Source organism: Oncorhynchus tshawytscha, linkage group LG28 (assembly GCF_018296145.1).
Source record: "Oncorhynchus tshawytscha isolate Ot180627B linkage group LG28, Otsh_v2.0, whole genome shotgun sequence".
NCBI classification, from domain to species: Eukaryota; Metazoa; Chordata; class Actinopteri; order Salmoniformes; family Salmonidae; genus Oncorhynchus; species Oncorhynchus tshawytscha.
The window spans coordinates 29,598,719-29,657,104 of NC_056456.1; the positions used below are offsets into that span (position 1 = coordinate 29,598,719).

Below are 58,386 nucleotides of genomic sequence, written 5' to 3' on the forward strand. Positions count from 1 at the left end.
AAACCGGAGCTGCCATGGTAACAAATCGTGCAAAGCTGCAAAGTAAATGTCTCGTTGAATATTAATTTGAAATATTGAACACACCTTCTATTTACTATGCCACTGACTTTCTTTCCAGTAGTCCTAGATGATCTGGAGTAGTCGGCCTATATTTTACATACAAGATATAAAGTTGTTTTAACGGAATCCATATTAGGAAGTCATCAGATAGTTTTGCTTGATATATGAAGTCCTAATATGGATGCCGTATAACTAGTATGGGATGCCAAACCACAATTATGAGCCACATCTACAGTAGTTTCAATTTAGGTAACTGTACATGTTCTTTGTCAAGGGCATTTGTTCCTCTGCTGTATAGCCCACATATAGGATTTTAACCAGTAACCATTTGGTTGTGAATTAGATGGGCCTAACCTTTTGGGTGGTGCAGTAGTTGGCCCTACACCTTTTCTGTCCAATATATGTTTTGCTCTGTCATCATCACCAGTCTGATACATATTCAACACAACAAACATGCCTGAGTAGAACATATTTATTTAGATTATATTCAAATACATTTCACCCCGCAACTTTCTCACGGTTTGGTTCTTTTACATGTTTCTACAGTGTAAGATGTGCTGCTGCTGGGCTACTGTTACTCATGGTGACAAGATCAATAAACAAAGATCAGGTAGAATGGGACAATATCAAAACAGAACTTAATAGTAACAAAACAGAAGAGTCATAGAGGTTAGAATAGTAACACAATCTGTACAAAGGAAAAAAACAACACTCAGAAACTAAAATCAAAACAATACACAAATCCAACTATAATATGATACATTTGATTTGATATATAATAATTAATATATCTTTACATCTTTTTGAAAGTACCATAATGGTTGACAGTGAACATCTCCAGAATCATTCAAATGTCCCATACATTTCTAGAAAAACTAGGACAAAGAATTATTGTATTAAATGTTAAATGCATAAAAACCATATAATCAAACTGTACATGGATAGAAACCTCTAACGGCCCATGAATACCAAAACTCTCAATGTTCAGATGATATCTATGAGACATTGAGGGGACATACAGTAAGACATGTAGGTAAACAGTACAGTATAAGGGTATAAAAATGTCATCATGGAGAAGAACATACAACAGGAGATTTCATCAAACTGTGGTGGTATAAAAACAAACTTCAACCACAATGCATTCGGGAAACTGACGTCTAGTCGTGCATCAACTATGAATCTCATTGCTGGCCTGTGAGTTTAAAACAATACTCCATATTGTACTAAACAAGTATCTGCCATATCAACATACAGTATGAATCAATACACAAAACATATAGCATATCAATTTAATGAAATGTTGAAAATGTACAAAAAGATCAATGCTTTCGCAACACATTAAAATAGAACTGAGGAATAAAAACACACCCTCTAAAAAAAACATCTTCATATTTCCATCTTATTTCCATAATAGCTATGTTGCCTGACTGTGGCAATATTATGGTTGTTGATTGTCTGGCAAGCCCTAAGCAACATCCTTCAATCCACAAGAGAAAATGATGTTGAAACGTTTACCAAGCACACATACAGTACACATGCACACACATGTACGGATCCATTCGCACACGTACACACAATCGCACACCCACGTATTTCTAGCTAATCGCAAGAGGGATTCCTCTGAAAACTACCAATAAAGACTATACTAAAATGTCAGTGATCTTTGGATCTTCGTTCTCTCAGGTTGGGAAAATCTAAACAGAAATAAACCCACAGAGTGGCTCTGACAACATACAGTTTGGATTGCACTGGTTACAATACATACATCATACTGTCAAGCCAACACATATGACATAATAAGAAATAAACATAATACAGGTTTACACAGTTGGGCTATAGGATTCCTAATCTTTGAGGAAATAAAAGTGCATATACAGCAGTATTATGTTTGTTTGATACAGTATATAAAATAAGGAATACTTTTGGGGAATTCAATGAACGCCAGTAATCAGCAGGACAGAAGAGCAGCTTGGCATTTTATTGGGATGACTCGTGTTCTGGAGGCAGGTCTGTAGAGTGCTCACTTGCTGGCACAGTCACAAAGTCAAACAATCTGATTTGAAACCTAAACTTAACAATGATGTTAACCACACTGCTAATCCTAATGCCTAACCTTAACCTTAAATTAAGACCAAAGAGCAAATGTTTGTTTCAATTAATTTTTACGAAATAGCCCATTTTTACATTGAGGCTGGCCCATCTAGCGGAAATCACTCACTTCTGCCGCCAGGGAAAGATTCATGACAATAAACGTCAAACTGCTACAGGAGAGAGAGAGGAATGAAGAAGAAGAAAGAAGAAGAGAAAATGTTGACTGGTTGGAAAAAATCAAATAAACTGGTAAAGCTACAGAAATATCTCCAATTCCTTTGGAATGATCAGGGTGAACATAATGTTTGATTGGAAATAGTGTCATACTGTATAGGTCAGGGTTGGGGTCAATTATAATTAAAGTCACTCAGGTAATTCTGGAAGTTATTTAAATATACAATTCAAAAACTGAAAAGGTTTTCAGTTTATTGAGAAGTAAATTATTGAATCGGAATTTCAGTTTTATGCCTGAATTGAAATGTAATTGATCCCCAACCCTAGTATAGATACACATCAACATCAGGATCAGTGTGGCCCTCCCTCCCTCTGGCGACCATGATGACTGATAAGCGAGCAGCAACCACGTCCAAACAATGTGTGTCATGTGACACATTCATTGTCATGTAACCTCGGCAAAAGTAATAGGATTCTAAAGAGAAAAGAAGAAAAAATGTAAAGAACAGCGAGATATATTCAATGATTAAACACATTCCAGGATTAGACCAGAAATGCCATACTGAAGCATTTATTAAGTATACTGATTCAGAAAGATCAAACAGTAGGCTACTTGGTATCATGATGATAATTGCGGTCTCGATTTAACGGAAGAAGAAGATTGCTTATATTATTGGTCAATTTACTACAAAGTAAAAAAAAACATCTGACAAGATACAGCATAGTATCGGTCCAATTATATCTTCATCCCCAACATCTCCACCTTTCCTTTCTTCAATGATGTAACAACCCTTACATAACCATCAGCTAATGAGTCGGTTGCTTTTATTTGACCAGCTGAGGTGCTTGTAGGGCTGGCTGTCCACACACGTAGACACGCACACACGTAGACACACACGAAGACACACACCAGGGTTTCCGTTAAGCAATTGCCGGCTTTTGGTTGATGAAAAAATATTTAAAGCCGATAAATAAAACTGTTGCTGGCCAAAATGACTAGGAGAAAAAATGCCAAAATAATGCTTTTTATCATTGATGGAAATACCAGTCGATGGAAATACATTTGACCGTCATGCTCATTTGTCTGTAGGTTCATTACCATCATTTAGTGGAATTAACTTGGCCTGTGTATATTTGCGTTAGTCATCATGCATCTTATTTATCCAACACAACTACCACACAGCATACAGAGCCTATCTTGAGCGGGATTTCTCCTGCTGCTACTCAGCCGGTTGCTGCTGGAGTAAAATATGGTTTTATAAGCCCATTCATTTCGCAACAATTCTAAATACAATCCTGTGTTAAAAACTGTTTCGGTGCATTAAAAAGAGCTACTGTTTTATTTCTCAACTGGTAATTGAAGCACGCCTCCCATTCACCATTCAAGTGCAGGCAACAGGATATTAACGTGTCACCCACCACTTTACAATGTGAGCTGGAGGCAGTATGCATTTTGAAAACATACTTAATTGTTTGAAACCTGAAAGTTTTGTTTCATATTATGAGGAATTATGAGTTTTACCTTTCTTCAAAGTAGCCTATAGGCTAACTGGGACCATGGAAAATTGAAGGCAATTATTTTATAAAGACTTTATAGGCAGTGCGAGTTTCAAGTCTGGGGTAGTTTACAATTTATCATACAATTTCTTCTGTACTGAGTGCCAGTTATGATTTTCATTATGCACATTTTTTTAGAACAGCTTAATTTCAATAATAATGTTTTAGTTTCTCAAAATCATTTGTAATGTGGTTAATCATAAGAATTAAAATAATACTAATCAAAAAATGCGAGATCACCAGCCTCTGCCATATGGAGACATTGATACACCGTGATTCCATTGGTGGCTAAAGAAATGAGCGCTTATAACCTATAGGCCAATGCAGCAGCAGGCCAATAACTTCCATTGCTATTTCACATCGAGGATTGGTGATTATCGAGGGGGAGATGGTTGGAAAGATTTTCAAATAGCCTACTGTGAGGATGTATTAGTTTTAATATACTATCATTCAAAATGGATGTAAAAAAAACAAACAGATTTCCTGCATTTCTGCGCAGCAGGCCAAGTACTTCTATGCATGCTCAGGAATGAGCGCTCCTTCAACATTATCAGTACAGAGAAACCAGACACATGCACATTGCTCACATGTAGCACTCCAAACTAACAATGAAAAAATTAACAAAACACGTAAATGATGGTTATGAAATAAACCCAAACATGTTTCTCACAAGTCTAGCAGGTTGTGAACTCTGCAAACAATATTTCCACTCCAAGAATGAGAACGGTAAATGACTGTAATTAATACATGCATTAACAGAAATGAATGTAACCAAATAACGGGGATTAATGGTACATTTACTACCGGTGACATATGTAATGGGGATTTTTTTTAATGGATAAAAAGGGCAAATAATTCACACAATAAAACAATGAATCTACCGAGTGGCACATCGGTCTAAGGCACTGCATTACAGTGTTGCCGTGTCACTACATGGCGGCGCACAACTGTCCCAGCGTCATCCGGGTTAGGGGAGGGTTTGGCCAGGGGGGCTTTACTTGGCTCATTGCGCTCTAGCGACTCCTTGTGGTGGGCTGGGCACCTGCAGGCTGACTTCAGTCGTCAGTTGAACGGTATTTCCTCAGACACATTGGTGCAGTTGGCTTCCAGGTTAAGCAAGCAGACGTTAAAAATTCTTTGGGATAGGGGGCAGCATTTTCACTTTTGGATGAAAAGCTTGCCCGGAGTAAACTGCCTCCTACTCAGTCCCAGATACTAATATATGCATATTATTAGTAGTATTGGATAGAAAACACTCTGAAGTTTCTAAAACTGTTTGAATGACGTCTGTGAGAATAACAGAACTCATATGGCAGGCAAAAACCTGAGTAAAAAGTCCAAAAAGGAAGTGGGAAATCTGAGGTTTGTAGTTTTTGAACTCACCCCTATCAAATACACAGTGGGATATGGGTTATTTTGCACTTCCTAAGGCTTCCACTAGATGTCAACCGTCTTTAGAACATTGTTTCAGGCTGCTCCTGTGAAGGGGGGTCCGGATGAGAGCTGTTTGACTAAGGGGTCTGCCAGCAGCCTCGTTCTCAGTCACGTGCATTTCTCATGAGTGGTATCTCTCGTTCCATTGCTTTTCTATAGACAATGGAATTCTCCGGTTGGAACATTATTGAACATTTATGATAAAAACATCCTAAAGATTGATTCTATGCTTAGTTTGACAAGTTTCTTCGACCTGTAATATAACTTTTTGAACTTTTCGTCCGACTGTACCAGAACGCGCTTTTGGATTTGTTTACCAAATGCCCTAACAAAAAAGGGCCATTTGGACATAAATGGACATAAATTATGGACATTATCGAACAAGACAAGCATTTATTGTGGAACTGTGATTCCTGGGAGTGCATTCTGATGAAGATCATCAAAGGTAAGTGAATATTTATAATGCTATTTATGACTAATGTTGACTACCCAACATGGCGGATATTTCTCTGGCTGGTTTGGGCTCTGAGTGCCGTTCTCAGATTATGCTTTTTCTGTAAAGTTTTTTTGAAATCTGACACAGCGGTTGCATTAAGGAGAAGTGTATCTAAAGTTCATCAACATTTTCACAGTATTTCTGTGAATTCATGTGGCTCTCTGCACAATCACCGCATGTTTTAGAACTACTGAACGTAACACGCCAATGTACAATTAGATGTTTTGATATAAATATGAACTTTATCAAACAAAACATAAATGTATAGTGTAACATGAAGTCCTATGAGTGTCATCTGATGAAGATCATCAAAGGTTAGTGATTAATTTTATCTCTATTTGTGCCTTTTTTGACTCCTCTCCTCTGGCTGGGTTTTTCTGTGAGTTGGTGGTGACCTAACATAATCATTTGTGGAGCTTTCGCTGTAAAGCATTTTTGAAATCAGACACTGTGGCTGGATTAAGGAGAATTGTATCTTTAAAATGGTGCCTAATACTTGTATGTTTGAGAAATTTAATTTATGAGATTTCTATTGATTTGTATTTGGCGCCCTGCAATTTCATTGGCTATTGGCGAGGGTTCCGCTAGACAGGTTAAGAAGCGCGGCTTGGCGGGTCATGTTTCCGAGGACGCAGGACTCGACCTTCACCTTTCCTGAGCCCATTGGGGAGTTGCAGCGATGAGACAAGATCGTAATCACGAAATTGTGGAGAAAAAAGGGGTTACATTTTCTTTTTTTCTTTTTTAACTATGAATGCGCAAGAATTGGCAGGAGACAGACTTGACTATACCTTCGTCACTTACCCCTCCCCTTCTTCTTGTCTCAACATTTTAAATTATACTCAAGACACATTTTCACACATATTTTAGATGCTTTTTTCACACATATTTTAGATAGGCCTAGCTAATTGTTGCAAAAACTATTGCCAGGTGCACTGCCCAAATTGAGGGCTCAACAAATAGGCATCAACCTAGGAACTTGTGATTTGAAACAATCCACAGCAATTTAAAATACGTTAATGATCCTCGATTCCTCTGTGGCTGTCATGCTTTCTGGTGAGCTATTTTTTCTGATTTTATTTCCGTATAGAGAGGGGTAATTTAATAATTTTGGCAAATTTACAGTGCCTTTAAAAAGTATTCTGACCCCTTGACATATTCCACATTTTGTTGTTGCAGCCTGAATTAAAATTTTATTTAAATGATTTAGTTTCTCATCCATCTACACAAAACACCCCATAATGAAAAAGTGAAAACGTGCTTTTAGAAATGTTTGAAAATGTATTGAAAATGAAATACAGAAATATCTCATTTACATAATTATTCACACCCCTGGGTCTATACTTGTTAGAATCACCTTTAACAGGGATTAAAGCTGTGAGGCTTTCTGGGTAAATCTCAAAGAGGTTTACATGCCTGGATTGTACAATATTTGCCCATTATTCGTTTCAGAATTCCTCAAGCTCTGTCAAATTGGATGTTGATCATTGCTAGACAACCACCAAACTTGACCATAGATTTTCTAGCATATTTAAGTCAAAACTGTAACTCAGCCACTCAGGAACATTCACTGTCTTCTTGGTAAGCAACTCCAGTGTAGATCTGGCCTTGTGTTTAGGTTATTGTCCTGCTGAAAGATCAATTCATCTCCCAGTGTCTGGTGGAAAGCAGACAACCAGGTATTCCTCTAGGACTTTGCCTGTGCTTAGTACCATTCCATTTACTTTTTATCCTGAAAAGCTCCCAAGTCCTTAACTATTACAAGCATACCCAAAACATGATGCAGCCACCACTTGAAAATATGGAGAGTGGTACTCAGTAACACGTTGTATTGGATTTGCCCTAAACATAAAATGTTGTATTCAGGACAAAAAGTGAATTTCTTTGCCACATTTTTTGCAGTATTACTTTAGTGCCTTGTTGCAAACAGGATGCATGTTTTGGAATATTTATTCTATACTTTTTTTCACTCAGCCATTAAACTCTGTAACTGTTTTGAAGTCACCATTGGCCTCAAGGTGAAATCCCTGAGCGGTTTCCTTCCTCTCCGGCAACTGAGTTAAGAAGAAAGCCTGTATCTTTGTAGTGACTGGGTTACACCATCCAAGGTGTAATTAATAACTTCACCATGCTGAAAGGGATATCAATGTCTGCTTAAGTTTTTTTACCCATCTACCAATAGGTGCCCTTCTTTGCAAGGCATTGGAAAACCTCCCTGGTCTTTATGATTGAATCTGTGTTTGAAATTCACTGCTCGACTGAGGGACCTTACAGATGTGTGGGGTACAGAGATGATTTAGTCAATAAAAAAGAATGTTAAACACTATTATTACACACAGAGTGAGTCCAAGTAACTTATTATGTGACTTGTTAAGCACATTTTTACTCCTGAACTTATTTAGGCATAACAAAGGGGTTGACTACTTACTGACTTTTGACATTTCTGCTTTTCATTTTTAATTAGTTTCAAAAAAATTCAAAAAAGCATTATTTCACTTTGACACTATGGGGTAGTGTGTGTAGGCCAGTGACACAAACATCTAAATTTAATTAATATTAAATTCAGACTGTAACACAATAACATGTGAAAAAAGTCAAGGGGTGTGAATACTTTCTGAAGGCACTGTATTTCCATTTACTTCCCTATTGGACCCACTGCTATGCCATTTCTTTCCTGTTCTATTGGTTTTCAAATCAACTTTCTTTTGTTGTCTGGAACCCAAGGCGCAATCCTAGTCATATTAGCAACCCATCGTAGTTGTTGCATCTTTAGATTTCCCCTCTAAGTTTCAAACAGACATTTTTATCTCTGTCACATATGGAACCGCTATAAGGTGCACTGTTAAGAATGGTGTTTTCCTGTGAATTGCATTTTGGCAATTAGTTGCATGTTCTGTTAAGATGCATTATCATGCACCCAATGCATATGGTTCCGTTAAATTACTCAAATGGCCAGTAAATTAAAATCTTCCCGGTCCCTCTGACACACACACACATGGCCTGCATGAAGTTGAAGCTAACACACTGTACAGCTTCTGGTTTGCCTCTAAGCATATAGCAAAGCTCCTGGAGATGAATGATTTAGTCTTTGGAGGCTCTATAGTGGTAGGGAATGCTAGGCCATGCATTGCAGGGAAATAAAGTCGCTGACCTCCTTGGTAATCTTGATGAAGTGCCTTGTGGAGACCAGGTGCTCCACCTATATGAATCCACAATGAGTCCAGGGGAAGTTACATTGGGCCATTCGTCAAAGCAAAAGAGGATGCCCTCATCTCGCTAACATGAGGTGTGTGAGGTGAATAAGGAGGCGGATATGTGGAGAGGTGTGTGTGTGTGTGTGTGTGTGTGTGTGTGTGTGTGCATGCGTACGATGAACAAAGCCTTAATGGCAAGAATGATCAAATTTGTAGTAGGTTATGTTTGAGGGACAAGATGTACTTTAGGTGTACTATAGAAATCAAACAACCAATGGAAAGCAGTTTCACTCGGTGTACAATGTAGCGTTGCGGCAAGGAGGATATATCTAAATGCATTTCCACACTGAATGCATTGCCACACTCAACATCACCATGGCCATAGGCCATCTGGAAACAGAGTACAGAAGGTGACCCAAATACATCTGACACATTAGGATGTTTTAGAAAACCCTTTAGAGACAGGCTCACTGCTCCCCAGACTGCCTGACTGCCTGGCTGCCTGACTTCCTGGTTGCCTGCTACAGCATTCAGAGATTTGAACAGAGTTCATTAATAAACATCCCATAATCAAGCCAGTTGTTAGTAATGAAGGATATCATGTCTTACTACTAATACAAAAAGTAATAATAGTATTGACAAGGCAACATGTGTATTTTAAAGGGCATTATCGTTTTTCCTGGATGAAACTATTGTTGCATATGGGATATATGAATTCAACTGAAAACAATAAACAAAACAGAACTTTGTCATTAGACAAAAACTTGAATTTTGCGAAACATGTATCCCCATCCATCTACAAACACAGTGTATTCCAGTAGTGTTCTTCTCTCCTGTCAGTTATAGGGTTACTCTAGCTTCCAATGGTCGGAACAGTGATCTCCTGTCAGTTATAGGGTTACTCTAGCTTACAGTGGTCTGAACAGTGATCTCCTGTCAGTTATAGGGTTACTCTAGCTTCCAATGTTCTGAACAGTGATCTCCTGTCAGTTATAGGGTTACTCTAGCTTCCAATGGTCGGAACAGTGATCTCCTGTCAGTTATAGGGTTACTCTAGCTTCCAATGGTCGGAACAGTGATCTCCTGTCAGTTATAGGGTTACTCTAGCTTACAGTGGTCTGAACAGTGATCTCCTGTCAGTTATAGGGTTACTCTAGCTTCCAATGGTCGGAACAGTGATCTCCTGTCAATTATAGGGTTACTCTAGCTTACAGTGGTCTGAACAGTGATCTCCTGTCAGTTATAGGGTTACTCTAGCTTCCAGTGGTCTGAACAGTGATCTCCTGTCAGTTATAGGGTTACTCTAGCTTCCAATGGTCGGAACAGTGATCTCCTGTCAGTTATAGGGTTACTCTAGCTTACAGTGGTCTGAACAGTGATCTCCTGTCAGTTATAGGGTTACTCTAGCTTCCAATGGTCGGAACAGTGATCTCCTGTCAGTTATAGGGTTACTCTAGCTTCCAATGGTCTGAACAGTGATCTCCTGCCAGTTATAGGGTTACTCTAGCTTCCAATGGTCGGAACAGTGATCTCCTGTCAGTTATAGGGTTACTCTAGCTTACAGTGGTCTGAACAGTGATCTCCTGTCAGTTATAGGGTTACTCTAGCTTCAAATCAATAAACCGCAAATGGGCAACTTATGCCAATTACACACACACACACACACACACACACACACACACACACGGCTTTGTAGTTATCAAAACACTTTGTACAGACAGGTAACAGAGCCAGGTTTTTACTCTTACCGTATCTGTTTACACTCAGTGTGGTTGATCCCAATGTAACACTGTGTGTGGTTGATCCCAATGTAACACTGTGTGTGGTTGATCCCAATGTAACACTGTGTGTGGATTATCCCAATGTAACACTGTGTGTGGTTGATCCCAATGTAACACTGTGTGTGGTTTATCCCAATGTAACACTGTGTGTGGTTGATCCCAATGTAACACTGTGTGTGGTTGATCCCAATGTAACACTGTGTGTGGTTGATCCCAATGTAACACTGTGTGTGGTTGATCCCAATGTAACACTGTGTGTGGTTGATCCCAATGTAACACTGTGTGTGGATTATCCCAATGTAACACTGTGTGTGGTTGATCCCAATGTAACACTGTGTGTGGTTGATCCCAATGTAACACTGTGTGTGGTTGATCCCAATGTAACACTGTGTGTGGTTGATCCCAATGTAACACTGTGTGTGGTTTATCCCAATGTAACACTGTGTGTGGTTTATCCCAATGTAACACTGTGTGTGGTTGATCCCAATGTAACACTGTGTGTGGATTATCCCAATGTAACACTGTGTGTGGATTATCCCAATGTAACACTGTGTGTGGATTATCCCAATGTAACGCTGTGTATGGTTGATCCCAATGTAACACTGTGTGTGGTTGATCCCAATGTAACAATGTGTGTGGTTGATCACAATGTACCAATGTGTGTGGTTTATCCCAAAGTAACACTGCGTGTGGTTTATCCCAACAAAACATTGTGTGTGTTTGATCCCAATGTAACAATGTGTGTGGTTGATCCCAATGTAACACTGTGTGTGGTTTATCCCAATGTAACACTGTGTGTGGTTGATCCCAATGTAACACTGTGTGTGGTTGATCCCAATGTAACACTGTGTGTGGTTGATCCCAATGTAACACTGTGTGTGGTTTATCCCAATGTAACACTGTGTGTGGTTTATCCCAATGTAACACTGTGTGTGGATTATCCCAATGTAACACTGTGTGTGGTTTATCCCAATGTAACACTGTGTGTGGTTGATCCCAATGTAACACTGTGTGTGGTTTATCCCAATGTAACACTGTGTGTGGTTTATCCCAATGTAACACTGTGTGTGGTTTATCCCAATGTAACACTGTGTGTGGTTGATCCCAATGTAACACTGTGTGTGGTTTATCCCAATGTAACACTGTGTGTGGTTTATCCCAATGTAACACTGTGTGTGGTTTATCCCAATGTAACACTGTGTGTGGATTATCCCAATGTAACACTGTGTGTGGATTATCCCAATGTAACACTGTGTATGGTTGATCCCAATGTAACACTGTGTGTGGTTGATCCCAATGTAACAATGTGTGTGGTTGATCACAATGTACCAATGTGTGTGGTTTATCCCAAAGTAACACTGCGTGTGGTTTATCCCAACAAAACATTGTGTGTGTTTGATCCCAATGTAACAATGTGTGTGGTTGATCCCAATGTAACAATGTGTGTGGTTGATCCCAATGTAACAATGTGTATGGTTGATCCCAATGTAACACTGTGTGTGGTTGATCCCAAAGTAACACTGTCTGTGGTTGATCCCAAAGTAACACTGTCTGTGGTTGATCCCAATGTAACACTGTCTGTGGTTGATCCCAATGTAACAATGTGTATGGTACAGTATATACTGTAGCTAATCACCTGTATGAATCTATTTAGGAAAATAGACATTAGCAGACAGACACTATCTCCCTCAGGGACCGGGATTGTGGACTCTTGGCTGAGACATTGAAAGAGCTTAAAAGAATTGTACCTGTACAATATATAGGACTCTCAAGTTAGACACAGTACTTTGTATTCCAAACACATATGTATATTTTTAAAATCCATTCATACACCCTCACACCTTGGAAATGGTGGAAATGTTGTTATTTCTATACAGAGAATGGAGGATAGAATGCATCTGATGTGTCTTTCTGTATGGTGGGCACAGGAGAATTGGCTGAGGCTAAAATGCAAAGTACACTAGGAAAGTGTACCTAGCAGAACCGGGAGCACAGTATGTTGTACTTAGCCTACTACATTTAAATGTGTCTGCCAGTACCTGTGAAGCTATGTACTTCTCCATTGTGTTGTCCATGATCCTGGGCTGGCCCATCATAGGAATACTGCTGACCACGCTCTCCTCCGGCGGGATCTCATTCAGCAGGCTCTTGCCTTTGAAGTTCTGCACCACCCCTAGAACCTACACTCACAGCCACGGCAGAGACAAATGAAAATAGAGAGAGCGATAGAGAGAAAGAGAGTGAGAGAGAGAGGGTGAGAGAGAGAGGGAAAGAGCAAAAGAGAGATAGAGACCGAGAGACAGAGAGAGAGAGAGGGAAAGAAAAAGAAAAGACAGGACAAAGCGATAAGGAAAATAGATACTGTACAGATATAGGATCTTAATTTGATCACCCTGTTGCGGAACATATTTTACGTGTAGTATGAGGTTTAAAAAGGCTTCTGATGTTTTAATTTCCATTTTATAATGTCAGACTTGATTTTCCCTTACAAAAAATGTATCAACCCCTACAAAAATGTCCATTAATTCACATTTCCTGTTACTGGCCTGCTGAATGATTATTTTCCTGCTGTAGCAAACTGGCTCCTACATCTGTAGTTAATAAGTAAGTTAGTTAGGCGGATATGGAGATAGAGAGACCCTGTGGCGTTTTTTGCAGAGCAGATTTCCTTTCTCTTCTCGTAACAAGGGTTATATAAGTCCTTTTTCCTAAGATGAAGGATTCGCATGACTTGCCAAAAAAATATGAATTCAATCAGAGCTGTGTGTGTGTGTTTGAATGCATGCGCGCCTGAGTGTGTGTGTGTGTGTGTGTGTGTGTGTGTGTGTGTGTGTGTGTGTGTGTGTGAGTGTGTATGTGTGTGTGCATGCATGCATGTATGTGTGTGTCCTCAAGGAGTTCCATCCATTACCAGAGCACAAACAAGCTTTTTGTATTTGACTACTATCTAAGGCAATGTTCAGACAGAGAAATACAACTCAGAGAACAATATCATCTAAAGGGACTCTTCCATTACCATTACATGCCAAAGAGCCCCGCAGTCATTTGTTGAATTACATCCCAAATAAATAAATAATACTGTATACGTGGTAGTTATTTTCAGTATGTGTTCAGCACACTTCCATCATCTCAGCAGGTTGCTGTAGCATGCAGCATAAAAACCTGCCTCAGCTTGAGATATGACACGTTATAAAACTTCAAATGTGGTAATAACTGTTTGTGCGCAAATTGCGATCTCACACCACGGCACTAAATTCTCCAGACACAGGCGTGACTGAACATTGCATGTGAGAGTGGATTAACACAAGCAGGGTACAAGCACATAGCCAGTGAACAAATATAGTGCACATCAGAGTTAAAAGACATGTGTGCGGTAATGTGAGATACATACAGTATGTTGTGTACACACGCAGAAAGAACACATTCTACATATAAACATAATCCCATTTTCACGTGAAATAGCTGTTTTCACATGTTCAGTTTACATTTCAGACGTGAAACCATAATTATAGTTCACATGTTAACGCCACCTATTCACATGGGAGAAGAATAACATTTTCACCTCAGATATGAAATCAGCGGTTTTACATGTTAAAAACATTCACGTGAAATCCGTTATGAAGTTTCACAAGTGAAAATCTCACCTTTCACATGTGGAATTGCAAGTTCACATGTGAAATTCAATCACATGTAAAAATCACATTTACAGTTTCACATGTGAATAACTTCCACTTGTGATTGTTTTTTACACGTTAACTTTGTGGTGATTAATTTCTGTATTATCAAATGAGGAGAGACAAACTTATCACACAAGTCAGAGTTACACTTAAACTGAATCTTTATTAGTGAGAGCTTTGCAATAGTGATGATTCATTGAGAGCCACAACACAAAGGCTACTGAGATCTTTAATAGCAAAGATCCCCTAGTCTACATAACAAACCACAGATGTTTAGAACGGGTCACAAGGTGAGACTTTTTAAATGAGAAAGGAGTATCCCGTAGCCAGATAGCATTCACTATAAATTATCGTTCAGTTTGGCCACTAAGACGAGGTTCCGATCTACCTCCTGGTACTTCATAGCACAAAAACACCAACTCATCCAATGGCATAAATAATTTGTCAACTTCAGATACTCCCATCTCAAGTTAAATCCCTTCTTGACCCCACTCCTGGACAAGCTCACTGAGGGGAGTGAGCCTTTAGGTCATACACTATCCCAGGACAAGTGCAACATCAGAGACAGACACTACCACACACATCCCCCAATGCCTAAGGAGGGAGTGACTGGCGCACAGACATTGTGGAGACAAGTAATTGGTTCCCCATTAATCATGCCATCCCTTCACGGTTTAAGAATAGGTAAAGATATATTCACATATGAAGACAATGTTCCCTCCTGTCCTCTTCCCTTTCTGATATTCTGCATAGCACCAGGGACATGTGAAAGACAAGCCTGACCTCTCCCCTCTCTGAGCCCCAGGTGACTGGGCCCCAGCTGAGGAAAGACGTGCAACTGCCAACACCAGAGTCCGAAGGGATACATTCTAATAACAAGTACATCATATAAGCATATTATGCAGATAGGACATCTTAATTATCTATGTTACCCAACTAATTCTGATTCTTCCTCCACAACTTGCAATTCCAGATGTAAAGGTGAAACTCTAATTTGCATTTCCATATGTAAGAAAATCTCAGTTTCACATGTGGAATTGCAAGTTCACATATGGAGTTGAAATAATGTTATTCTCCACACGTGAAAAGATGGTGTTAACATGTTGCAGTTGCAATGTTTTTACTGGTGGAATTTGGGTGACCACATCTAAAAATCCCAAATGCAGGACAAGGGAACGATTTTACGGGACATTCGCGGAACAGAGGAGAGAATATATTGTTTTAGAGCAGGTTCAATTTAAATAGTTTTGAGCTAAAAAAAAAATAATAATCTGATAACGTGATTATATAAAACACCTCCCTCTTTCCTGCAATGTTCCCTATCTGTGGTTATGTTACCCTGGGCTTGGATTTCACTGTCTTTTTTCCAGTTGCATGTTTTGGCACATTCATTCCAGCAGCATAGCACCCTGCATCCCACTGCTCTGATGCTAAGCAGGGTCGGTCCTGGTCAGTCCCTAGATGGGAGGCCAGATGTAGCTGGAACTGGTGAAAATAAACGATGGATCAAAACATTTTTACAAGGGAAAACTGTCTGACTTTCAATCACAAAAACATTTATGGGAATTGTTCACACGTGTCCCGAAAACCATTATTTATTTTTTCAAGTTTTTACACCTGTGCTTTCTTGCTAATAATGTGTGATATGCGTCTGCTAGCCTGTGATTTGATCTCAGAAATCCCATGCTGGTCCATAGCCACGTATCCCCTTTCCACATTCAGTCTAGTTAACTAGGCCATACTAGGTTAGTGTCCTGAATGGAACCCTATGCTCTACATTGTGCACTACTACGTCTGACCAGGGCCCATAGTGTAGTTTATCACTTGGGACAGAACCTAGCACAACCCTCCACCTCTCTTCTACCCAGGGAAAAACTACACTACAACTCTCCATCTATGCTGGATTTTTTTTTTAATGATTTGCTCATCTTTGAAGATAAGTATGTGCTAGTAGTAATTTGAAGTTATTGAGGATAAACATGTCAGCTACAGTATGAGCAACAATCTAGCGCTTATGTATCCACACCCACTTTGTAATCCACAAACAGTTCAGATAGATTTCTCCACAGAATAGTGCTCTGCATTCTGAGAAACGCTTGTTCATACTCACTCTATTAAGAAACACACCATAGAATAACATTCTATTGCAGAGATATCACAGGAATCCATTCATACAGGAGCTCACTTGAACTGTCCTAAACAGCTCCACATGGCCCCACTGCATTCATCTGACCCAATTAGCCAGCCATACGAGGAAGAAAACCCTCGCAGGACTGAGCCATTGCCAGGGATATGCAGGGTTTCCATCAACATCTAGACAGTTAAATAAGGATCACGGTAGCAGATTCAGGATCAGATGGTCGTCACAAGTTACCATAGCCACAAAGTCATAAACCTATGTGATTATTAACCTAACCCTAACTTTAACCATTTTTTATTTTACCTTTAACCAGGCAAGTCAGTTAAGAACAAATTCTTATTTTCAATGATGGCTTAGGAACAGTGGGTTAACTGCCTGTTCAGGGGCAGAACAACAGATTTATTTGTACCTTGTCAGCTCGGGGGTTTGAACTTGCAACCTTCCGGTTACTAGTCCAACGCTCTAACCACTAGGCTACCCTGCCGCCCCATAACCTTAACCACAATGCTAACTTCATCCCCAACAAACGAAGACCAAAAAGCTCTTTTGTTTTCATGAGTATAGCCCATTTTGACTTTGTGTCTAGCTAGTGGAAACCAGATCAAACTAATCCATGTCTTAATCTCAATCATTGGAAGGAAACAGTAAAACAGGCCTTAGATCAGTGAGTCGGGGCAACTTCATCCTACATCTTGTTGTTATCCCTGGCCATTCTCCTCTAAAATAGGAGCCTTGTGGCAATATGAAACAACATGAGTAACCTGTACCACCTAGGAGATGGTGAGAGAGAAGGGACACAGGCAAGCACAGGGTAATAATCATTTACTTTCAAATTGAATACACCCCAGGCAGATACACATGTATACTTGTCTGACTCAGTGATACCTGGGGAACCTATTAAGTTCATAAATTCATCTAGACTAAAATATAAAGCACATCTTTCCATTATGTTCCCTTCTGGATTCTTCAGAATGAATATGAAACCCCATAAATCCGGTATGTACCGGTACTCTGATGTTTGGTAGTTGTTGTGGTTGTTCGACATATCAACACTGAAAACACCTGATGCCCCCCATCATCTATCCAAATGAGTTTTCCCTTGATGTTGGCAGCATGTGAAAATGATTTTGCACCATCTGTGGCTTTTGAAAGACTTGGACAGGGGTTTGACACGGCCTCACAACACACAGAGAAAAACACTGGTCCAAACAAGTCTATCGGTCAAAGGGGCAGATAACAAGTTCCCATTCATCTAATATAAAATATTCATAGAGCCTTCTTTTCTATTGCCTCACCAATGTAAGTTCAAGAACAGAATTACTCTTCACTTTATCATGTAAATGAATATACAGTATGTAGATAACTTGACTTGGACCAGAAAAAAGTAATGACGGCGTGATCATATTTTAGATTATAATGAAAGAAATTGAAGAGCTGACAGTGAGACTGCATAACATGATTTTACACATGTAGCAAATACAAAACAAACACTTGTACAGAGTTCAAACAACAAGCATATACATTTGAAAATAGCGAGGGCCTCATCATGAAGAGTATATGTCAAAAACGTAATATGTAATAAGCATGTTATAAGCATGGAACAAGTGTAATAAACATGTAATAAACATGTAATAAGCAGTAAAACATGGAATAAACATGTAATACTTAAGTTATAAGCATGTAATAAACATGTGTATGTAATGAGCATGTAACAGGATTTAACAAACACATTCACAGAACTGATCCTTCTATCTTTAAACAGAAGTCTCTTTAAACACAAGTCTCTAATATAAAGACATTGGTTCACTCACCATGAAGACTGCTATGGCCCCTCCGATGATAAACCCGGCGATGACGTCACACCAGTGGTTGCGGTACTCCACTACCCTGTTGATCCCTGTGAGGAAGGCCAGACACATAAGTCCCAGAGATAGGAGTGGCTTGGCCAGCTTGGTCCCCTTGGCCTTCACTTTTAACGTGATGTACATCTGCAGCAGGGAGACAAACACACACACAACAGTACTCAGTTTGATAGTATGTTAAGTGTTGTCATGACGTTGGCCTGAGTGGGGGAGGTTTAAATACCTTTCCCCCTTTTCCTCTCTCTACTCTACCGATGTGACTATTGAAAATCCCTTTGTTAACATTGAGAGAGTCTGGTGACATCAACAGATGGGAACGGAACCATATTTCGGTAATCCAACCAGCTGACAATATGCGTTGGTACTAAATGAATATGATGCCAGATCAGTTCGCGGCTGAGACATTATTAATGATGATAGGACGACAAACTGTATCTTGGAAAGCCTACACATTCTAGTTATCAGATTCACATGGAATTGTTATGCAATTTAAACGTTTAAATGTGAAACTATTTGTGAAAAGATTAAATGTAATTTTAGATTCCAAATGAGAGAATTGGGTTTTCATGAGTGAACTATCCTCAACTCAGTGGCCCTGCCCATGTGAACAGACATTGGTTATAAACTATGAAACACACCCTTCTCTCCCCTCCTATATATGCCCTTGATGAAAATGTAACTTACTGTTCCAAGGATGTGTGGACTTGAGGTCCCCACGTTGAAAGGACAAAGACCACCTACAGAACTAAGCCAACCTCAGCAAGAATCTAACGAAATTAGCATCAAATTTCAATGTGAAGGTTACAACCTACACGCCGGAAGGATGAATTTCAACTATACCAGCAAGAATATAGCATGAGCATATACTGTGGAGCAAAACAAGTATTTAGTCAGCCACCAATTGTGCAAGTTCTCCCACTTAAAAAGATGAGAGAGGCCTGTAATTTTCATCATAGGTACACTTCAACTATGACAGACAAAATGAGAAAAAAAATCCATAAAATCACATTGTAGGATTTTTAATGAATGTATTTGCAAATTATTACTTTGGTCCCAGCTCTCTGCAGGCCATTCACTAGGTCCCCCCGTGTGGTTCTGGGATTTTTGCTCACCGTTCTTGTGATCATTTTGACCCCACGGGGTGAGATCTTGCGTGGAGCCCCAGATCGAGGGAGATTATCAGTGGTCTTGTATGTCTTCCATTTCCTAATAATTGCTCCCACAGTTCATTTCTTCAAACCAAGCTGCTTACCTATTGCAGATTCAGTCTTCCCAGCCTGGTGCAGGTCTACAATTTTGTTTCTGGTGTCCTTTGACAGCGGAGTTTGGAGTGTGACTGTTTGAGGTTGTGGACAGGTGTCTTTTATACTGATAACAAGTTAAAACAGGTGCCATTAATACAGGTAATGAGTGGAGGACAGAGGAGCCTCTTAAATAATAAGTTACAGGTCTGTGAGTGCCAGAAATCTTGCTTGTTTGTAGGTGACCAAATACTTATTTTCCACCATAATTTGCAAATAAATTCATTAAAAATCCTACAATGTGATTTTCTGGATTTTTTCCCCCAAATTTTTTTTGTCATAGTTGAAGTGTACCTATGATGAAAATTACAGGCCTCTCTCATGTTTTTAAGTGGGAGAACTTGCACAATTGGTGGCTGACTAAATACTTTTTTGCCCCACTGTAGCATGTGTTCTACCACATGACAACGGTACTACCAAGTATCCATCTACCACGCTCCAATTCACCACTAGACATTCTTCAGAGGACCAGAGATCCATACAGGACAAACCGGCCTTCCATCGACGACCAATCTACCGAAGCACAGATCAGAGTAAATATTTATTGCATTCTCCTTTTTAAAATGGGCGGTTATTTAGAATGCATAAGATTCTGTATTTACGATAGCATAGCTTCTCCCTTTGTTACTCAGTTTTTCCGCTCTTTCACTCAAGCCCAATCCCCTCTCTTTGTGTAACCAGCCAACGTATCTGTTCCGTCCACTAGGGACGTTTTCTTTATGACATAATTTGTAATCAATGTATGATCCATTCTGTGTGATTATTTAAGGTATTTAGTAAATAAATAATTAAACCAAATTTTGTATTGCTGATTCAACTTGTTAGCCAGGGTTCGTGAAGATAACCAAGAATTTACAACTTTCAGATGAGACTGAATAAAGTCCAGATTAAATCTTGACTGCTATTGATGTAAAAGATTACTATGTCTTTAAGAGTTTATTCTGAAGATAACAGCTCTATAAACATTATTTTGTGGTGCCCCGACTTTCTAGTTAATTACGTTCACCTGATTAGCTTAATCAGGTAATATTAATTACAGAGAAATTATTTTATAGAATAGCAAGTCATATCACTTAATCCGGCATAGCCAAAGAGACACAACAGTGTGTAAGGGGGAGATGCTTAAGGGTAATTTGCAATGAGCATGAATTATTAAGAGTTCATCACATTTTTGGGAGGGCTTATAATTTTCAAATATAAGATAATTGGCCGTGTTCAAGATCCTCAAATCAGTGATGCATTGTGGATAAATTGTGACTGACCTACAAATAATAATGAGTAGTTATTAACGAAGCAAGGTGATTTGTTGATCAGTCAGTTGCGACTCGCCTGCAATGCCGGCTGCAATGTCAAACAAGCCCATTGTCTCTAGTTAATTTGCTGAAAGAAAGGTACTATTGCTGAATCTGCCACTAAAGGTTAATTACATTTACATTTTAAATGATTTTGCAGTTTCAATTTAGTTGGAGATGAGAGGAAACTTTTGCTCCAGTAACATTTGGAAAGGACTTCCTGCGTCATTGTTTCTCTCCTTCCAGCTCACCTCCAGTCCTTTGCTCCATTAGCAACCAGCACGACTCTAGCGATAACATTGGAAATAAGTAAGCGAATAGAAATACTGTCTTCTAGGCCTTCCAATGTTGTTCTGGACACATCAGCCACTCATCTGGCATTCAGGCCAAACAGTTCAATCTTGGTTTCATCAGACCAGAGAATCTTGTTTCTCATGGTCTGAGAATTGTTTAGGTGCCTTTTAGCAAACTTCAACAGGGCTGTCATGTGCCTTTTACTGAGGAGTGGCTTCCGTCTGGCCACTCTACCATAAAGGCCTTTGGTGGAGTGCTGCAGAGATGGTTGTCCTTCTCGAAGGTTCTCCCATCTCCACAGAGGAACTCTGGAGCTCTGTCAGAGTGACCATCGGATTCTTGGTGACCTCCCTGACCAAGACTCTTCTCCCCCGATTGCTCAGTTTGGCCGGGTGGCCAGCTCTAGGAACAGTCTTGGTGGTTCCACAGTTCTTCCATTTAAGAATGATGGAGGCCACTGTGTTCTTGGGGAACTTAAATGCTGCAGAAATGTTTTGGTACCCTTCCCCAGATCTGTGCCTCGAAACACTCCTGTCTCTGAGCTCTACGGACAATTCCTTCAACCCCATGGCTTGGTTTTTGCTCTGACGTGCACTGTCAACTGAGAGACCTTATATAAACAGGGGTGTGCCTTTCCAAATCATGTCCAATCAATTGAATTTACCACAGGTGGACTCGAATCAAGTTGTAGAAACACCTCAAGGATGATCAGAGGAAACAGGATGCACCTCAGCTCAATTTCGAGTCTCATAGCAAAGGGTCTGAATACCTATGTAAATAAGCAGTGATGCACCGATATGACATTTTTGGCCGATACCGATATCCGATATTTTCCTTGCCAAAATACCGATACCGATAACCGATATTTAACATTTTAACGGCCTTTTAAGCATTCTAGTACTCTAGTAAATAGTTAACGCACACACATGGGCGCAGCGGTCTAAGGCACTGTATTTCAGTGCAAGAGGCGTCACTACAGTCCCTGGTTCCAATCCAGGCAGTATCACATCCGGCTGTGATTGGGAGTCCCATAGGGCGGCGCACAATTGGCCCACCATCGTCTGGGTTTGGCCGCGGTAGGCCGTCATTGTAAATAAGAATTTGTTCTTAACTGACTTGCCTAGATAAATAAAAGGTTGGACACACGGACACACACCACACTGACCAAAAAGTTATTTTGTTGGAATTTACGCATGTCCCCATTACCAGTAAAACATAACAAAACCTATTTCTTTCACTTACTTGCTGTGCTGTTTCATTGTTCATTTGTTCAGTCATTTCATACTCAACCAGGATTTCTGTAGAATGCCATTTGGGTCTTTGTGTGTCAAAAAGATACGTGTCAAATTACACTATTTGATGTGTCAAATAAGCTTGTTGATAAATCAGGACCTGAATATGACTGCACGTCACATATTAATTTAACGACGTAGTTTTTACAGATTGATTACACTATCACTCGTATTTCAAATGTCACAGCGATTCATGATACATATACTATGATGCTGGTAAAGTCGTCTAGCGCACAAACAGTGCTGGTCATAAAAATAAAAGTCAAAATAAAAAATGAATACAAATAGTAGAATTATGCCATAATTGAATAGATCATGCTAAACGAGGTTGGAATGTTGTTATAAAATCAACAAAAGACAATCATTTGTTAATTTGACAAAAATCTGTTGAAATCACACTGGATGTATTATACTTTAGAATTGCATTGGGGGCATACTTAATTTACTGTACATCCTTACCTATGGATTGTGGATCAATGACATGGGATATCAGTCTACTCAATACCCAAGCTATTTCTTTCCCAACATCCTCCACAGAGTTATCAGACTCCAAAATATCCATGCAGTATTGTTTTTCCTTTGGAATAGTGTTCAATACACATAGGTTGACAATAAATGTGGCTCAATTCACAGTTGTTTCAGAGTCCCACAATAAGAGCTACGACGTGACCTCCCTGACCAAGACTCTTCTCCTCCGATTGCTCATCGTAGGTCTTATTGTGGGAGTCTGCATGGATGTTTTGGAGTCTGATAACTCTGTGGAGGACGTTGGGGAAAAAATAGCTTGGGTATTGAGTAGCCTGATATCCCATTTCATTGATCCCAAATCCTTAGGTAAAGCTGTACAGTGCAATATGGATGTCAATACACACCATAGGCTGACTGGGGAGCTGATTTCACAGTCACAGTCCCGTGATAAGAGCTACAACTCTAATATTTGCGTAACTCTTCACAGTTGTGTTATGTGCGTGTCACCGAGTAGACTGATACCCCATTTCACTGCTCCACATTGTAACCTTGTTTAAAATTATCTAGTCTAAATATGGCATGATTCCACCAATTGTAACCTTCTGCATCACTTTCAAAGAGGTCCCTTAATTTTGGAAAACTGCAAATTCCACTATTGTGCCTAATCCTTATTGTGGCTAGCTTCACAACACAACACAGTCCGGTCGAGCCTCACTAGCCAGATGAAGCTAGCTGGCTGCTTACAACATTAGCTTTGGGCAAATGGGTTAAGTAGCCAGCTAGCTATTTATTTTCATGAACTGAAGTTCTATTTCAATAGGCGAACAACAAGTGGCTACCTAGCTAATACTTCCTAAATCATTGCTAAGAATAATGAGCATGACTGCAGTTTGGTGCTAGCTAGGTACCAAGCTAACGCTAGCTAGCTACCCTAGAAGTTGTGGTCAAACAAATGCTTTATTACTAACGCGGTATTGTAAACACATCGTTCGTGGCCAGTGTTTGCTAGTTTGTAGACTTTTTTTGTACAGCTTTGACAGTGCTACTGATAGTAGTGGTGGCGCTTGGCTTCCACGTGCAAATTCAGAACACACAACATTCTATAATAGAACTGTGTTATTTTACATGTCAAATTAAAAGCTTATTTAACGTGTCAAATAGTGTTATTGTCAAATAGTGTTATTTGACGTGTATATTTTGACACGCAAAGACCCAAACGGCAGTATGTCGTGAAGCTAATTGCAGTGACGCTATTACTGTGTAACTCCGGTAAGGAGTTACATCTGAAAAATAGCGCACTTGGTAGTGTGTACCGGTGCTCGACCAGTCGCAAAAGCCAACATCACCCACGACAGAGAACGGTTGATTGTCAAGGGCAATGAATTCCATTATCTTGGCGTTAATGGATTTGCCATTGAGTTGTCTCGCTGAAATTTGCTTACTAGTTCAACTGACTGCTCGACTTGTTGACTGCTCGATCCACACAGCAGACATTGTGGGCTAGGTTAGAAATGCTGTGTTGCATGTGTAGCGCAACAATATATGTGGCGTTATTACTTCATGTACCTACGTTATATAGGTATATCGGTTTTGCACATAGGCGTTAAACTAAACATTGGGCCGATCCCGATGTTGGCATTTTAGCTAATATCGTCCGATTCCGATATGTTCACCGATATATCGTGCATCCCTATAAATAAGGTATTTTTATTTAAAAAACCTGTTTTCGCTTTGTCATTATGGGGTACTGTGTATAGATTTGATAATAAAGCCGTAACGTAACAGAATGTGGGAAAATACTTTCCGAATGCACTGTATATTGTGGCAACACTACAGTAACATGTCTATCCAAAAGCTACACATGTCTATCCAACTGAGACTAGTTAAATATGACACTTCCCAAGCAACTTACAGTACAGTGAGGGCATGCATTTTTGCTATGTGTGTGGCTGTGATTCCTGCAGAAAATAAACCTGAAACCTTGATGTTAGTCTGCTAGTGCCACCATTGCCATACTCTTACCAACTGAGCCACACAGATCAGACCATTTTCCACTAATCTCCAAGGTTACATTATCATGAACTGTTATCGTTTCTGAAAAGCATGCCCACCAAACTGCTGTGTCTAGCCTCTACCCTCAGACTTCACATACAATCCATTTCTAGGAGAGAACTCTTCTCCTCCTTAGAAACATCCAAATCTTAAAAAACTTGCCACTTGAGCTGAATTTGGAAATGAGGGAGCACAGAAGAGGACCAGGTGGTGATGCTGCTGATTTTGCAGCATCCTTCTCCCACCGTCTTCAGAGAGGAAGCTCTTCAATAAGAACTAATTTAATCAAAGCGCTCAATACCAGCGACATCAACAACAGCAGCAACCCCTCAAAACATCAACAGGGCATTCTGAGCAGAGCAGAATCCAAGCAGAGCATTCTGCTCAGCCTACATCCAACCTTTCATTCAATATCATAGCAGCAGTACAATGTAGTCCCGGGGTGAAAAGCCATGGGCCTACCTTTCTGAATAACAACTGGATACAATTAGGTTCTAAATCTGTACTAAACAGGTAGTCACCATAGAGATATTGCGCAACGGTCTACTCAGATCTCCCTTTAAATGAATATAATTTAGCTGTTCAAAAAGTAGTCGAGCCAAACATCTTTCCAATGAAACTTATCTCAGTCTCATTAGCATCAAATTAATAGGCAAACATTAACATTCTGAAATCCGTTCAGAATTGCATAGCAATGACCTCGCTTTGGTCAAATCGGGGGACATTTTCTATTATCAAATGTTAGAGGTACCAGCAGAGTCAACATCAAGCTACTGAAGTAGGACCACCAATAGAAATTAACTATGTATAATAGCCCCTTTAAACAAATCAAATCAAATTTTATTTGCCACATGCGCCAAATACAACAAGTGTAGACTTGTAGACTTTACCGTGAAACGCTTACTTATAAACCCTTAACCAACAGTACAGTTCAAGAAGAAGAAAATATTTACCAAGTAGGCTAAAAATAAAAAGCAATAATAAAAAGTAACACAATAAGAATAACAATAATGAGGCTAATGTAAATTGTCCAGTGGTGATTTTTATGAATTGTTCAGCAGTCTAATGGCTTGGGGATAGAAGCTGTTGAGGAGCCTTTTGGTCCTAGACTTGGCACTCCGGTACCGCTTGCCGTGCGGTAGCAGAGAAAAGTCTATAACTTGGGTGACTGATGTCTCTGACAATTTTATAGGCTTTCCTCTGACACCGCCTATTATATAGGTCCTGGATGCGGTGCTCAGTGTAGATTGAGAGCCGGTGTAGATTGGCTACAAACTGTCTTTAGTAGTACATTTGGCGTAGTCTGCAGGATGAGAAACATATAGTTAGCGTGACATCCCCCACTTCACACTATGTACTGTATAATAGCAAACTGTGGTGTAATAATACCATCATACATCATCCCTAATAACAAACAAACAAAAACGGTCACTTCTCCAAATTGCATCCCTGATTTACCGCTGTGTAGAGTGCGGCATAGACACTGAGCGCCGCCTCTTTGGAGGGGAAGGATTTGCGGGCGTGCATGATGTCGTCCTCGTTGCCCATGCACGCCCCCTGTTGGTTGACGAAGCGGGCGGTCTGCACGCAGCCCAGGGCTGTGTAGTTGGGCTTACACACCGTCAGGAAGTGGGGGGACAGGTTCCCCGTCACCACTTGGCCCGCGTTCACAAATATGTCAGTGGAGAAAAGGCCAAAAGCGTACACACCTGGAGAGGGAGGGGGAGAAATAGAGAAAGAGAGAGAGAGAGAGAAAGAACGGGGGTAGAGACAGCGAGAGAAAGAGAGTCAAAGGCGGGAGAGAGAGAGAAAGGAGGGGCAGAAAGAGGGAGAATGATGAGGACATCCACAAAAGGTCAGAGGTGAGGAAGTGAAGAGACAGAGTGATCAACCACTGTGTCGTATGAGTCACAGACTACTGATGAGCACCATGTAATTATCTTGTCTAGACTATAGTCCTTCACCTTGAATGTGTCCGTTGATGAGCACCATGTAATTATCTTGTCTAGACTATAGTCCTTCACCTTGAATGTGTCCGTTGATGAGCACCATGTAATTATCTTGTCTAGACTATAGTCCTTCACCTTGAATGTGTCCGTTGATGAGCACCATGTAATTATCTTGTCTAGACTATAGTCCTTCACCTTGAATGTGTCCGTTGATGCGTTGATGGTGCAACACTAATCCAGAGAAAATAAACTAACAATTGCTAAATGCTTCGCAGTTTCTGATTATTCTCAAAAGTGAGATGACAAACTACTAGTCATTGAGCTGAGAATCTATTTAACTTAATTACCCAAAGACCTTTAAAATCTCTAAATGAGTGGTAAGAACAAGACAGGACGGTAGTGGGTTTCCATTTACTACTAGGTCTGACACATTTACTTCTAAGCCTGCCATAGCAAGAAAATCAGGTTGGACACACTTAAGCCCAGAGGGTTACACTGGAAATGTGCTTCCTGTCCTATAAGCTGCCACTGGCCAAGACTACAGGGTCTCTCTGAGGAAATACTCAGAGTCTCACAGTCACTGCAAAAACCAGAGGAGGCTGGTAGGAGGAGCTATATGAGGATGGGCTCATTAGGAATGGAATAAAAACAGTAACAAACACATCAAACATATAGAATCCACATGTTTGACTCTATTCCCATTATTACATTCCAGCCATTACAATGAGCCTGAGCCCATCCTCCTACAGCTCCTCCCACCAGCATCCTCTGGTAAAACATATTACTACTGTTCATTTTAGGGCTGACTCCACTTAGTTGACTGGACGATTGTTTGGTCGATAGGCTGTTGGTCGACCAAGATTTATTAAGTCGAGTAGTCGCAATCTTTTTTTGTGTTGCATAGTGCACAAGATACCTGTCTGATTTGAGTCTGTCTCAGCCTATGCACACAGCCCCCCTACTGTCTATGCACGCAGCCCCCCACTGTCTATGCACGCAGCCCCCCACTGTCTATGCACGCAGCCCCCCTACTGTCTATGCACGCAGCCCCTATACCCTCCTTATTGTTATTATTTCTATTATTATTATGATCATCATTATAATGATAAGCAATGTAGTTATCATTAGTAGGTTTTGTATAGTAGCCTTGTATAACCAGCATAGAGCTGTAGACCTGTTAAGTCTTAATATCATAACCTACTTACGCCTATATTTCAATAAATAAGCTACTGTATCAGTCAACCAATCATTAATTAGTTCATGCCATCACACAGCATATGAGACAGTCATACTTTGAAATGCAATCAAGCATTTTAGTTATAAAATTAAATAACAAAAGGAGCATGAATAATTAGCCTAAACAATAATTAGACCGCAATTCATGAATGCATGCAACTGTTTTTAGACTGCTTTATATATTTCTTTTTTTTTGTTAGAACAGACTCTGATACTAAATAAATGTGTGTGTTGTTTACAATGTTAAAAATGGTCTGAAAAAATATATTATTCAAATCTAACAGCAACTGTTTGTCACACATAATACTCTCACAACGCTTGCTCCTATACCCTAATTTTTCTTGAGGCATTTCAGTAACAGAGCTTTTCAGTCAGAAACAAGTAAGAAACTAAATAGCGCCTTTTCACTGCAGTAGGGAGGAGAGAGACGACGTGTGCCAGTCACACAGGCTCTCGCTGTCATCAGGCTCTTTCTTGAGTCATTTTTTGTGTTTTAATTATTTAATCAAACAGTATGCTTAAAGCATCAGACAATCTCAGTGCATATGTAGTTGATTTTATTCAAACACTGTCTGTCTACATATGGAAAAAATAAGTTGAAACATTTCAAACAATCGACTGGTTGAAAGAACAGGGTTCCTCTTGGTCGACCAAAATGTATTTTAGTCAGCGACAGTCGACAGTCGACATTTACCATAGTACAGCTACTCAAACTGATTTTATCCAATCAATTCCACTCCGTGTCATTTCTACATGTCATTTCTAGAGCGTTGGGTAATTTATTTTCATTCAGCAAGGGTAAACACAACAGATCATTGCTTCAAGCAAGCCCACGGCAAAGACAAACATTCCATTCACGTTTACTGTTGACTGCAGCCAGACATAGGATAGGTTCAACTTTGTTGACACTGATGATAGCTTAGAAGATGTTTCTACATTGTATTTTACTAGCAGCATTAAATATAGCTATGCATTTCTTATCATCTTATTTTAGGTCAGACCTTTCCTGTTCAACACTTATACCAACAATCGTTGTTTAATTTGAATTGCAGACCTTTGAAATTATATTGCACCCAAGGTCCTTGCTACCACATCATGAGTTAGGGCCGCCATTTTACATGGGGACAGTAAGCATTCGGCAAATGGTATGGAGGTAGGTTACTGTCAAAATACGTACCCAGGAAGCGGAAGGTCCTGCGCACCAGAGGGTTGAGGTAACAGCAGTCTCCCATGACAATTATCTTCTCCCGATTGTCCAGGTCCTCTGACACATACTGGAGCAGAAACAACAACGACTCTATGGCTGTGATCTAACATACAAGGAGAGAGAGAGAGAGAGAGATAGACTCTAATCACTGATAACAGGATCTGAAAATTGTGACCTTTTTTTGCAGAAAATGCCATTCATTCAAATCATGGTCCGTTATGCTAACAAATGCAGCTGATTTACAGGACATTTCTCTGATATAGCGATGCCTTTGTACCACTTGAACCAAATATTCCCTTGAGGGCACAAATTAAGACCTATTCTTGTTGTCTCGCTGCAACCAAGAATAGAGTCCAGTATATAAACCTAAGGCGGAAGAATACTGCACCAATGAACAATGGAGTTGATTTGGGTTCTGATTCAGTTCAGCTGTAATGCCAGTGTTCCACTACAGCTGTTGGCCTTGATTGGCCCGTTTAGCTCAATCGCCAGAGGTCAATGGGTTGAAACACTGATAAGCGCTTTCAGGAAAAGACACAATGAACTGTGCCGATGCCTAGATGATGTGTGCAATCATTTCCTGAAACAGGCAACTAAACATTTTGTGGTGGTAGAACGTTAAACCATTGTGTGTGACACGGGTGGTTGGCAATCATGATAGGTTTGTGACTTAAGCCATCAGCTTTAAGTGTGGAACAGTAAAGCTGCAGTCTAGACCAGTTTGACCATTCATAATGCAGCAGAGAGAGCAGACATGTTCATAACCTTCTGTAACAGCACACCTCTTAGTCAAAAATGGGTTCGTTCTCTCTCCTTAGTGTCCCTAGACTCTAGACACTATCCTTACCAGATCTATTGAGTATGGAACAATCAAAAACAGAATCACGATGAAATCACACCAGAAAAGTATGCCAACTGGGCCTATGCCTTCTAAATACTGTTCAGGACTTTGTAAGTTGTTAACATTCATTTTACATAATGGCACAGTTCTGAAGCACACAAAAAAACGGACAGAAATCCAGTAATAACTTCCTTTGTTTCCATCTGGAATGAAGCCAGATCACTTTTCATTATTTATTTTCTGTCTGATGATTTTGAGTGTGCCATCCTAACTTTATCACTTTCAATTATATAGTCTTGTTCTAGAACTTTTCCATCATTAAATGTCAAAGGTTTGGCAAGTTCATGAAATCAATTGTGCATAAAACTGTTTGAGCATTCCTGTCTTCTTCAAAGAAGTTGCTTCAGCTACCTTTACTCTTCCCTTCTGATCTGTCATCATCAATACATCTACTTGTTAATAAATGCAACATTATCTCTTTGATCAAATATGGATCAGATATCTTTTAACCCATCAGAACTTCAGCCCAATGCATAACATAACATTAGGCCCTTCTCATAGGTAGGCCTGCTGTGGAGCACCAACAAACCCCTATTCTTTTTGTGCATTCTTCTCTCTAGCCACCCTGATTCTCCTTGTGACAATGTGACCTTGTGCGAACAGATTTCCGCTCCATTATCGCCCATGTCTCTGTTCTTGTAACCGTGTGAAAAAGCACATGGAGTGACTTTTCGAACTTGTGAACTCGACCACAAAATGTGACACAGCTATCCACTCAAACCAGGGTGTCTTCGAAGTACAGCACAGTAGGCATTAGTGCAGCTGAGAAATCAGTGGGACCATCTCTCTCTCTCTCTCTACTACTACTGGCACTCTTTGCAGCTGGACCTCACATTCCAGTGAGAGAAAGTGGGAGAGAGAACGAGAAAGACCCACTGGTTGAATCAACATTGTTTCCAGGATTGGGCGGTATCCAGATTTTCATATCGACATACCATTCTTTTCTCATCCCGGGATTTACGGTATTACCGGCATAGCACACAAGAGGGCGCTAAAAATTCAAGTAAAGCCCATTGGGCCTCTATAACCAGAATGCTAATAAAATTTGCAGAAACTAATAGTGAAATCAAATAAATGCTAAGGGGCGAAATGAAATTGCAAAGAGAGGCAAATCCAGCTCATAAAGTTATACAAGTATTTCTAGTAGCTACTGAATGTCATTTTCAGGGAGTGTGGACATTTACAAGTAAAAGTAAACTAAATAAATTGTGCAAATGAACAAAGTTGTGATGCATGTTTTCATGTTTTCTGAAGGAAGAGCAGCATGTATACACAGAGCAGAGGGGAGAAGAACAGAGGAGGAAAATACTCTAGTAGGAAGCACAGGGAAAAAATGGCAACTGTACAGAACTCATCCAGAGCTCTTTGACTTCTGGTCGAAAGTCATAAGATATCTGATGGCAAACATTTAGTAGTGAATTGCATACAGGTGTAACTTCATCACCTCAGGTGCGCCGCACAACAGACACTCGCTGATAGATATAGAACACTGTGGACTCACCAGCTCACTTCCTGTTGTGCTAATTACAAACAAACACCTGACTGGCTCAGAGAGTGAGAGAGAGAGTGAGAGAGACAGACAGACAGACAGAGAAAGACAAAGAATGTGAAAAAGAAATTCTATCAAATAGTCCAAGCCCCCAATCCATTGAGAAGCCGTTCAAAACACGGTGACGACTAATATCAGCTGATAAAAAAATGATATGAAGGAAACCATTGAATGTGACGGTCAGCCTACTTGAATCAAGCCTTTGGACATGATGTGCCCAGAGTAGCCTTAGACTTGCTTTCCATGAACAAACCATCAATTCCATCTATTCCCACTTTTCTTTTAATGTTGTAGAGCACTCATTATTTAGGCTTTAGAAACCTACTGTAAATAAGACAAGTGTTGGCCAATCTGCTTCACGACAAGTCACCTGTCTTTTCAATAAAAACATATAAACGACTGTTCATAAAGGAAGTTATTAATAGTCATTAATTAAACTCTAATATGCTCCCCCCTTTCTCTTCGCAGAGCACAGGGGCCTAAACCCTGTGCAGTGTATTCACGTCTCACTGCAAACCCATCCCCTATTCCCTGGTCCTGTACTGTGAACAAGATCGAGCCTGAGCCTTACTCACTGCTCACTAATAATAGCAATCATGTCATCTTTGGCCCATAAATGTCAAACAGTATAACCCTGATGAGTGGGACTGTTCCTCTGGCCGCTTTACAAGGACTACAGTGGGCAATTATTTTATTCTTGGCCAAATAACGACAGAGCACGCAGGGCACGTGCCCAGGGGCCCAGACCTCCAGGGCCCGCCATTGATTTTGTTAGTCACTCTCACTCAGATATTATATTAACATGACATAAATCATGACATAATGTGTAGAATTGCTTTAAACTGCAAAGATTTCTCTCCACCACATGGCATGAAAACTCGTTTTAAAACAGTAACACATTCTCTACACCCCAAAATGTGTAGAATTGCAGGAAATGTACTTTAAAACGTAAATGTTTCTCTCCATCGTGAAGAGGGGAGCCACTAAAATGTTGTTGTTGTTTTTCTGGGAGGGGGGGGGCTCCTAACCAAATCCCGCTTAGGGGACATATGCTTTCATGATCAATAAGCATACAATTCTTAAATTAGTTGATTTAGCCACGGAATGGGCTGGACATGCTGGGAGATGAGTTTGGATTGGTCTGCCATGTAGCATGCTTCATGTAGCAAACCTTATGTGTATGATTCAGTAATATTATTCGAATCAGAAAACCATTTGCATTGCTAGTTATAGCCTAATGTTAGCTAGCTAACATTGAACCTAGTTCATTAGCTTTAGCTACCTGAAGATTCATATTACAGCTATGACAATGTTTGTATTGGTAGTAGTATGAGTTGGGATTATGCCGGTTAATTGTTTAGCTAGCTAGCTACATGTCTAAACAAAAGACTCCACTTCGGCCAGATTATTACATAATCCATCAAATTAGCCAGGTGTGTCTGGGGGTGATCACGGCTATCTATTTTATTTCATGAACATGTGTACATGTCTAGACAATAGTGACCCATCCACTTAGCTAGATGTGGCTGGGGGGGGGGTGACATTTCCTTCACGTGACCCATCAATTTAGACAAGTGTGTCAGGTAAGCGTCATCTAATAATGATAAAATATTTCTGTTTTTGATATTGCTACTATGCAAGTAACCACTTCACTGTACTGTTTTGGGGTGGCAGGGAGCCTAGTGGTTAGAACGTTGGGCCAGTAACCACTTCACTGTACTGTTTTGGGGTGGCAGGGAGCCTAGTGGTTAGAACGTTGGGCCAGTAACCACTTCACTGTACTGTTTTGGGGTGGCAGGGAGCCTAGTGGTTAGAACGCTGGGCCAGTAACCACTTCACTGTACTGTTTTGGGGCGGCAGGGAGCCTAGTGGTTAGAACGCTGGGCAAGTAACCACTTCACTGTACTGTTTTGGGGTGGCAGGGAGCCTAGTGGTTAGAACGTTGGGCCAGTAACCACTTCACTGTACTGTTTTGGGGCGGCAGGGAGCCTAGTGGTTAGAACGCTGGGCAAGTAACCACTTCACTGTACTGTTTTGGGTGGCAGGGAGCCTAGTGGTTAGAACGTTGGGCCAGTAACCACTTCACTGTACTGTTTTGGGGCGGCAGGGAGCCTAGTGGTTAGAACGTTGGGCCAGTAACCACTTCACTGTACTGTTTTGGGGCGGCAGGGAGCCTAGTGGTTAGAACGTTGGGCCAGTAACCACTTCACTGTACTGTTTTGGGGTGGCAGGGAGCCTAGAGTGGTTAGAACGTTGGGCCAGTAACCACTTCACTGTACTGTTTTGGGGCGGCAGGGAGCCTAGTGGTTAGAACGTTGGGCCAGTAACCACTTCACTGTACTGTTTTGGGGCGGCAGGGAGCCTAGTGGTTAGAACGTTGGGCCAGTAACCACTTCACTGTACTGTTTTGGGGTGGCAGGGAGCCTAGTGGTTAGAACGTTGGGCCAGTAACCACTTCACTGTACTGTTTTGGGGTGGCAGGGAGCCTAGTGGTTAGAACGTTGGGCCAGTAACCACTTCACTGTACTGTTTTCGGGTGGCAGGGAGCCTAGAGTGGTTAGAACGCTGGGCCAGTAACCACTTCACTGTACTGTTTTGGGGTGGCAGGGAGCCTAGTGGTTAGAACGTTGGGCCAGTAACCGGAAGGTTGCTAGATTGAATCCCCGAGCTTACAAGGTAAAAATATGTCGTTCTGCCCCTGAACAAGGCTGTTAACCCACTGTTCCTAGGCTGTCATTGTAAATAAGAATTTGTTCTTAACTGACTTTCCTAGTTAAATAAAGGTTAAATAAAACAACAACAATAAATACACCTTTATCCTGTGCGTGTGACAATAAACTTATTTGATATAGTGTATTTACCACATGGCCTCCTCGCATGTGAATCCATAAAGAGATGGGTGGGGCTAAGGCTTAAGAGGCTGTGAATGATGCTGAATGGGTTTAGACAAAGAAGAGCTCTCCAGTAGGTGTGCCAAAACATTCAAGCGGGGTTACAAGTTTCAAAGCAGAATAACTTTCCCATTGTTCCTCAACTGTAGTGTAGGATATACCATTTCATAGCTCTGAGACTTTACTTTTATCCAATGTAAAAAAAAAAACATTTCAAATTTTGCTACATAAGACCGAATCGAGGCGGTCGGTCACAAATACACATTTGATTGGGTGAAACATTAATCTCATCATCCATCTCATCCAAATGAAAAGGGATCAGCAGTTTACACTGCTCATTTAAAGCGTCAAGTGAAATTGAAATGAGGTGATTATTAGTTAGAGGTTACTCAAACTGTGCGGCTAGTGGTCAATGGACTGGACTGGACAATCTGAGCTAGGCTAAAATTATGTGCTAGCATGATACTGCACAGAGGACATGTTGGACAACTTTACATTTTGGAATATCCTCAACTGCTGTATAACTTAACCAGTATATTTTGTAACTAATGAAGACATTGAAGAACTGAACAAAGCAGCAGAACAGTGACATGAAAGCCTGAAAGACAAATCTGCATACAACTGCTAAGATTTTTTTTAAATGAAAAAAATGTATGACTATATTAATAAATAAATATCTAATGCCTTGGAGAATTATGGAGAAAGATAGCTGATCCATTCCACAAATCACAAATAAACATATCCACTTAATAAAATAAGTTCTGTGACTACCAATGAACCAAACTCACTCTTTAACAGTTTTGAGATTAGAGAGCGAGAACTCCCCCTAAACTCACTTGTGAAAATCACACCGAGTCTACCTCCTGGAATAAAATTATTCATGATCTCTTTTAAAGCCCGGCGTTGAGTGGAACATCTCACAAAACAGCACTATGGATTAATAAGTGGCCTAGATCTCAAACAGTGTTATCATTAAGCATCCTGACATCCAATCGCAGGGGCCAGAAGTGCTTTAAAAGACATAAGTAAAGCTGAAGGGAAAAGCGAGTTCGTTAAACGTGTGGCGAAGTACTACTAATGACAGGTTCCAGTTTTAATTAAATCATCCATCAGAAGAAAAAAGGGTGTTGTTATCCAACAACCAAGGGGAGTAAAAAGTGTGTGTCCAAATGATTGTGTCTACACGTGTGTGTGTGAATGCATGGACGTGTTCATGTGTTTTATATGGGCGGTTAAAAATCAATGTAGACTTACTCTAATGGACATGGAGAGAGAATGAGTTCCTGGTTAAGGCAATGTCAATAGCAGTGCACAATGTATAGAGCTAATGTGTCCTTTCCCATGAACATTAATGCAATGTATGTCATGGTATGAAAACAACGTTTCCATCCAACATTTTTATGCGAGTTTAAGTACATGTTGGATAAAAAAATGTCACGACAGGCCTTTATCGGTTAAGTCTCCAAATTTTGACAAAACAAAATACGCTGGACAAGGTGGAATGTTTTTGTGTCTGTAAAATGTATAATGTGAGAAATGGCAGTGGAAATGCCTTTATGCGCAAATACTGATATAATGACCATTATATTGTAGTAAAGTTGCAGTCACGCGATGACATGTTGTGTGGTCTTCCCACTACAACTTGGGGAAAGCATGCAGTTTATTAGGCTACAGATTAAATAAATGATGATGAACTTCACAGGGTGGTGAATGTGCACAGTGATGAGCTTGACGCTCCTTTCCAATAAATATCAAGAGTCTTATTCTGGTGACATGATGATTGATGCTTGGCTGCCATTTGACAAATAAAAAGAATCTTGCTCTTGTCTATAATAATCTCATCATGTAGGCTAGCCTATCCTCACTGTGTCTGCAAGCTGTTGGCAGAGCACACGTACCAAGACCAGCACTTTTGCTATTTAACGCAACAGTTTGTAACAAAATCATCGGTAGAAAATGAAAATGCGACGGAAACCAATTTAACTTTTGTATTTTTAACCACAACAAGTCAATTTGATGGAAACATCTCTGGTGGGGAAATTTTTTTATGCAGATTTTTGAATAATTGCATGACAATCTGTCACCAATTGGATGGAAACATAGCTCATGACAATAATTAAATTGCAGATATTGACTATTTCATATTGTGTATGATGGATAAGGATGTCAAATCACTGATCAATAATGATCATTACAATGGTTAGGAGGGCCCTGTGTTGTTCCTGGTCTTATCACTACTACAATTTGTATTTGTATTTTTTTTACCTTTATGTAACTAGGCAAGTCAGTTTCAGAACAAATTCTTATTTTCAATGACGGCCTAGGAACAGTGGGTTAACTGCCTTGTGATGGTGCAGAACGACAGATTTTTAGCTTGTCAGCTCGGGGATTCGATCTTGCAACCTTTCGGTTACTAGTCCAACAATGGCAGAAGTGGATTCAACTAATACCTTGGTTGTGGAGTTGGGTAGTTGGGGAGAGGTACCTGTCAGGATGCTTGATGCTACTAAACATAGTAACACACAGCTACAGAAAATGTATACAGTTTTCATACATAACATAAACATAACTGTTTATGAGCTGACCTTTTCTGATGTTAATTAACCTAAAAGTGGCGAACATCAGCTGAAACAATACCAAAGTGTTCTCCCCGTTCCTGTTTCGGTATAAAGCTGAGTGATGGGGCTGGAGAAATGTAACCCCTCTCAAATTCATTGACCGAGCTATGGATGCAAGGACTGACCATCTATTGTATCAAAATTATAGTTTTAACCATGTTTTGAGGCTATATATATGTAGGATCGTAGACCTTTCCTGCATTCAAATGACCAAATCGCCCACTAGTGGTCCTCATGGGTAGAATGTTATTAATATTTTTCCAAATTTCATCATTAGTAAACATTACTTTAAAAAAAAAAGTATAACGCTTTTGTTCTATTTCAGTCTTCTGTGATGTATATTAAGTGTAATATTGGGTTGCAAACTCAAAATGTAATACATTTCAACTGTATATCTGACATGGTACAGGTGTTGTCTTTTGTTTAAGTCCATAACATGTATGTGAGGTGTATACTTCCATTTCAAAGTAGATTTGTTTAAGACTACCAAGAAACACTCTGGGTGACCCTGATACAGCCCAGTGCAGTAATTTTCCTGCATCAAATTATTAGTAATGTACACATTACTAACATGTGTTGTCAAAAATAGAAGTCTTGACTAGGGCTGTGGCGGTCACGAAATATCATCAGCCGGTGATCGTCAAGCAAATAACTGTCAGTCTCAGGGTAATTGACCATTAATTAACATAAACACGTTTAGCATCTCCTGGCTTCCAACACGCCACTGATACAGACCTTTGGAACATCTACATTTTAAAAAGTCTAATAAATCCACGTCATATAGCCTACACCTTTACAATAAATCCATTACTTATTTTAGACAGGTCTAAAGAAGCATGACATGAAGAAAATGTAGTCTATTTCAGAAGAACAGAATAGCATACTCTGAGTTGTCCTTATGTTAGGTCCTGACCTGGCTATGCCAAATGGCTGTGGGCTACACTAGTTCATTTGGCAAATCTTTAACGGACAAGATTTGCTTAGAATTCCGTGGCATTATTTTATAGTATGAAGAATAGAATTGAACAAAGCTGAATATAATATTTTCTCCAAACAATGAGGGAGTGCGCACATACGGCTATTCTGTGTTGAGCAGTTAACAAAGAAATAGGTACTCCTATATGCTTCATTTAGAGTTATTAATGTAACTTTAGTTGTTCTACAAACTAGGGATGCACCGATATGACATTTTTGGCCGATACCGATAACCAATATTTTCCTTGTCAAAAAACCTGATAATGATACCCAATATAAAAATGTTTCGCGGGCTTTCAGGCCTTCTAGTACAGATAAATAGTTGAAACACACACACACACACGCACACACACACATATACGCACACACACACTGACCAAAAAGTTATTTTGTTGACATTTACGTATGTCCCCATTACCAGTAAAACATAATTAAAACCTATTTCTTTCACTTACTTGCTGTGCTGTTTCATTGTTCATTTGTTCAGTCGTTTCATTCTCAACCAGGATTCCATCATACATGTCAAGCAGTGAAGTTACTAATAATTTGATGCAGGAAAATTACTGCACTGGGCTGTATCAGGGTCACCCAGAGTGTTTCTTGGTAGTCTTAAACAAATCTACTTTGAAATGGAAGTATACACCATTATCAAAAATGACCGCAAATGCAATTATGCATGTAATGCTTTTATTATAAAGGTGCATTTTTATGGTGAAAATTATCTTCCCCAAACTTGAAACTCACGCACTGCTTATGTATGCCAGTTAGGATCTACACCCATTGTAAAGCGGATTAATGTGCTTAATTTTAAGAAGTTATTTGGCTACTTTAGTTGTGATACAAACCGTATCAAAACATATTGGCGTATGGGGTAGGCTACATGAGAGGTGCAACTATGATTAGAAAAAGTAGCAAAAAAGGCGTTGTTTCTTATGCTGGGCATCAATCACAAGTGATAATATATAATTCCCAAGTGATAGGCTAATATTGTCACCCATCAGACTATTCTTGATTTAATCTTGTCTTTACATATACAAAATAATGAGTGTGAAATTTGTTTTGACTTAGAATTGACCATTATGATGCACCTGTCTCAAAACAAGGGCAGTGGGAAAAAATACATGCCATCTATGCACTTAAATAGAGGATGGAGAACGTTTTTCACGTGGTTCCTTTTCATGTCAGCCAGGTAGGCTATACTCCTGTTGTAAATATAATCAATTTGCTTAATATTAGGAAAGTTGAGAAATACATATAATATGCCTAGCCTATAGAAAGCTGATGGGATCCTCCTGTTTTTAGTAAAGGCCATCACTCTCTTTTCTCACGCAACTGCATAGACTATAGAAATGTTGCGCAACATGAGCTCATGGGCTCTCATGAAGTGTTTGATTAGATTTCCGATCACATTTGCATTGATGTCAGAGTGATTAGAGGGACAATAGAGTCCTGATTACCAGGTAGTTATAAAGTTTGGTAGGCTACTAATGACCAGCATCAGAGCTTGGAGAAGCCTAATTACCGTGACTAAATGGTCATAACTGGTGACCGCCGGTTTGGCGGTAATACAGTCACCGCAACATCCCTAATCTTGACAACATAGATACTGTATAAAGCTAGCTCATCCTAGCCTGGGTGCCAGTCTGTTCCTGCTCTCTTGTCAATTCCACAAGGAATACTGCATTGTTGAGGAAGAGCTTGCAAGTAAGCATTTCACTGTACTGTTTACACCTGCTGTATCCTGTGCATGTGGCAAATACATTTTGATTTGATTTAAAGACAGCACAGTGGAAAACTGTGCCATCTTCTTTGATTTAGCTTGAGAAGTCAGTGTTTGAATTGTCTTGTGTGTGTGTGTGTGTGTGTGTGCGTCCGTGCAAACGCACACGCGTGTGTCTCGATGGTGATGCTTCTGCTGCTACTCTTTCATTGATAGCTGAGTCCGTCAATATCTCGCTCATCACAAATTCCCCCTCAACATGATATAGGGCCATAAGGGAGGTCCAGCGAACTCTAGGGCAAGGCTAAGTCGGTGAGAGACTTCAGTGGATGTTTCTGATTCTAATCTTCCTAGGATTTGGGGGTTGGACTGTGTAAGATATTTACCCCATCTAATGATAAAATGGAATCCATCCCTGTACAGCCCAGGAACTGACAGAGCCAAGGATTTCTGTACTCAACTCAAAGGTCCTGAGACATACGCCTTTGGGCGCATGGTTGAAAAGGATTTGCATTCCCAACAATATGTAAAACCCACAAAGCTACTGACACGTGGTAGCCTACTAAACCATGGCAGTACTTCAGGTCACAAAAAAAGGTGAGGTCACTGAACAAGCATGGCTAGCTCTCACTAGCTAGTTAACATCTGCAATACTACACTGAGGTGTCAAGTCAGGCTTTTTAATCTAGCTCTCTAGAGAAGCTTAGAGCAGCTGAGTAAAAGGTATTTTTGAATGATCCTCCTAGCTGTTCCCTATCTATCTGCAATAAAAACTTGTCCTACGTTGGTATTGCTAGATTTTTTTCTCTCACTATCTTACCTCCAGTCTCAAAGGTAAAAACTCTGGGGAAATGGATGGTAATGAGAAGGTTGGATAGCATCGGTTACTTACTCAGTTTGAGATGGGGGAGGCGAGGCCTGCCCTGACTCAGTCGATCATAAATTCAGAGTTCTGTTACTACATTTTATTATACACTCTTAGAAAAAAAGGTGCCATCTAGAACCTAAAATGGTGCTTTGGCTGTCCCCATAGCTTTGGCTGTCACCCTTTGAAGAACTATTTTTGTTTCCAAGTAGAACCTTTTTGGTTCCAGGTAAAATGATTTTGGGTTCAATATAGAACAATTCCCAAAGAGGATTCTACATGGAACCCAAAAGTGTTCTCCTATGGAGACAGTCGAGGAACCCTTTTGGAACCTTTTTTTCTAAGAGTGTAGGCTGTTTAGTCTAGGAGGACACACAAGCACACAGATACACCCACCCACACAGACTCCTTGAGAAACATGTTGCAGCCTGAGGCGTGTTCTTACTGTTAATGATTTCCCATGTCAGAAGTTAAAAATGGCAGCAGGACTACAATGAATGAATACATTTGAATGAATGCATTTTGCTGTAACATCACTGCAGACTAACTGCCTCTGAGGACCACTAAAGATGACGACATCTCGACAAATGGACCATACCTTGACAGCTGAGAAGAGATAAGTATTAATAAGAATTCACAGACAGGTGTTGGCTGTTTTGCACAAATAAACTAAGTAGGTTTGGCAAATGGAAGTACCCATAATGGAAAATAATTCCATTAATAATCACAAATTGGTAGGTTTTCTTGTAACCCAATGCATCTATCTAGCTGTTGTTTAAGCCTAAACCCATACAAGTAGAGTACAGCACCTGTAAGACTACGTTAAACGTGACATTATACCTCGTGGTTCTAGTTGGCTGTATGGTGAGTTCGCCATTGTCAGGCATCAGCAGCTTGAAGAAAGAGATCTATTTATTAATTACAAAATTATGAAACACCTGAATACATACATGGGGAATGTCAAAGGGATGCAGTAGTGACTGCTCCACAGTATCAGACGTGTAAAAGCAAGGGAAATATTGAATGGCTTATCAATAATATATGGCTGGCACAACCAATCTCCATCGATTCTTTACCAACGTAGCAACAACAACAAAAATTGACCAGGTAACCTCATTGAGGTTACAGTGCCTCTTTCCAAATGGATAGCTGTGCAACTGCTGTAACCTAAAGTTTGACATTTGTGTTGTTCATCTCTATACAATCGGTGTGTCCATTAACTTATGCCTTACTTATCCATACATTTGTCCATTTCCCAAAACTCACCAGAAGCGACGGCACTCCGCAGACCACTGCATAGAGTATGGCAGGAGGAACAGCGCTGGACGCCTCTGGTCCAAGGTAGGGCTTCGTGTATGCATTGTCATAGCAGAAAAACCCTTGGACGTGCACGTTGAAAGTGTCGGTGTACTCAAAGTAGTAAGCCAACATGACAGTCCCTGCCATGATCACCAGCTGGAAGTAAAGCATGATCACAGAGGTGAAGCGAACCGAGCCCCACGAAAACGACGGGCATTAGAAAAGGCCGGTTGAATGGAACCCCCCAGTCGCCCGGTTTTTAGGCTACTGCTGTAACCCGGGCAGTGCTCCGTCTCGCTCCGCGTTCCTTCCACATCTATCTCTCGTTACTACAAGGGAAGATAATCCATAAAACATTGTGTTGAGTGAACAGGCGAGCTTTCAGTCATGTCACCACTCAATAGCTCCGCGCAAAAGTGAGGGGAGGGGGGTAGAAAATGCACGCGTGGAATGGAATGGACTCGATGGCGCGAGAGATATGCGTGGCGTGCAGCCCTCCTCCCGCCTCGAGCGATGATGAGGGACAGCGCGCGCCAACCATGAGACAATATTGCGTTTATTGTAGTCCCAAACACTTGTTAACGTTAATGTGTGAGCTAAATACTAGGCTATGGGTCAAAAACACAATTCTCGAAAAAAAACATGTTGTTTGACATCAGTTTGATGTTTTATGCATGTCAAAAAAGTATACAGGTCAGTAGCAACCAAATCCTCACCAATGACTCATGCTCTTCCGGTGTTAATAGGTTAATAGGCTATGATATGCTCTAATCTACAAGTGTGTGTGAGTGTGTGTGTGTGAATGTGTGTTTGTTAGTGTTTTGCTAGACCAAAGGTCCTGATGTTGATGATCTACTATACTGTGCATTTCAGGCCGTGAGGTCTTTGACTTAAATAAATCATGCTGTCAGCCAAAATAAATCAAATGGAGAATGTCCTTCACACACACACACACACACACACACACACACCTGGACATCTGGAGTCGAGCAAACCGGGAACATTCCCAGGACATTAGCTGCTAGCATTCCCATTAAGTTCTAATTATCATTTTATCTAACATTAGGATGATAACATGATAAAATGTTTTTTTTATTTTCAGATAATGCTAAAAATTCTTGAAATGTTCTCCTAAAATTCACAAAAATGTTGTGCACAACATCTTTAACAACCACCACAGAACATTCCCCTGAGGTTCTTATTAGGTTTCCAGGTAATGTAATAACAACATGTGTTCTGGGAATGTTCTTGCAACATCAGGCGAATCAGCACAACTGGACAGTTTTTGTGTAATTAGACATTTTGGGGCAACCTAATGAATGTTCTGGGAATGTTGACAGAACCACTTTTGGTTTGCTATGTAACCTCAAGCTCAAGCACTTGATTACTAGCTAGATAACTACAGATATCTTGAAAAGAGAACGATTTCAGAAAATAATGGTAAGACTAAATGTGACTGTAGTTACTCCTTCCCGAATAGCATACTTCCTTCCTTTACATCCATGGACAGAAAATCATTAGAGACAGAGCTCAGTGGGGAGATAATACGAAAATCATTGTAATAGTGCTCAATGAATGCAAATCCTTACACTAATAAGATGCCTGTAGAATAATAAGGCAACGTTTGCCCAGTGTGATCTGACGCATAATTTGTCGAGTGGTTGAAAAACAAGTTTTAATGACTACAACCTAAGTGTATGTAAACTTCCGACTTCAACTGTGTATCCAATCTTGTGTTTATGTCTGTCTTCTTCTTCTTTTTCAGCAGCAGCAGCATTTCTGTTGCCACTGTTATTGCCACTGTCCTCCCCACCGTCCTCATAAATCCTGTTGATGTCATCATCTTTAACAGTGTTATCCTTGTAACCACTGATGTAGAGAGGGTTTCTGATGGTGATCTGATGAGAGTTTGGTTCCTAATAGTCCAACCTAAAATGTGCCAAATGTGCTGTGACTGTCACGATCCCTCTTTCTAAAAGTTGTGGCTCAGCTAAACAAGGTGGGTGCTCCATAATTTATTCAGCAACCTCATGATTATTTCAAAGGAAACCAAGTATTGTTCCAGTGGCAACCCTGAATTTCTTTAATCTTTTGGTGTATTGCATAATAAACATGGCACCCTTTCTAAGTAAAAGGGAGCCGATTGGAAGTATCCTACAGTAGCCACATATTTTTGTAGATTATGAATATCAGATTATGGATTACGAAAATCAGATGTTGATACTGTTATGTCGTTCCCCTCATCATCGAGATCAAAAGGTTCTTGTGATGATAGTACAGCACAGAAACATTGTACAGTGAATATGGAATGTGTTTACTGTGAATTAATTGAATGTAAATGAGAAATGAAATACTGTATGCTACAGTAACATCAAGACTGATAAGGTGTCTTGTTTTCCTAGTATTTACTACTGTCGTATTCACCAAGAAAAGCTGACACTACTCAAATTCAGATCACCTTGACAATCAGGTAGATTTAATAGAAGGGCGATCTAAGACATATTCAGTAACACTTTATATTGTGGAAATGGTTAACTAAGAACATTTCCCTCTTGATAACATTAATTAATTGTGATTTGTTTTAGTTCCCTCATTTTAACAATATTGTGGCATGTCCGTGCACCCTCTAGTGGAATATGACGAACAGGAAAATATTTGTCTCCTAGTACTAACAACCTGATGACCTCGTTGTCACTGAATGACACACTAGATGAACTGCTGTTTTTTCATATGCAGTCAAACAAGTCCTATTTCATAACATCAAATCAATGTCACCTTTTCAGTAAAGATCCACTGCCATACACCTGAATATCTTTACTAAATGAATCTTTCTCAGGTCGGCACAACAGCAATAGACAAAAAAATACATACAATCCCCCTAGACCATTTGCAATGAGACAGGGTAACCTAAATCTGAATATAAGATGGTGAGACTTGCCATCCCAATCAGACATGTGGAGTTGAGACAGAGGTAGCCTACAAATGGATTTGTCACAGTCCCTAAAATAACGCAGGGTAGCTCAGTCAGCGAGCGAAACTAAACAGTCATCTTGGTTCAGTTACTGTATTTGTCCTCTATGGACACTCTTGGTGTGATAATAATTTATTTTGCTTTGTTTTTTTGCAGTTGCTTAGTGACTAATGTTTAGGTGGTGGCCCAGACAGGACTGGATTGGAGACAATTTAGGGACAGAGAACTGTGAATAATTGCTTTGACAAAACTATATAATAATAAGAAGAGACAGCAAACACATTCTCCTCCTTTCTCTTCCTAAAGGTCTCATCCTACTAAATTATGAATAATTTAACTAGGAAGCCTTTATATAAAAATGAGGTTGTGTTAATATGAAGGCAAACAGTTCTGATTAGCAGCTATAGGACTGGTTTAAGGTTTAGCCTGGTCTTTATGTAGAGGAAACATTGTTTCCGACAGTCTTAATCTTCATCTTCACATAGACCTAGAGTTAGCTAGACTCAAGGGAACTACACAATCCCGTCGTCTACCCTTCTGTGTGGTTAGACTTGCAGTGTAGACACCGACTGAGAAGGTCGCAGTGGGGAAATTGGATTTTCAGACACTTCCCTACTGCTAATTATGTTCTCTTTTTCAGGGGTTATCAAACTTTACCAACTTAGTGATACTCCTGTGGTCACCTTGTTGTCACAATGCAAAAGGTCAGATGTTAAATCAACAAAGTGTAACCGCAACAATCTGCGATTCAGAACGACTGAGGCGGACGACGGCAGAATCACAACTCCAAAGTTCACTACTACAGGACAGTGTACTGTACAGCGACCTTATCAGGAGCAGCCACTTCCCACTGGAGAATCACGAAGGCCTAACCAAAACATAAGAAGCCCAAAATCCTGTAAGGGGAAGGCTGTCCAATGCGAACTCACATTTTCTTGCCTGTGCAGCCATATTGACTTTTTCAATCCAAACTTTAGAACTGTAAATAATAGGGAATAAATTGGAACCAAAGGAAAATAGACATCTCCATTGTTTAAAAAAAAATCCTAGCCATAAGTTCCAAATATTGGGGTCCTAGTCCCTTTGGTTGAGATTCACTGCTACACAATGTTGCATCATAACAATTATGAGAGTGGTTAGGGGCAACTTTTACCTACTCATCAGTTTGTTCCAACATGATCCCCTGTGTGTGAAATGTACCAGGTCACCATATTGGAAGCTGGTCCAGGACGGGATGTACCCCTTGAGCATTTCTTGTAGAGGACAACTGTTTGACGCTGTTACAAAATCATTAATAATAATTCGCTTTTTCCCCCATGTGAATACATTCATTAAGATATAAAGTGGGAACATACTGTAGATACATTCAACATAATTCATGAGTTGAATCAAAACCTATGTTTAAACCGTTTTTCATTCTTTGAGTCTTCACAGATTTGGCAAAAATCGTGTGACTTAAAACACTAACTTTCTTTCCTTACATTTATGATACTGTTGTTTGTTGTTAAATCATATACTAAGCATTTAACAATTGAATTACACATTGACCTTGATCCTGTGAACCTCTTGAGTGAAAACCAGTGGCGATTTTAACATGTAAATCTTGGTGGGGAAAACAAAACAAAATGTGGGATGCAGCAAAGCCACACAACACAACACTAAGCAATACATTAATTACATTATATTGGTGACAAACGGTGCCCACAAACTGTTAGGGCCAACATAAATCTGTCCCAACAGCAGAGTCCCAACAGCAGTCCAAACACTTGGCTTTCAGAGGAGCCTTGCTGGCAGAAAAACAGTTCATTTAGCCTAATTTATTGCCTTTTAAAAAAACATTGCTGATATGGCAGACTTGCTTAACCAAATGTGGTTCCTACCGACAATTGAGATGTACAAACTACGGCATAAGGGGACGACAGGCGGATAAGAGGCAATCCGTAATTTCGATTAAGCCATTAATGACCGAGCGACAACGGACATAGTCAATATAACTATTTGTTCAGCAATTTTGAAATGTAAAGCAACAGAATTCAGAACATGTGCCATTCTTACAGTGTACTGCTATCAGTAGAACTGTCAAAGCTGTACAAAAAAAGTTTGCAAACGAGCACACACCGGGACACGAACGATGTGTTTACAATACCACGTTGGTAAAAATAGACCAAAATTATTAGGGTGAGGCACATGGGCTACTAACAGCTTACTACACAACATACAGTTAGTATTACTTTCTATTACTGTCCAACCACCACAGAAAGCACTGAGCTAGGGTGAAACACCTGCATTTTGGAATTGCCTGTTTGTATGCGGATTTATTAACTGAATGATATATATATTATTTTTTTACATTGTTTGCATACTGATTTTAATATTTAATGCTAAAATAACATGCAAAACAGGCAAGCCCCCCCCAAAATTATATACACTACCGTTCAAAAGTTTGGGGAAACTTCGACGTTTCCTTGTTTTTTAAAGAAAAGCACATTTCTTGTCCATTAAAATAACATCAAATTGATCAGAAATAAAGTGTACACATTGTTAATGTTGTAAATGACTATTGTAGCTGGAAACGGTTGATTTTTAATGGAATATCTACATAGGCGTACAGAGGCACATTATCAGCAACCATCACTCCTGTGTTCCAATGGCACGTTGGGTTAGCTAATCCAAGTTTATAATTATAAAAGGCTAATTGATCATGAGAAAACCCTTTTGCAATTATGTTAGCACAGCTGAAAATGGTTGTTCTGATTAAAGATGTTCAAACCCGCCAGAAACGTCATTTACGAGTGGTTCGTTTTCTGAAGCTGCAAACAGGAAGAGGGTGAGTCCGTACACAACTTTGTAACCCGTTTGAGAGAAAAATCCGCCACTTGTGAATACGGGGGATTGAAAGATGAATTGATTCATGGCAAAATAGTACTGGAAATTGCAAATGAGGATACACGCCGGCGTCTACTGAGAGAGAGAGACTTAACATTAGTAACTGCCATGGAAATGTGCTGCACTGCTGAAGTCACTGACATGAGAATGAGAGCAATGGAAATCGAAACCCCACGCTCCGACGTTGATACCGTTCACGCTGTTGCCAGTCAGACATTCCGACAAAACCAATCGAGGCAGAGTAATACACCACGAACGGTGAACACAAAGAGCCCCATAGCATGTAAATACTGTGGGAATACACACAACCGTGGCAAAGAGCACTGCCCTGCCTACGGAAATCCATGCAGTGCTTGTGGAACTAATAATCACTTTGTGTGTCTCAGAAGCAAAAGAAGGGTGAGTGAGGGCAAGATTCACTGTTGATGATGTCACTCAATGTTCAGAGCAGAACTGTGAAAGTGACATTTACATGCATGAATCCATTGGGGCTATACACTTAAGAGGGAAGAAATGGTTTGTGACACTACAATTACACAACAAGCAACAACAATGTCAACTGGATTCCAGTGCTACATGCAACGTAATGAGCTACAAAGACAAAATCAATCTGGCACCTGACACACAACTATTGCCCAGCGATACTAAACTAAAGCTCTACTCAGGAGAGCTAATGAGCTCTATGGGCACCTTTGAGACCGAATGTGTTATTCAGGGACACAAACACAAGCTGGAGTTTGAGATTGTGAAAACCAGCCAACATCCTCTCCTCTCAGGCTCTACATGCGAACGCCTGGGACTGATGCAGTTCACTGTACCAAAGAACCTGCACATTGTAGAGCATGTCCAGCATGGACCCCTGTCCAAAGAACAACTACTCAGCAGATATGACAATGTATTCAACATGCCCGTTGAATCTGTGCCTGGGGAGGTACACTTTGAATTGGATGAGAGCATCACTCCAGTCCAGTGTGCTCCTCGCAATGTGCCCATTGCAATGAAAGTGGCTGTGAAGGCCCAGCTGGACAAGTAGGAGACAGATGGCCACATGACATCTGTGACTGAACCAACTGACTGGATCAGCAATATGGTCATAGTGAAAAAAACAGAGAAGCTGAGGGTCTGCATCAACCCAAAGCATCTGAACCAAGCACTGAAACGATCCTACTACATCATGCCGACACTAGAGGATGTCCTATACGATCTTCCCAAGGCCAAGATGCATTCCTTCAATGCAAGCTGGATGAAGAAAACAGCTTCATGACTACCTTCTGGACACGCTAGGGTCAGAAACGCTGGCTCAAGCTCCCATTTGGTGTCTCAGTGGCACCTGAGGTATACCAACGCAAGCAGCACGAGTTACTGGTTGGGCTCAAGTGCATTGAACCCATTGCCGAGGATGTCCTGATCGTAGGCTGTGGTGATACAGACGAAGAAGCAGTACGCGACCACGATGTGAAGCTCCTGGCACTGATGGAGCGCTGCCGATCGGTTAAGCTTCGTCTTGGCCTGAAGAAGCTGCAGTTCAAGGTGAAAGACGTCCACTTCCATGGCCACATTCTCTCGGCAAAAGGCCTGAAGCCGGACCCAGACAAGGTCAGAGCGATCCTCGACATGCCAAACCCGTCTGATGCAAAAGGAGTACAGCGTCTCATCGGTTTTGCAAACTATCTTGCAAAGTTCATGCCACACCTATCAGCAGTCTGTGAGCCTCTGAACCGGTTGCTGGACAAAGACACTCCATGGCACTGGCTACCCAAGCACAAGGCCGCAGTGCAGGAGATGAAATCTCTGGCTTCATCCATGCCAGTGTTGCGCTACTATGACGTCACGAAGCCTGTCACAATCCAGAGTGACTCCAGCCAAAGGGGAATTGGATGTTGCCTTATGCAGGAAGGCCAGCCCGTTGCCTTTGCCTCAAGAGCGCTCACCTCCACCGAACAAAACTATGCACAAATTGAGAAAGAGTGCCTAAGCATCGTCTTCTCCTGCCAGCGCTTCCATCACTACTTATATGGTCGAGAGCTGGTCACCACTGAAACTGACCACAAACCACTCATTGTCACATTCAGTAAACCTCTCCTCAACAAGGCCTAGAGGCTTCAAAGCATGCTCCTGACTCTGCAAAACTACAGCCTGAAGGTAATTTACAAGCCAGAACCAGAGATATACATCAGTGACACACTGAGCAGGGCAACAGCACAATGTACAGGCAGAGGCACTGCCTATCAGCGGCATGCCATCTGTTTGCTACAGCAGGAACAACCAGATGTTCAACAGATCAATCAGGCAGACTACTTAAACACACAGATCACCGCCTAGCCCAGATCAGGCAACACACTGACAAGGACGAATACCTACAGTCACTGAAGTCCATGGCTCTTGCAGGTTGGCCATACCTGAAAGAGGAGACACCTTTCACAGTGAGAGAATACTGGACCTTTCGAGATGAGATCAGCGTGCAAAATGGCGTCTTGTTCAGAGGTCAGAAGGTCATTATTCCCAAATCACGTTGGAGTCACGTTGGAGGTGACGCATGCTACCGCCAGGCTCGTGAAACATTATACTGGCCAAACATGGAAGCAGAAATTAAAGACTTTGTCAGCAGCTGTAGCACATGCAACGAGTACACTCATGAACAGCAAAAGGAAACCATGATGTCACACGAACTGCCCACAAGGGCCTGGCAAATCGTCAGCATGGACTTATTCAGCCACAGACATAAGGACTATCTTCTCATTGTTGATCACTACTCTGACTTTTGGGAAATTGAACTGCTCCCTGACTTGTCTGCAGAGACGGTCATGGATGCAAGGCGCAGTTTGCAAGGCAAGGTCAGCCTGACAAGGTCATCACGAACAATGGCCCACAATTCCCTGCACAGTTCAAGCATTTCGCCTCAGAATGGGAGTTTGACCACGTGACCTCTCCAAGACACCCAAAAGCAAATGGTAAGGCAGAGTCAGCTGTCAAGATTGCAAAAAACCTGTTAAGCAGGGCCTTGCGTGACAGCAACGACCCATGGAAAGCGATCTTACAGTGGAACTGTAAGAGGAACACACCCACCGTAAACATGGACAGCAGCCCAGCACAATGCCTTCTGTCCAGATGTCTGAAAACTACCATTCCCATAGCTAACAAACTACTTGAGCCCTGCGTCATGGTTGGTGTCATGGACAAACTGCGTCACAGAAACCAGCTTCCACGACCGGACTGCTCGAGGCCTACCAGAGCTGGAGGTGGGTGAAACGATAAGGATGAAACCGCTGCCGCGAGACCACACAGGACTTTGGAGGCTGGGCACGTGCCTACAGAGAGTTGCACCATGTTCTTACCTGGTGGATGTTGGTGGCTCCCTCCATCGTCGCAATAGGGTGGATCTGCGCATAGCAGAGCAGACAAACCAGAACACACCATACACTCACCTAGATGAGCTGGATCACAGTCCAGGCCTAAGGGTAAGGGATGCAGAATTGAGACATGAGCCAACTGAAGGTGAGGCTTCTACCCCACCAAGTTCTCCAGCTCGTGGCCTTAATCCTACCCCTGTCAGCCTCACCCTGCCTGCTACTCAGTCCCAGTTGCTAATATATGCATATTATTAGTATATTTGGATATAACTCATATGGCAGGCAAAAACCTGAGAAAAAAATCCAACCAGGAAGTGGGAAATCTGAGGTTGGTCGTTTTTCAACTCATTCCCTATTGAAGATACAGTGGGATATTGGTCATGTTGCACTTCCTAAGGCTTCCACTAGATGTCAACAGTCTTTAGAACCTTGTTTGATGCTTCTACTGTGAAGTGGGGGCGAATGAGAGGGGAATGAGTCAGAGGTCTGCCAGAACGCCTTGAGCACGTGACGCTCGTTCACGTGAGAGCGAGCTCTGTTCCATCGCAATTCTACAGACAAAGAAATTCTCCGGGTTGGAACATTGTTGAAGATGTATGTTAAAAACATCCTAAAGATTGATTCTATACTTCATTTGACATGTTTCTACGGACTTTAATGGAACTTTTGGACTTTTCGTCTGCTCGTGCGTCATGAAGTTGGATTACTGGGCTGAATGCGCTAACAACAAGGAGGAATTTGGACATAAATTATGGACTTTATTGAACAAAACAAACATTTATTGTGGAACTGGGATTCCTGGGAGTGCATTCTGATGAAGATCATCAAAGGTAGGTGAATATTTATAATGCTATTTCTGACTTCTGTTGACTGCACAATATGGCGGAAATATGTTTGGCTTGTTTGGTATCTGAGCACCGTACTCAGATTATTGCATGGTTTGCTTTTTCCGTAAAGCTTTTTTGAAATCTGACACAGCGGTTGCATTAAGGAGAAGTATATCTAAACTTCCATGTATAACACTTGTATTTTCATCAACATTTATAATGAGTATTTCTGTAAATTGATGTGGCTCTCTGCAAAATCACCGGATGTTTTTGGAACTACTGAACATAACTACTGACAACTGAAGTAAAAAGAAAATTTAATGCTTTTTCAATTGTTATGACTTGACTGTTAAGAACTTAATGTTATGACGTTATGTTTGCACTTTCTATTGAAAAGGATGATGTTACAGAGTCTAGTTGATAGGTAATCGACAAGCTGGACTGTTCCCCGGACTCCGAGTGTAGGGATTTGTACAATGCATGAACAAGGCTATTGAACTTGAAATTTGGTGTCTGTCTTTATTCCTTTATCCAACATATCATACTGAAACAGATATTGACCAATACCTTGCACTGCAGTCTTTCACCACAGGACCCTAGAGGTATTACAGTCAATGCTTATGAACTGAATATTTGTATGTGAATTTCCATATATCAATGACACTAACAAACTGGTTGAATTGTTCAGCAACATATCCGGTGAACATGACTTTAGTGATGAAACTTACAGTTGAAGTCAGAAATTTACATACACTTACGTTGGAGTCATTAAAACTCATTTTTCAACCACTCCACAAATGTCTTGTTAACAAACTATAGTTTTGTCAAGTCGGTTAGGGCATCTACTTTGTGCATGACACAAGTAATTTTTTCCAACAATTGTTCTCAGACAGATTATTTCACTTATAATTCACAATTCCAGTGGGTCAGAAGTTTACATACACTAAGTTGACTGTGCCTTTAAACAGCTTGGAATATTCCAGAAAATTATGTTATGGTTTTAGAGGCGTCTGACAGACTAATTGACATTATTTGAGTCAATTGCAGGTGTACCTGTGGATGTATTTCGAGGCCAACCTTCAAACTCAGTGCCTCTTTGCTTGACATCATGGGAAAATCAAAATAAATCAGCCAAGACCTCAGAAAAATAATTGTAGACCTCCACAAGTCTGGTTCATCCTTGGGAGCAATTTCCAAACGCCTGAAGGTACTATGTTCATCTGTACAAACAATAGTACGCAAGTATAAAAACAATGGGTCCATGCAGCCGTCATACCGCTCAGGAAGGAGACGCGTTCTGTCTCCTAGAGATGAACGTACTTTGGTGCGAAAAGTGCAAATCAATCCCAGAACAACAGCAAAGGACCTTGTGAAGATGCTGGAGGAAACAGGTACAAAAGTATCTATATCCACAGTAAAACGAGTCCTATATCGACATAACCTGAAAGGCCGCTCAGCAAGGAAGAGGCCACTGCTCCAAAACCTCTATAAAAAGCCAGACTACGGTTTTCAACTGCACGTGGGGACAAAGATATTACTTTTTGGAGAAATGTCCTCTGGTCTGATGAAACAAAAATAGAACTGTTTGGCCACAATGACCATCGTTATTTGTGGAAGAAAAAGGGAGAGGCTTGCAAGCCGAAGAATACCTTCCAAACTGTGAAGCACGGGGGTGGCAGCATCATGTTGTGGGGGTGCTTTGCTGCCAGAGAGACTGGTGCACTTCACAAAATAGATGGCATAATGACGAAGGAAAATTATGTGGATTTATTGAAGCAACATCTCAAGACATCAGTCATGAAGTTAAAGCTTGGTCGCAAATGGGTCTTCCAAATGGTCAATGACCCCAAGCATACTTCCAAAGCTGTGGAAAAATGGCTTAAGGACAACAAAGTCAAGGTATTGGAGTGGCAATCACAAACACTGACCTCAATACTATAGAAAATTTGTGGGCAGAACTGAAAAAGCATGTGTGAGCAAGGAGGCCTACAAACCAGACTCAGCTGTGTCAGGAGGATTGGCCAAAATTCACCCAACTTATTGTGGGAAGCTTGTGGAAGGCTTCCCGAGACGTTTGGCCCGAGTTGAACAATTTAAAGGCAATGCTACCAAATGCTAATTGAGTGTATGTATTCTGACCCACTGGGAATGTGATGAAAGAAATAAAAGCTGATAGAAATAATTCTCTCTACTATTGTTCTCACGTTTCACATTCTTAAAATAAAGTGGTGATCCTAACTGACCTAAGACAGGACATTTTTACGAGGATTAAATGTCAAGAATTGTGAAAAACTGAGTTTAAATGTATTTGGCTAAGGTGTATGTAAACTTCCGACTTCAACTGTAAAACAAAAAAAGTGACTTATCAGATTCATACATATTTGCACTACTCATATACTGTATATATATTTTTTGTGAAACATGTCATTTAATTAATTGTCAAAGTTCCAAGATGAGGTAAGATTTCTCAATTGCTGCATATGATTTAGTGCTAATTGACTTAGTAATGAACTGCAGTTACTGTCAATGGTTAGCTGACTGATATATCCTAGCTACCTAGCTAACTATTGATAATCTTATTAAATGAGGCTATACAGACAAAACAACAGCATCTATTGCTAGACTAGAGATATCAGGGACCTCCCGAGTGACACAGCAGTCTGAAGGCACTGCATCGCTGTGCTTGAGGTGTCACTACAGATCCGGGTTCGATCCCGGCCGCGACCGGGAAACACATGAGGCGGCGCACAATTGGCACAGTGTTGTCTGGGTTAGGGGAGGGTTTGGCTGGCCAGGAAGCCCTTGTCCCATCGCGCTTTAGTGACTCCCTGTGGCAATCCGGGTGCATGCACGCTGACAGTTGTGCAGTGTTTCCTCCGACACATTGGTCAGCTGACTTAAGCGAGCAGTGCGGCTTGGCAGGATCTTGTTTCAGAGGACGCATATTTATAATATATTTTTTTAATCCCTTTTTCTCCCCGATCTCTAACTAATGAGAAGGAAGAAACAAGAGAAAGTACACAAGCCTTGATAAGTTCCATCCATCTCGTATGATTACCTAGCCAAGGCCAGTGTGCATCCTTCATAAATGTGAGTTCATATTCTTACAATTCATGTGTTGTGGACGCACTCCTTTGTTATGCTAATTTGCATTTTTACCGAGAGCTAGTAACTCTAAGCTTGCTCTTGTTTCTGTCATCCAATTTTAGACATTTAGCATATCAGTGTCTAGTCGTATATACCCTGTGGTTGTATGGATTTATACTTTATAGATTGTGTGGGTATTTTGTTAACAATGACCTTGTGGATGCATTATACATTAAAATTCATGCAGCTGTGTGAGGATGATGTGCTCCTCAGTACTGTTGTGTAGTTTCACTCCTCTGATCATTCATTAGTGAAGTCACAGCTATGGTGTTAGGTTGTATTGCCCTGTGCAGCAGATAACCTATTGTAGCCATATTATTTATAGCTTATTTAATTGCAGGTTGTATTAAGCCTATACCTTCCATTTACTATTGTATTTTATTTCTCCCTTTTCAGAATCACACACACTCTTGGTTAACACAATTGTCAAGCCATGCACTGTGCTGTGCTGTGCCATTAGACGATATGTGAATCAGCGTCATTAAACAACCTCAACTAGATTCCTACCGGTCTGTCATCTGTGCCCTTACAAGCGCCTGGAAGAGAACAAGTAAACCTAACCCTACAGAATATACAGTCCACCAAGTCCTCAACTACAGTAACTACCAATTGGATATAACATAATTGTGGAGAAACAATGGGTAAAAAGTTACAAAAACATATACCCCCCCAAAAAAACCTAATAAAGACTAGAGATATCCCCTAGCTATAGCTGGTCGGGGGTTGGGATCCTCTCTCACATCAAAACATACCTGCAGTTGAGAGACAGATGGAGAGAGAGAGAGAGAGAGCATGATTTAGCCTTGTGTTTTTTCTATTCTAACACTGGCAGTCATCATAATCATCAGGAGGTGAAGTGCAAAACTGACCTTGGATCATTAACTCTGAGACTACTACATCTCTATCTGTATTTCTATGTAAAACATCTCTTTAATAATACTTCCTGTTGACCCGACCAAGTGACCTCTCACCTCTGAACATGTTGTGCCCTCTATGTAGCCAGTTCAAATGGGGGAGGGGTTCACCGACACAGCTGATATAACCTAAAGGATTTAGGGAGAAGGGGAGAGAGAGATAAAGTGAAGGATAGAGACTGTTATTGAGAAAATGAGGTGGTAAAGAGACAATGTTCAACAGGAATATATGTGTGTGGCCTCACCTAGTGTCCACACTAATTGGCTGCAGAGTACTTTATGCTGAAAAACATGCACAGACACAAGGACAAGCAATATAGCGTAGTTATAGAAATAATGAAGTGTCTTACTATTCTCCATGGTTAGAACTCTTGCTGTTCTTTGAAGGTGGAAGGAGCCACAGTTATACACCTGAGCCTGCTTACTGCACAACACAATCCATCAATCAGATTGATACATGAGTGTGTAGGTGTGGGTTATAGGGTGTCTAATTGTTCTACATTGTTTCAATATGGGTGACTTAAAATAGCCTGTTTTGTTTTTGTACAGACATCACACCCTTACCTACACAACACCCTCACCTGAGAAGTAGAAATCAAAGGGAAAGAAACTGAAATTGAATAACTGCAGTTGACATAGCTAAGTAAATGGAAGAATACTCTTATTGCAATGTGGATGGCTCTTAAAAGAGCCCTTGGTTGTGCATAGTGTAGTCTATGGTGTTGCCAGGGAACAGCATTATCTTCGAAGAAGTAGGAGGTGAAGATCTCCCGTACACGGATTGCCTCTCTTGCTGCGTTGTTGGACCCCATCCTTGAAACATCCTGCAGAGCAGCAGACTTCTCCTCTGGCACACGGCGTCGAGCTGCAGATCCCCTCCTGGTCCTCGTTTCCATCCTCATGAAGTTAATGTATGCAGGACACAGGTATCAAATCAAATCAAATTGTATTAGTCACATGCACCGAATACAACAGGTGCAGACCTTACGGTGAAATGATTACTTACGAGCCCCTGACCAACAATGCAGTAAAAAAAATACGGATAAGAGTAAGAAATAAAAGTACCAAGTAATTAAAGAGCATCAGTAAAATAACAATAGCGAGACTATATACCGGGGGGTACCGGTACAGAGTCAATGTGTTGGGGCACCGGTTAGTGGAGGTAATATGTACATGTAGGTAGAGTTATTAAAGTGACTATGCATGGATGATAATAACAGAGAGTAGCAGCGGTGTAAAAGGGCGGGGGGCAATGCAAATAGTCTGGGTAGCCATTTAATTAGGTATTCAGGAGTCTTATGGCTTGGGGATAGAAGCTGTTAAGAAGCCTCTTGGGCCTAGACTTGGTGCTCCGGTACCGGAGCTTGCCGTGCGGTAGCAGAGAGAACAGTATGTGACTAGGGTTGCTGAAGTCTTTGACAGGTAACCTTCACAGGCCTGAATTCCCCCAGGAGGCAGTCCCAGATGGTCCAGGTCATCCAACCTTGCAGTGCCCTACACGGTAACTGTAGACAATCGTTTTGAAGGAATCTCCAGTTACAAGGTATCTGTAGGAACAGTGGCGGTTCTAGCTTGTATGGCTCCTGGGCAAGCCCCCCCCCCCTCCCCCTTCAGCGACCCCCTGAATTTTGGCACCACACGGACAGGTCTGTGACCTCATCCCTATAGGCTGTCTCGTCGTTGTCGGTGATCAGGCCTACCACTGTTGTGTCATCGGAAAACTTAATGATGGTGTTGCAGTCGTTCCTGGCCGTGCGGTCAAGAGTGAACAGGGAGTACAGGAGGGTACTGAGCACGCACCCCTGAGAGGCCCCTGTGTTGAGGATCAGTGTGGTGGATGCGTTGTTACCTATCCTTACCACCTGGGGGCGGCCCGTCAGGAAGTCCAGGATCCAGTTGCAGAGGGATATATTTAG

At 40.8% G+C, this 58,386-nt stretch overlaps 1 protein-coding gene across 1 annotated transcript; it reads right to left on the minus strand.

Moving 5' to 3' along the window:
- Nucleotides 1-516: 516 nt before the first annotated feature.
- Nucleotides 517-43,069, minus strand: plppr5a (phospholipid phosphatase related 5a). Its single transcript, XM_024391848.2, has 6 exons — nucleotides 42,343-43,069; nucleotides 29,528-29,660; nucleotides 26,624-26,874; nucleotides 18,416-18,592; nucleotides 12,827-12,967; nucleotides 517-2,800 (listed from the first exon to the last, which is right to left on the minus strand). Exons 1-6 carry the CDS (start codon nucleotides 42,544-42,546, stop codon nucleotides 2,771-2,773), a joined length of 936 nt encoding a protein of 311 aa, XP_024247616.1. The 5' UTR covers nucleotides 42,547-43,069; the 3' UTR covers nucleotides 517-2,770.
- Between the last annotated feature and the right edge of the window lie 15,317 nt (nucleotides 43,070-58,386).

Excerpts from the sequence above, each read along its gene's own strand:
- plppr5a (XM_024391848.2), bottom strand. The coding sequence starts at position 42,546 with ATGCTTTACTTCCAGCTGGTGATCATGGCAGGGACTGTCATGTTGGCT. Across the intron at positions 29,661-42,342 it reads GCGGAGTGCCGTCGCTTCTG|ATCACAGCCATAGAGTCGTT; the intron begins GTGAGTTTTGGG and ends CTTGTATGTTAG. Across the intron at positions 18,593-26,623 it reads ATGCCGCACTCTACACAGCG|ATGTACATCACGTTAAAAGT; the intron begins GTAAATCAGGGA and ends TCCCTGCTGCAG.